Genomic DNA, 72089 nt, shown 5'->3' on the forward strand with positions numbered 1-72089 from the left:
CCTGAAGACACATAGCTCCGAAAAGTTATACAAGTTCAATTTGCCAACAAAACATGGGAGTCAGCTGTAACCACGGATGTCTCCATATAGAAAACAAATACACCTTAATCGAGGGCTAATCTGGAACTAACATATTAATATCGTATCTGCAAGGGTTTCATCAGCAAATTAAGTCTTGTGATAACGTCCAATGTTCCTGTTCGTTAAATTCAAAGGTTTTTTCTCAAAGTTTTAAAGCAATGGTTTTCATGTTGTTTAGACATATTGTGAAATTTAATTATTAAATTTAAATATTTTCACATATATCATTATACAAATAAAATCCATATTGCATGTATGAATTTTATTCGATTTATTGGACAACGTACCTATGTACATTTTCCACTATTAACTCCAGTTTCTAAAAGTGCAGTTAAAAATACGCTGTCTCAGTCAGAACGTTGTCTGACTCTTTACAAATTACGAAAACACCCATATGGGCATGATACAGTTATGGTGGCTGGGCCGCGGTCATATTGTCAAGTGCAGTAGCAGCGAGTGGAGAGCGTGATTTATCGGCACTCTTGTATTATTCAGGGATACAGTTAAGTGTCATCCTTTAGTCCAGACTATCCCATATAGAAGTAAATATCACAGTCTACGTAGAATCACTTTCATGTGACAGAATGACCGAAACGTACTTGCAAACGGCGCAATTAGTCATCCAAACTACAAAGTGAAGCATTACCTGACAGTTATTCAGTACATAGTAGATGCTATAACCCAATTAATAATATATAAGTGTATTTTTGATAGATTAAATAGAAATCTGCAAGGTTGATTTTTTATAAATCTAACAAAATCAGTGCATTAAAAAAATATATTAGTTTATTATAAACAACTTTTAATGTTTGAAGATGGCAGGCGTCCTAACTTTTAAGAAGCCTAAAACATTGCGGGAATAGTTGTGCACACGATAACTGCCGTGGTTCTTAATAAATTCTGACTAACCGTGGTGCAGAGACCAAATTTACTTATCTAGGTTCAGGATTTTAACCATTCTTAGCTATTAAAACATTTCAAGATGGCTTTTCCTTCAATTTTTGGGCCGAATTTTTACTTTGGCTATTTTATAACATTAAATGGGTATTAAATATATCTTCACGCTTTGTGGTAGCAGCGTTTAATATCTTGGTGTCTGTGACATCAAGCTGCTAGCAAAGTCAGTGACCTAGAAGCTGACAAGATAGAACTGACGGGAAATTTCCTGCTCATATTTCCAATGTTGTAATTTATGTAACCTGGGGAGGAAGGGGGTTAAGTTAAATTTACAAATAGATTTGAACCGCTTCCCCATAAAAACTTTTAGTAAGACTGAATGCAACTGATGTTGTTAAAACGTCCTTTAAAATGTTTAACATGTGTCAGTAAATACTAATGTTACTTATATCTGACAGTTTTTATTTGAATAGTTAGGTTTTTAAAATTTCTTTTTGGCTTCTATTTAGATATTAGATCTGCCTGGTAATTTAAATAAATACAGTATAGCAAAAGAAAACCTTTGAGAACTGACAAGAGCAATGACTTCTACGTGTCGTGTAGGAGACTATTACGTCGCTCTCTAAGACTATGTCGTATATATTTAACCCTCTATTTTTATCTATTCTTTTATTCAACTCCGCACACGCCTTTTACCAACCCCATGTATATTTTATTGCGGTCCATAACTCTTTACACTTTTTTTAGGTTTCAATTAATTTTTATTAGGTTCACATTTTCGCCTTTTCTTTTAATATTATTATAAAGTATGTATATTATTTGGATAAAAGCAGATATCTGGTTAAGTTCACTACATTCTAATTTATAATACTGATTATTAAAAAATAGTATGCTTTAAAAATATACTATTTTCTTTGTATTGAATTTTGTATGTGTTTAACTATTGTCAATCCCCTCAGAATGCAGTTAGTCACCTTTTAAACTGGTGCTTGTTTTTCACGGACATTTACGTCTCTAGCCGTTAACTATTGAGTATAAACTAACTTGTAACTAATTTAATATCATAACATATAAGAAAGAAATAGATTATTCCCGATGAAATATATTGTTGTTATTTTAAATCCTTTTAGAATTTAAAACATAAAGCATATTTATGTACATGTTAAATATATTAGTAAAAACATACAATAAACTTTATGGAGAACTATGATATTATAATATTACATAAACTACTGATCAACTGCAGGTATATAGATCTAGGTAGTACGAGACAATTATATCAGTAGATATCAGCGGATATCAGTGACCTACTCGCTGTTGACATTATGGTCACGTAGAAAGAAGTCACTCTGAGTTAACGTGATACCCAGTAACCTCTCTCACTCGGGACGTGTGAACTTGAGCTCGTGGAGTAATGTCTATACTGTAGTATGGGTTGTTTGTCTTTGTTTCTCGGTATAAAGTGTTCTTGTATCTAATGATAATACGTGTAATAAAGTGTACAAATTGCATACTGTAATATTTACATAAAATAACAATACTAAGGTGATAACTATTCCAAAATAGTATATTTATATTAGTGTTTGAAAGTTCATACTAAAAATTATTTATTTTTATATTTTAATAATATTATAATACATAATTACAATAATTTTGTTTTACATAATTTTCATTATACTGATATTAAATAAATATAATATACAAAATTGTACGCCACAGGTTTTGAAATGAAAAATGAAATGAAATGAAAATTGTCTTTATTTACAGAGGCGAAAAAAATAAATAATGTTATTCTTGTGTTTGTTTTTTGTGTTTGTTTGTTGTGTTCGTTTGTTGTTTGTTGTGTGTTGTAATAATGTTTTGCTGAGGTTGCTCGCAATATTTTAAGTCTAAAGCTACACGTGTTTGTATTTCACATGTTAAAATGTAGTATAACTGTACTTTTTTAGTTTCAAAAAATATTTAACCTACTATTTTATCATTGCCATCATAGTTACCCATAAGCGCAATGTGTAAAAATGTTTATTAACACTCGACTAAATCTCACGGAGTGACACGACCATCATTAAACTCATCATTAAAAGTGCTTTTGTAGAAATAGTGCTTCATGCAAATTTCTAAGTCTATAGGTCAGTTTGTTCTTGAGATATCGTGCAGACAGACAGACAGACAGACAGACAGATAGTAATTCAATTTCTCAGCCCCTTAAGTAACAGGCTTTGATAACGCTCAGTAATCATAGAACAATAAATTTTAACTTGTCTTTGTATTACATTAAAGAGTTAAAAACATTCTTCCTATCTATAATATCAACTAACAGAACATCTGAGACCTAGTTTTTAGTAATATGATTCAGTAATCTACAATGAATAAATGTTTTCAGCAGTACCATGTGAGTTTAATAACTCAGCCAGCAGCGATACAACACTTGAGAGAGATTTCGGCTTCTTTTAGTCCGAACCCCACAGTAGCTGCTGGCTTCTACAACAATGGTTAGTGTAATATATGTACTGTTGCAACAGGTTAATATTTACCATCTCATAGAAAATGTTTGAATTTTTTACGGTTATGCTCGTTTAATCGTAAATACACATTTCAAGCTCTATTATATTTATATCGTCACTAAACTAAAAATATATACTTTAATACATAACCTAGGTGTGAAGGGATTCAATACGAATGTTGAGTTCAGCTCCATTTTTTTCTTCCGCTTAGTGCAGCGTCTGACATTTGGCACTGTCACAGAATTGACTCCTGGAATCCGGAATCAACTTTTGTCTGAAGAGACTGAAAAACATTGGCGTCGAAGTAGCTCAAAATGAACTTCATTATTTCGGAATCAGAGACATCTAGACTACAAAAAATATAATCTAGATGAAGAGGTGTTCTCATTGCCTCATCAGGTACACATGTAGTAGTAGTATCCTCTTCAGTATCCTACTTCAATGTTGAACGTGAGCCAGTTAGTTCAGTTGGCTCCACGTGCCTGATAATTCAATCTTGTTTAGAATACAATTTTAAATTTATACTACTCGAACGTAGTAGTTAAGAAAATTTAGACGTCCTTGTTGGTAGGAAAGTTGCTAAATAAATCTTCGTTTTTTCGTATGATTGAAATTTGCGTCTCTTCACGGCACCCTATTGGATTATTCAGTAAATACATTCACGTCAGGTTTTTTTTTAAACTTTTGTCCCCACATCTTAAACTCTGTTGAAGATAAAACATATATTTAGAACGCTTTACGAGGCGTTAGAGTTATTTTAAGTAGGAATTTCGGTTATTTTGTTTCAGCCTGTATAAAACTGTGCTTAAGTATTAGTGTGATTTTTCAATACATAAGTTAATTATGAATTAAGGGTATTGTATATTTTTTATATATTAATCACTTAATAAATATATGTTTGTTACTAAATATAACTTAATGAAATTATTTTTAACAAAATTTATGAACGAAAACGAGTAATTTTTATAATAATAACATATACATTCACATCCCTTTCCGTTAATGTTCTTGTAAGGTTTTTTAATATTCTTTTTAATAATTTAATATTCTTACGCTAAGCCTATAAGCAATTTATATTTACGTACTGATTCAAATGCATATAGCCTACGCCATAATAAATATCATTGAATTAAACAAATATTTTTCTTATAGTCAGCAAGTTATTTTAAAGACTGTCATCTAAATATTATCAAGACGTAAAAAATGCACAGTACATCAATTACAACAACTTAATCTCGTAGTTAACTCGACCACAGCGTGTCAAGTTATCCTAGTATACCAGTGTAGGCCTACTAACGATTTCGTATTGTCATGCAAGCTGGTGACAAAAAAATCCTTAGTATTTCTTAAGGATTATATTACATATAAATAGAAATATTATCATGGTAAAGGTGTACATGCGTATTTACTGAATACAGGTCACCCTTTTCTCAAGACGCAAAGGAATTGTCAGAAATACAGACATGATTATTTTACTCATTAAGACAGCAGCTTCGTTCACAATCGTCCGATTGTGGATTTATGTAATAGCGAAGCTCTGTAATTCCATCTCCATGACTTGAATGTGCAGTTAATGACAGAACAGAATAGGAAGGAGTGAATTAATGACAATCACCCCCGGGACAGAGTCTCGCGCGATTGCTCCAGAGTGCGGAGTAAACAGCGCATAGTTAATATATAACGATTGGTAATGTCAAAGTAACATGTCTATGAATTATACCACTTACGAGTATGTAGTTTATCCACGTCGTGCAGAACCGTGTATTTCGTGTTATGTCTCTCTTAGAACATTTCTAATTACAAAGAATTAACTGTTTAGTAAAACATGAAGTGACCAAATCTAACAAAACGGGATTTCTTCATTTCTAAAATATATGATTAATAAATATGAGTGTTCGATACTATATTTATTCCACCACCTCTATTTATATCAAATCAACTTTTAGTCCCATCGAGCGATCAGCTCCTGATCCAGCCCAGCTGATACAACACTGTCTTCCGGTCACATATCACTAAAAGACTTTTGCCAGCTCTCACTCTGTAACGGTTTCATTTCTAGTTGTAACTTCTATACAGATAATAAACTGATAATATATCCATAACTCAAATCCTTGTGGTTTATCAGATCACGTAGCTACATTATATTGCTAGTGGTAATTACATTTCATTATAATTTTCGTTTAGTATGCAATAAAAACGTTTTTGTACAATAAATGCTTGACAATAATGACGAAGATTTCTCAAAATAAAAAGTTACAGAATAATTCTTGGTTCCACACTAAAAATTTTTCTAAATATTTCAAAGCCACTGCAGATTAAAAAAGTGTCCTTTACACATTTTTAAGGCCAAAATGCTATTTTATATACAGCAGGCATACGCACGTATTCTAGCACTGGTTCAAATATGGGGATTTATTTAAATATTAATTATTTAAAAATTATTTATAATTATGTTTGATGACGTTCTACGTATTAGTGTCCTGATTTTCTGTAATTTTAGAAACATACTGTAGTATTTTTCATGTTCTTCCATTGCTACGGGACTTTTAAAACAGTTAAAAATTCCAAATAGGTCCAAACAATGCGATCTAATACATTGAACTAAGAATTGCCTTATTATTTAAAATCAAAACGTTATCAACAGAAGCCATGTCTTGTATAATAATTCCTGTGGTGAATGTTGAGGACAGAGGTTTCCCGCGGTTCCCACAGGAATTCCCGCGGATGCGACTGATTCGTTACCAGAGAGTGATAGCGTTGTTTTAATTGTTGCTGCTCCATTTGTCATATGTATTCTTTTTTGTTTCGTTTGGTTGGAACCATTGTGTTTTTATATATGAAGTAGATAATACAGTGTGTTATTTTAACAAGTATTATTGGTGTTTTATTGTTCAAATCGTCTTTATACCAAACAAATGGTAGCTTACAAAAGGCACGGTAACATCCTATGGTACATTCTTTAAACGAATGATTAAAATTTATGATTTTTCATTCTTTAAAATGATACTATAAGGGGCGAATAGGCTTTTCTCTATCTCATTTAGAAATATATCTCTTTAAAAAACCACACTACGTACCACGTAACAGTCGTCTCTCAAGTAGCATTCAAAATTTCACCTATAGCTCTCATTATTCTCTATTAAAGTGTACAGATGAAACCTTTCTAGAGGTATCTTACAGCTGTTTAGGCTACAGGTGTTACTATACTATATGTCACAACAATAATACTTTGTTGTAATTTAAATTTTCAGATATTAATACTACTTTATAACTTAATAACGTATCTGAATATATTAGCAAAGGCAAATCACATGAACAATTACGTCACTGTTGATTAATGAACTATTCCCAATGTATAGAGAATCTGTAACATATATCGAAGTAATTCGTCATTTCATTGAACTGTTAGTTCAAATTTGTTTATTTTGCTATTTTCGCGTTGCCAACAGGGTTAGCCAAAAAACCAAAGTAAAAACAATTGCTTACGCTCATTCAACTCACAAGGAGTGGCATACCATTATTAAACTCAACGTTTCCTATATAGAAATGAAGCTTCATGTCAATTGTTCAGACCGTAATCCAGATATACAGAATATGAATATTCCAGTCTCACGATTGATACACTTCGAAAACGCTCACAAAATTATAATCGTGTATATCTTGAGCTCGCTGACTAGAGTAATTTCGTGTATTAAAAAAGGAAAGCGACATACCCAATAATGTATGTTTGCTTATAAAAATCAACAATCGTGGTAAGCATCCTGTTTCTTTGTTGAAGATATAGTTTATCGTGCCTATTAATAATATTTTGTGTTAGGCATAGTTTTTTTATGACATTGATTTAAAATCTTAACGGCCAACCATCATTCCTGTGCTACACGGTCGCTAGTTGATCTCATACTAATAAAGAATTCTTAGGGAGACATCAGATGTTAAATATGTTGTTGATTCCATTCTACAGAAATTTCAGCACATGCAGATCAATCTAACCAATTTCGGGCTACATTTTCATAGGTTATGGCTCATTGCTAAACGTTATCTCACAGCACAGCAGAACTCTTTACAGACCCATAAGGATCTAGGAAGATAATTTCGAGTTAGTATGGTTCTAAAAACATTGTAAAATGGACTACTCTGTCAGAATAAATTCTCATTTTGTATATGGAAGAAGAGTTTGTGTTGGTTACAAAAATTACATGGAGATAAATTTCAAATTAAAAAAAAATTACAAAACAAAACCATAAAGGTATAATTTTAGGTAATTTGATTTGTTGACTTTATCTCTTTTTATATGTTAGGAAATGTTCAAATATTGAAGATCAAGGTGTGCTTTGATTCATGGTGGGAATGTTTCACCGATATATTAAGGTATGCTTTTATCCTATAAACATAAACTATATAAAAATAAATACAGAAGGAGAGATAGACTTCCGAATAGTAGTAATATAACCAACATAGAGAATGTCCTATGATCTCGGAATAATTCTAATGTTTCGATTATAGATTATACTCGCTTATTGCAGCAATACATCTCTCGCAATTCACAAACAAAACTCAGACACCACCTGGATACATTCCGGTGAAGACGACAATGTTGCTGAGCTCTCGTGTTGGCATTTTGCTTATTAAAAGCGCTTGTTCGTTGCTGCAATATTAAATTCCCGTCAGTGTTATACCGTATTTAATAATTCACTGCTATAGCAAAGGCGTTAAGAGCTATATTGAATTGGATTATGTCAAGGAAATTATTGGATATAACGTCACCTAAGTAAAGCAGTAAATTGTTGAGTCGACTGACCCCAGACCTGTTCTGGTCGGCTTGACAGTTTACTGATGTATTAATTTGCCTTCCTCTACTTGTTCTCAAGTCCCGGCTCGTTTAGTTGTATTTCTCATCGAAACTGGATTAGGACGATTCCTGCTTCCAGCCAACTGAACCGGTAAATGTTCTCTCCGTTGCTAAAACCTAACACATCTCGTTGAAAGTAAAGCAATTAAAAATCTATAAGATCTAATGAAATAAAAACAGTTTCTAAACGGGGAATGTTTAGGAAAAAAGATAGTAATGATAATTTTGTCTGTAAGTTAGTATTTAGTAAGTCATTATTTCTATCTTCATGAGTCTTATATTGGTCTTTTAATTTATAGATTTATGTTGAATACAAATGAAAGAATTTAATTCAGTAATTTAATGATTGAAGTGTAAAATGTAATGGTTGAATTTAAAAATTGATGTAAGACTAATCCTTACATAGATCAAGTTCGGATAGTTTAAAAGATTTTAATATTTCATATTTTTGGTTTCCAAAATAAAGGTTAGTTTTTTATTTAATTTTCAAAGTAAAGACACTTTATCGTTAGCATTGATTGGCAACACGCATAATGAAGGTGACCAATACAGTATATAACAGAGGTTCTCAACGAACAGCCAACAATACAAAAACTGAATATACGGAAGCTCTCAGTGTGGACCATTTATTGTTACGGAACATTTACAGAACAAATCAGTTATTTATTATTCGATTTAAATAATTTTGGTGTTATTAGATTTTGTATAAATTAATCTAAAAACTGCTATTCAAGTAATCCTTGAGAAACATTGCTGGTCTTAAGATATTCAAAGTTTAAAAGTTTTAATGGCCACCATTTTTAAAATACTAAAGTTAATCTCATGATATTATTTTTAGTAATTGGCCTTGTTATCATATACATGTAAGTCAAATTTGGTATAACTTTATTTATTACTTTTTAAGATATTAATTTTTTATACAAAACACATACAGACAGACAGATGCGAAACTAAGCATCGGACCCATGTTTGTATGGTGAAATATGTTTGTTTTGATCTGATCAATTAACGTGGTACATCTTTCTCCAGAGAGTTACGGGACATTCTGTATTACTTATGGTGTCGTACATAAATAATTTATGCCTGTTATTAAAATCCTTTATTGCAACAAACTTTATTTTGTGTTACCACCTTATATTGCAAGATTAATCTATTACTTATATCTAGTTTGTTATAAACATGATAATCAATTGCTACACTGTAAATTGAAAATGTAGGCCTACTTATTTCCTAAAATATTCTTTTGGTACTATATTTCCCGGGATGAATCACCATGATGAAATAGTTCATAATGAATTAAACCCAGAAATGCAATGGAAAATGGTGGTTTTATAGAAAATCTACAAATTAAAATAAATTATCTTGCTCAGGTGTGATTACAGCAAATGAGTAATGAGCGCAAATGTAACAATAGTCAGTTGGAAGAGACAGAGAGAGTAAGCCCTGACGGCATTGCTATCCTGCGAGTCTAATCAGTCATCATCACAATGTGTTACACTGTATCTGTATTCTAACAGCTGCAACAATGATAAGTCTCTGCAATCTGAATACATGCTGATAATCTTGAAGGAAAAAGTATCAGTTAATTTAACAATTTGTTTGAGATATATATATACATCTTTGAATTTCTATATGTATATGTATAATATTTATTTTATATATATATATATATACATATATATATATATATATATATATATATATATATATATATATAACCTATTAGGTCTGGTGGAAGAGATGGAAAGTAAAGCGTTGGGAATAATTTCATCTTAGTATTACATAAAAATTAAAATTCTTTTGCTAACATTCGTACTCATGGAAAAAGACTAGAGTAAAAACACGTTTCTCGATTAACATACACCATTCATGACGAATAAAACCTTTTTGTGGGGGAGATGACTTAATTTAGTCTGAGTATATTTCTAAGAATAGACCACCAAAAATATACTTGCAGCCATTCTTCATCATTTTTAAAATACTAGATAAAAAGGATCCCGAATCTTTTCAATTTTCTCTTTTGTTTGGATAATAGGTATTTTAATTCGGCTGAAAGATGCAAATGTAGCCGAACCTCTCCAGTCGTAATTCAAAGTTAAGGGCAATTCATAAGCCTTAGCTATTGAATGGACCTTGTCCTGAGAAGTTGGCAAACTCAGCTAAACCAGGTTTGCGACCAGTTTATTCACAGACAGGCTGCCCTCTGCAGTCGCCTTCACTTACTGACTTGACAACTTATTCAATATTCTCAAGCAAGTTCTCTCAACGTTTTACATTCCCTTATGTAACAGAAGGTGGACATTTCAGTTTTCTTTACTATTCGACCTTTTCATTTTATTTACTAAATATACTGTTTGTACGTTTCAAATTCTCTTAGTCTCAACCCCTCTAAAGATAAAAAATGTAATAAAGAAGATTATTAGAGAATATATCCATGTCTAATTCCTATTCCTGACCAACATTAACGCCGTTAGATATCGTACTAATTGTACCCAATAAGAATGTTATCAAACTAATTTCGTATTCCCTTTAAATTCACATACTATTTTAAGTGGTAGAAACCGATATAATAACTTAAGTAGATCTACAATAAGATCATTTACTTCGTCTGTCTACTTATTTATCATTCAATGTACCACTATAATTAATTATTATTATTATTATTACGAATCAAAATTCCCAAGGATTCTCTTATAAGTTCATGCTACCTTTGTGTTGATAGAGAGTACTGTAGTGCAAACATTCTTTCTTATAAAAATGGGATGGGATTAATTTATGAAGAAACAGATAAAGCAAAAATGTTTATGTATATGCTTAACTGATATTTAATAAATTATTTTCTTTCGGAAATAGTTAGGTATAGAATATGCTATAACGGTTAGATAGTAACTGCTTCGTCTTCTAATAGTTAACAAGCGAATGAAGATTTCACAAAACTTTCTTGACTACCACCTTTTTAACTGTTATAAAAGTTAACATTTTAGTGAGAACGTTTCAAAATTTATTTAAGTAAATTTGAAAAATCTTATTTCGAACATTAATCTAGATCTGTTTTTGTAAATATTTAAAATAAACTTATAGCCTATAACCATTAAAATAAAATTAATTATATTTATTCACGTGCGTGGAATTGTATTACCTTGATCACAACTTGGTATGGATATGATCCTATTAGTTTAGTATATTTAAAAAAAGGTGTATCAGGAACTTATGAAATTTAATTTAAGTTTTTAAAACGACAGATCGGCTCACCGAAACACAGCTATATCATTAACAATATTTCACCAATGCCCAACATCCGATCCAGCGATACTTTTCACACTTTATCACAATAATACAGCGGACTGATGACACGCGGCTGCGGCTGTTTAAGCCCTCTAAGAGGATTACAGATACAAGCAGACCGTCCTCTTGTTCAATAAATCTCGGTCTCCTTTAATCTGATTTGTTGACCCTAACTCTGCGGCTGTATCAGATCTCTCTGTCTAATGGTAGTCCAGCAAATTATTTATTGCGTACATTTTGTACTCGTGCAAATACCAAAGTGGTTAAATAGCTATTCAATTCACGTGTTCAGGTAATCCATTTAATCATTCATGATAAACGTTCATACAGAAGATTATTATAGAATGTTATTACAGAGAGTAATAAAATATTTGAATTAAATGTATTTAAATAGTTTGTTTATTTGTACAACCATGTATAGTAAATAAAAATATTGCTAAAATTTCCATATATCAGATTTATAATATTAATTTTAATTTCAAATATTTAACGACATTGCTATCTGCTTTAAGAATGTAATACAATTGTATAATTAAATTTTGTTTACTATTTAATTATGATGATTAGAAGATTAAATTTTTAATTTTTAAAGATGATTTTAAAATTTGTTTTTCTAATTTTGTTCGTAATAAATGGTAGCATTAAAGTTAGAGTTACCGAAGCCTGCCAGTCAGGGTACTGGCAAAATTCCTCGTCTGTTCGTTTGTCTGCACGGTATCTCTAAAACAGACTCACCTATAGACTTGGTAGTTTGCATGAAGCAGGTATATTTTTTAAATTATGAAATATATTGATTTTTCACATAACCTTGATCAATCACTTATTATAAATAGCGAAAGATGTAAATGTTAAAAACTAAAATTACATTACAATTTTATAACTTTATGTATTATTTAATGTGTTTCGTTAGAAACTTGATATAAAATATAAGGGGTTTTTTTAATATATAACAATTTTCGTTCTCAATATTAGGCAAAGGAGGGTATCATACTATTTAAGTAATGCTAAAGCGATTCATGAAAGATTAAATTGTGTGACTGAACGTTTATCACGAAAACTATTTATAACGATAATTTTAAATCTGGGCAGAGTAGAATAAGCGTGAAAGTGTTGCGAGCAGCACTCAAGCCCGGCCCAGTATATCACCTTACAGCGGGGAAATGTACCCACCGCACTTACTGGCCTCGTATATTAAAATTATTGTTATAGCTTCAGCACCTGCCTTGGTAACGGACACTTACGACGATATGTGTGGATGAACATTGTTACATATAACTTATTTTAATATGCAAATGTGTTCTTTTGCACTTAAGGTACACTTTACAAAACTTATCCTGCATAAATATCGTTTATAAGTGACTCATTAATTTATTATTGTTTCAATCGTGAACTTCGTTTAAAGGCAAAGACTAAATTAGCTGCATATTGTTTAGACGTTTCTTGACACCAACTTACATAAAGAGTTGTATTAAATTTACAAAATTGTATAGCAAAGTACTAAATGTAAAATATTATAAACTAAAGAGAGAATATTGTCCTGAATAGAGTACAGAATAACATTATTTTAAGTTATGTTATCCCAGGAAAGTTCACTTCTGGATGCTTTATACTTTTCAGATGAGCGTATATAGTATAGTGAATACAACATAAACGATGTAGTACTTAAAACTGGGCAACCTTTAAGATTTCCAGGACCAACTCATCACTAACTGCAAATGTATTGCAGTGCAAGGGTAGAGCGATAGTTCTAGTCCACCGCAAAGATGACTGTTGGAGTTGATGGGGTTCCTTAAGTGTTAAAGGCTAGCCTGAACATAAGGACGTACCACCTGAACAGAGCTGACCACCCCTCTTTCTAAGGGAACAGGAATGAGATATGGTACCCATTACTGTATCCTTCCTCATGGACTGCTGACGGCCGCCCTTACCATCCTGTCACTCCGGAAGCCAGTGCTGGAATGAGAGGTTTCTCACCTTCTTGTCCTAAGAGAACAAAATATGTTAAGATAATTAAGTATAGATGGTTGAGATTTAGATATATGAAGTGGTATATTTTAAATGTTAGCCGAGCAACCTTATAAAGTGTTGCAAGCATAAAAGTTTAGGCTTATTGTACAGTTACACTACAAAATCAGGGTTTCTTCAGCTTAGAACCAATTACGCCGGGGATAGAATTTAGGGAATTTCGACTAGAAGGAAAATGTATGAAAACCATTGTTAGGTGGAAGACTTTAAGAATACAATATAGCGCAGAATACAGGAAAAGTGTACATTGAGGTTCTCTTTCAAATCTCTTCTGTGACATGGTTACTTTTAATTCATAAAAATAATGTATGTGCTAATCATTCTGTTTAATTTATATATCCAATTATATTTTAGTTTATTAAAAATCTAAAACTAGACGTAAATTTTAATAGGAATGTTAAGTATCCCTCCCGTATTTAAAATTGCAACTAAATCTCCGTTCAACGCTAAATGAAATATAAAAATACAACCTAGGTTACTTATCGAAATAAAATTCATAAAAAGAGTACAGAGTATTACTTTGTAAAGTGTTTTTTACTAAACAAGGTATCCAAAATTTTTAATTGTCCAGGAGCTTACTATTATTTGTTTTTTTTTCAGTTTGAAATAATAACAATAATGTAATGTAAATAAAACAACATTAACCGAGTGTTATAAAAGTCACTTAATGTAGACTCTAAAAGTGTAAAGGTTTACAAGATGCCGATGGGTTAGGTGGGACGTACTATTTAATATTATAAGCAGCCAATTATTTAGATAAAAAATGTATCCTAATTATATGACGTCTATATTTTAAAAACCGTTAAAAACCATAATTTCACAAAATTTGGTATGCATCTCTAAACTTTGCACTGCACTCGTACTTAAAACATCCAAACACTTAGTTATAAAGTGTAATAAATTTTGAATCAGTTGAATAAATCAGAATAGGATATGAGAGAAGAATAAAATATTAAATAGTAAATTATTTTCTAAATCCAAAATCTCGTACTCCTTTATTCGTATAAGTGTAAGTAAATTGCAGTGGGAGAAAGATAAATTTTACTTTTCAGAAAACATTTTCAATCAAGCAAACGTTTTGGATGTCTGTGCAACAATTTATACTCGGTTCGGAGAGCGGAGCTCCTGAAGGATTATGGACCCTTGTTGACCCAAGTACTCTCACACGCGCGCGCGCACAGACTTGTTGGTCAGACTGCTCTGTATATTATTGACCGTACTTCAGATTAATCAGTTTTATCTAATTATATTCAAATATCTTCATCATTTCTTGACGATTAAAATGAAACAAAATAAAATAAAAAACGTCTTTATTATTACAGAGGCAAAAATACAAAAGTCCTCTCTGACACATAACCTCTAAACACACTTCTATTCTATGGATTGTATGGGAAGTAATCTAGAATCGTTTCACCGTTAAAGTAATAATTTTTAGTAAATATATTTTTGACCGATGAAACGTCATTACATGGCATTCATAATTAATTACATGTTGTTTTATTTTGTTCCAACCATTTGAATCTTTTTGTAGTTTATCGTAGCCTGGCTGATTTAAGATACGGAGAAACTACTTTAAATAATCTCTAAATAGTAAGTCCTTGGCAGAGAAACATACTTGCTTAAATTATTAATCAGCATTTTGATCAATAATGGCCGCAAGTATACAAGTATGCTCTTCTGCCAAGGGCTTACTCTATATATATATAAATCATTCCTATCACAAAGCAGATATGGCATATAAACCTACATTTTTAATCTAGCAACAAGTAGGAGTACGCTACACAAAATGTCGTAACAGGCTTCCAGTGGTTCAATGAATAATTTCAAACCATAGTTAATTTCCATCTCGAGTAGTCTTGCGGACAGGTAGACAGATTATCATGTAAAAAAATAAACTGGCACACAGATGACGCAACATGGAACTCATTCTTGTTGAAAATATAGTTTCATGCTAAATTTTTAGTCTACATATTATATGTTTCTTGACAATCCTGGTACGTGATGCATGCACATTTTTTTCATTAAATTAGTTTTATTATAAGTGTTCAAATGATACAATTCTACACAGCAAGTCGCAATAAAGTGATGTTGTATTTTTGGGATATTTAGGCTGCTTGTGTTAATGTGTCACAAATTTTAATGTCTTATTAGTGTATTGAATTTGTTTAGAAATATATGAATGCTGTTATTTTCTCGTTCTTATAATACCAATGTCAAAATATTTGCTTACACTCAGAAACTCCCATAGAGTGACATGCATTTTTTATGAACTCAATGTTCATAATATGTAAATTAAGACCCATGCCCAATTTCAATTCAATTTCAAGGTCAGTTTGTTTCGAGATATAAGACAGATAGGCGGACGGACAGACAGACATAAATTAAATTTTACCAGCCCACGAGTATCTTAGTTCTAAATTCCCTTCGGGCTACGTCCCCTTAGTCTCTAAAGTTGTGAAACCCATCTTGGTGTTTAAAGTTGCATTATAGCAAACCAGTAGGCTTATATGTTAACCAGGGACCCTAAGAATGTCCATGTAAGACTTAAGTACTATCGGTCCAGTAGTGTTTATATGATTATGAGTGCTTATATGAGTAAAACACACACAAACACACATACAGACCCCATTAGATTTTTATATAATAGTATAGATGAGAACTGCTGGCTAAATAGCGCAGTTGTAATGTATAGAGCTGTATTAAATTCATTATAACACTACCTTAACTTGCTACATTTATTATGACGTGTTATGCATTTAGGTAATCTTTTATGGATATAACATATTTCATACGATTATTTAAATACATTGAAAAGTTTAAAATGGATTCCATACTCATTGGTACATTACACCGAAGTACAGGAGGATGTAAAATAATAAATAAATCTCATCCTTTCACGGCTGATAATACTGATTTATTATTACAATTTGAAACCTGGGACAAATATTACTAACTGACATAATCCTCTCACAGCCTTTTGGAAGCATTGCTATAGTCCTAAGCCTGAACATATATTTTCCAAAGTCGTAAAGTGCACCCAATAATTTTGCTAATAAAAATACTTCCATTTTCATGGATCATGAATCTTGGATCCACGGAGGCTGATCGCCATGCTTGACCGCAAATCCGCCTAAACAATCTCAAAAACCAATTACCTGTAAATCGAGACACTCATTAAAAATTAAAACTGCTTCACCAGGAGGATTATGTACATTCAACTTCACTAATGGTTTGAATTATCAAAATAAAATAACTAAATCCTTTTATTATTCACTGTATTATTCAATAAGATTAATATTTAAAAGAAAGTTTTATCAGTGGAAATTTTGCTTTGTGGCTGAGAAAGTGGTTGTTATATCAGTCACGTTTAAAAATTAAGAGTATTCATCGTTATGACTGTTTTATCGTACTATTCTGAATTATAATCGGTACAAATGAATGGTTTGTAACATGGAGCTAACGCGATTGCCACATCCCGGTTGTATTAGTGTGTGTACCAGTATTCAAAAAGGGTCTAAATACTATAAAGGCCGCGTATCCGGACAGAGTCTACATTTCCGATCGTGTTAATACAACTTTCAGGTCTGACGCTGCGATACATGATGGATTTCTATACATAATGGGAGTACAGATGGCCGAGAGGTCAAAGACGTCGGATTTTGGATCTTAGTTAGGCATAGTGCAGGTTCAAATCTTGTCTTTGACCGTTGTCCTTTTGATCAGTACTATCGACCTTGTACTGTATTGACTCTCCCCCTCCTTCTGTTTGATAAGATCCTTGCACATGCCAGTGGTCCATGAGGACCAGAAAAAATAAAGCTTAGAACATCAGAATATCCTAAATAAATAAAAAGATTTCAGGGATGCAAATTTCCTCAAATGACTCTAAATTACACCCGTTGCTTAGTAATATTACGGTTACAGATGACTTCCATGTTGAAGATCACAAGATAGCAGACCCTAATAAATTCTGGTGATAATGATTTCTGGCAGTAACCATAAATGATATCAATTAAGCTTGGAGACGGGAGTACCGTGTAATCCACGTAAGGTGTGCTATCTCACTACATCAAGATAACCCTACTACATTGGAGCCAATACAGCGAGTCTCTCTCCACCGCAGCACGTTTTCCCTCTAGTACACGTAGAATATAATACTACACGTCACAATGATTCCTATACTGTGTTTTGATAGTATCGTCGTGACATAGTTGACCGGAAATCGTGCGAGATTACACGACAAGTGAGTTAAATTAATCAAATTTATCGTGAAAATTATTTAATTGTCTGCTGACAGCCTAATGACAATGTCTGTTAATGAAGATAGTTACAAATAAAACTTGTGTTATTTTAAAGATGGCTTGGAGTGTCTTGTTGTGTTGTTGGTGTGTTGTTAGTATCTGATAGTGAACTAAATGTGTTTTATTTAATGACCTTATTAATCAATTTTATATTGTGTAAAATGCCTACTATTTTTATTGAGGCTGTTAATATATTAAAGTTTATATTAACTTGTACAAATCTACACTGAGAGACAGCAACTACTGTGGGAGAATCGCAAAGGGTGTTCGCCCAAGGATGTTACTTTCTTAAATACTGACTGCTACGTTTGATTGTGTTAGCTACAAACAATTACTTCATTCAATGCCATAAATCGAGCAAGTGAGCACTAGGACTGCTCTCTGTAGAGTGAGAGGCTCAGGAAGTAAATATTGGAACGGAAACAACCAAAGTGACGGGGCGCAGCCCTAGCGATGTGCCTTAGAACTACAGGAAATAATTTCCCGGATTTCAGCACACCACGTCATTATGAAATATTTATCTCCTGAGTAACTAATACTAGCATAAATAGTAGTCAATCTTAAAGCTGCAACTAATCAAGTCGGATACGGGTACAGCTTTTGCTACCACCGATTAGAACATATTTTGCTTTTCCGTTTTTTCAGGTGGTATATTATTTTATTTTTCACATTCCTTGATGACTTTATAGAAGGTATTTTTCTATAAAGGAGAGGCTGGTCCCCTTCTAATCCGTATTGTGCCCGTCCTCATATTATTACTCATAGCCCACTGGCCTGTGCGAGGATCTTATTAAATAGCATAAGGGGAGAATCTATTCAGAACTAGGTCAATGGTAGAGACAAAAAGCACTATTGCCACAGGCAGGATTGGAACTTGTATTATGTTGTTATTAAATTTATAATACGTGGAAATATTCACTAACTGTGAAAGGTATTGAATAAGAAGTAATTTGTTAATTTTGAAAACTTCCAATAACATCGTTACTCACGAACACGTTGGAAATTAAATATGTGTTTAATTGTTACTGATAATATCATTTAAATCGTATAAGGTTTTATTTGTAGTGCTATTTTCAATTTGTCTGTTTAAGTATATAATTCCATAAAAAGATCCAGATTTAACATTATTTTGTAAATGATTTTCATTGTAAACTAATGCAAATAGCTCATTTACAATAAGAAATGTGTAGTTTTATTTAATCATACCATAATGCTAAGATGCAGAAAGGGGAAGATTGCCAATTCGGATTTGGGTGTTTATCCCCACAGGAAATCATTCAAATGCCTTTGCGGTAGACTAACTGTCGAACTGCCAGGCGGAATAATAAGGGTAAACTTGGTAGAGAGTGTCCTCCAGGGAATACTCAGGTTCCTGTTCAGACCTTTATTACAATCGACAACTCCTTTACGAGCCAGTGTTTCAACTCCTGTCAAAGGTTGTCATTTCAAAAATTTCACAGGGTTATGTAAGCGTTATAAGACTGCGCTGTTCTACTAATATAATGATAAACTGTAAGATGTCGTCTAGTATAATAATTGGTAGTAGTACTTGTGTTGCAAGGCTTCATATTGGATCCTCGAAGCATTGCAATATGAAAGAAAAGTAAGATTATACAAGATAAAAGTACACCACAACGCGTGTCGTAACATGTTTCGCTGATGTTGCATGCCAAATTTTAAATCTAGCTCATTTTATTCTCGTATTTTCACATGTATACTTCTGTACCGTATGACGATAACACATGGGGGGTGGTGACTTCTGAGGTCGTAGTAATAAATACTAGAAATACAAAGTTTACTTATAAGTTCAGTTTAATTGCGAAAACTTAAAAGCACCACTTTTAGATGGTAAAGGAAAAGTTATGTACTGCCACGTTGCTGCCAATTAGAATATAATAACTAAATGTATATCTTCTAGGTGGGCCTAAAATATCCAATGTTCTATTGAATTATGCGTACGACGTTTTACTTTACAAAAACAATAATATTTCACTTCCCTTCACAATAGGTAGACTCACAACCCGGGTATCGGCGTCTTGGCACGAGACATTGATGCTGTAGTCTAAAAAACGGTTATTTCTAGAAGAGGAATAGAAGTTGGGAAGTGGTAGCCATCTATTCAAACAACACGTGAGGTACATCAGCTATGTAAACTCGCGGGACAAAGCGCGCGAGGTCTGATCGGTTACGTAGTTGGGCTGCTAACAAAGGGTTAGAAGAAAAAATTCATACGGCGTGCCAATTAGGTAGTTACTCCGCCCAATAATTTAGTTCCGGAACATTGGATGTAAAATTAATATTATATTATACTGGCTGATTAGGTTGCGAAATTTACATTGTATGAAATTTAATTAACTAATTTACGGTACAGAATATCCCCCCCTGTTTTGATTTCGCAACCTAGTTAGTCGCTTTACTTTAAACATATTCTAAATAACAAACTTAATTCACCTTTTATGGTTGAATTTGAATTTGGGGTTTCAAAAGTTTCCTATCAAATCCGCTAGATCGCATGCCAATGCAGTTTCTATGACTGCTCGCTTAGGGACCAAAAATAGAAAATCAATTTAGGCAAACTATTTTCATGCAGTGCACGTTGCAGCGTTTTAGAATTTGCGGGTCGTTGCAAGAATAAGGACATTTTAAGGCGATTAAATCGTGAACAAGTGTAGTGTAGTGTTTTGTTATATAGGCGCCACATTCATACTTCTTTTTTGCATTCATACCAGTGTTTTGTGTATAGTGTTTTGCCATTAAATACCCTGAGACTTGCGGACAAGTTACCAATATGGATCGAATACTTTGGAATGAAACGTCCCCTCACGAGAAGCTAAGTCTCACATTTCTTATTACTACTCATCACTCTTAATATACATATTTACATACAACATCCTATACATCTTACATCTACATGAATTTTAACACTTCAAATATATCCACAAAATTCAAACTTCAATATTTTGACATACATACAAAAGACAGACACAACTTTTCATATTTGTTTCCTATATTACAAACAGGATCAACTCTGTCTCATTTCTTTATACAAAAGTCTACCTACAAACTCTTTTTCTATATTTTATTTCCATTGAAATATTCGTTAAGAATTCACTAAAACAATTAACTTCCTGGATTTTATCTTATCTTTTAAAATTTGGCAGCAAGTGGTTCCTTAAGCTAGGGATGCTACAAAGTTTTTTTTTATACAGAACAGGTCTTAATTTAATTTTAAATCTACAATATGAACCTTTTTACATTCAAAACATTTTCAGTGTGTTGTACAATACAAGTTACAGGGCTTAAAAATATAGAATTCTATAAATTCCTACATATTTTGGTGCTAATTTTGCACAAAAACTTTTCTACCTTATTGCTTAATAGTGGGTTCTTATCCATACTAAGGAATGCAACTTAAAGGGATGTTTTTACATTTTGCTCTGAGTACTTTTGTCTATTACTGTTATGTGCTATACTCCTTTTTACATTGACCACAGCTCTCTTTAAATTGTTTACAACACTTTCCTTGGACAAATTCTCACCAATTAGATCATTTAGCTTCCATAAATTAGATAAAGCATTATTACAGGAATGATTAAACATTAAATCAAAGGCAGCAGCAAAACCAGTGCTTTCATTATGGGCGGTGTTTAAACTTAATTGTATATAGCCTAGGTCATTATCCCAATTACTATGACAGTTATGATAGAAACTACGTAATAATGTAGATATGTTTCTAATATGCCTTTCTGATTGATTTCCATTAGCCCTGTAAGGCGCTAGTCTACGGTGTTCAATAAAATTCTTAAATAAGAACTTCTTAAAATACAGTGATGTAAAATATGCGGCATTGTCTGACACTATTATTTTAGGTACAGAAAAGTTGTTAAAAAATTATGCGGTCTAATTTATTACATATTTCAGCACTCTTACATTCCCTCAAAGGATTAGCCATAGAAATTTACTGGCAGCATCTACAACTACAAGTAAATATACATTGCTGTTTCTAGTTCTCACTAAGGGACCTAAAAGATCTATGAATAAACAATCCATATTGTTCTTAAATGGCACAGATACTAATTCGCCTTCATATTTTCTTTGGCACACTTTACTCATTTTACAAACATTACATGTTTTCACTTTTGCCTTTATAATTTCGTCTAAATCAGGTCTATAAAAATACTGATTAATTTTTCTTTGCGTTCTAGCAATGCCTAAATGACCTCCTATTAAAGAACTGTGGAAGAATTCATATACTAAATCAATTAACTGTACAGGCAAAAATATCTTACTCTTACTTTTTACATTCCTTTTGTACATCAGTAAATTGTTTTTTTATAAAATAACATAAATTGTTACTATTGCTTTTTACAGATTGAATGATTCGCTGAGTTTCTTTATCTTGAAGTTGATATTTTTTTTAAATCTTTAAACGCTAATTGGCAAATCATTAATTAACAACCACAAAATTATCCTTGTTATTGCACTTATTATTTATCTGCATTTTAGGCTTTACATTAGATGTTTCGTTTACATGTTTGCCTTCGGGAGGAGTTTGAATGGCAGAAGGAAATCGATTAGTCTATTTTTTATCCTGGTCTGGAACGTTCCGGCAGTCACTGGGGCTCGGATCAGCTGTTTCCGTCGACTCGCCCTCAAACATACGTGAAAGGGCGTCTGCACAGCGCATTATCGGTGGAACTTTTAAATTCCACCTCAAATGGCAAATTCAAAATCCTCTCGATCCACCCGGGCAAGTCTTCCTACCTTCCTTTTGTGATTGAGGACATAGGATAAAGCTTGGTTATCAGTTATTAATTTAAAGGTTCTTACTTCTAAAAATTCGTGCCATTTTTCTATGCAAATTAGTGCACTCAAAGCTTCTTTTTCATAAACAGTATATTTTTAATTCGGCATCAGTAAATTTCCTAGAGTAATAGGCTATTTGGCATTAATTCATTTTGGTCGTTTTTCCTGTAACAAACAACCACCTGCGGCTATTCCACTAGCATCTGTCATTACTAATAAATTGGTTTGAAAAATCGGCTAACTGGAGTACAGGAGGATTCATTATAGCTTCTTTTAACTTTACAAACGAATCTTGACATTCACTTGTCCAAACAAATTTAGCGTTTTTCCTTTTTAAACGATTTAAAGGATTACATAAATCGGCATAATTATTTATAAATTTTGAAAAGAAATTAGTCATACCTAAAAACTGTGAAATTTGTTTGGCGTTCTTAGGCGGCATAAATTCTCTTATACTCCTTTGTTCGCTCGGGATCTATAGTTACTGTATTATTTTTTATTAAGTTCCCCAAAAAAGGAGATTTCCTCAAAACAAAACTTTGCTGTCTCTAGGTTTGCCGTTAAGCCATGTTTGCTTAGTCCTATTTACAATCTCTCTGACATGTACTAAATGCGAATCAAGGTCTTTACTGTACACTAAGATATCATCACAAAAATTTATCACATATTTAAATTTTATATTGTCTAGGACTTTATCCAGATAGGCGGACAATACAGCACTACCAACATGTAAACCAAAGGGTACTCGTTTAAATTTATATTTACCAAATATAGTGCTAAATGAGGTAAGATCTTGACTATCAGGTGATAATGGACATTGCAAAAAAACTTTTTCTTAAAATCTATTATTGAAAAATATTTGGCTCCACTAAGGTGTTGATAATAATTATTTTAAATCACCAATGGGAAAATCAATTTTCTGTAACTTTTTATTTAATTCGGTATAATTGACTACAAGTCTGTCCTTTTTGGTTAAAAAGGCTGGACTGGAGTAGGCTGAAGTACTGGGTTCAATTATTCCCTTGGTCCAACCAATCCTGTATTATTGTTTTCATCTTATTTACAGTAGGAGGGCTCATAAAATAAGGCCTAATATTTACAGTTGTGGGGTCATTTAGAACTAATCTCACTTCCAAATCTAGAGCCTCTCCTAATTTTGGAGTAAAAACATTTGGAAAATCCCCTATAAGGTTTTGTATCTCAGCCTCAGCTCTAGTGCACCCTATTTTTACATCAATGCTGTTTACTTCATGTTCAAAAGGCTGTTGTCTGACAATAGTTATTTTCTCATTACAATTGAATTTAAAATAACATGAATCTCCATCAAGATCTAAAATTAATTTGCTATTAGTTATAAATGGGTTTCCCAATACAATGTCCCATTTTAAAATTATCCAATACAATAAATTTTACTTTCCAACAAAATTTAGAAATTTTTTATCTTAGCATAACAGTAACCAAAACATTTTAATTTTCAGTGTTATTTGCACCAAACATTCTATCATCTGACTTCATTAATTTAGAAACATTTTTATTCAACAATAGGCTATCATAAAATTCTTTACTAATTATATCTCTTGTAGCACCAGTATCTAATAAGCAGTTTGTTTTTACATTTTTACCCACTATAGCTTCAATTAAAGGCATATTGTTACACTGTCTAACATTTAGTCTTAAATTAAGGTTTTCTATAGTTTAATTTACTCCAATTTTTAATTACCTTACCATAGACTCTCACAAAAAAGTGTTTTTCTTTTCTTACTGTATTACTAATTTATAAAATTATTATTCTTAAACTTATGAAACCGGGGAGGGATATTTTTAGGTGTTGTGTGTAATACCACTCCCCTTTCAACTAGTTTTTTGGATTCCTAAAAACAATTTTTTGCTAAGTGACCAGGCCTATTACAATTGAAACATAACTTTGGGTTTTTGATAGTAGGCCTACTATTCCTAGGTTCAACATGTGGTGGATACATGTTGTTAACATAATATGTCTTACTTAAATTGTCCCTTAAGTTATCATTAAAGGTATATTGTTACTAGCTATACACACATTTTCCAAAATCTGTAAAACAAATGGGATTGTTTTCAAAAATTAACTTATTTCTATCTGTAGGCTTAATACCTCTTTTTATACAAGTTACCAAGTCCTGTTCACTTATGTTACACAATAAAACTTGACTGAGCTCTTTGATGTCATAGATGTATTCATACAGTGGGCTCATCCAAACCTTTGTGGCCTATAAACTAAATCTAGTCTAAGTCTTTCAATTAGGCCTACAGGGATAAAAGCACTAATTAATTCCCTGTGTAGATAGTTGACATTGGGCATGATAGACTTACACTGTATTATTTTGGCTAAAAGTGGACCTTTTGCATAACATGGTAACAATGCTAAAATTTCATTTTCTGATAGGCTAGTTTCACATTTTAGTTTTAACAAAGTTTTCAAAAAGTTTATTAGCTCAGGTACTACTAAGCCATTTGTTACTGTAAAATTTTGTAAATAACATTCTACAGGGTTGTTTAACTTATTAAACATATTTAAACCAGACATAGGTTGACTAATACAATCATTGTTTGCATTATAAATAGGCATTATAGGCAAAGTGGGGGTACTGGCAGTAGGCTGTGATATTGTTGGTGGTTGTACAGAAATAGGGCCTATTTGTTCTTTCACTGCCTGTTCCATAGCCTCATCTTGTTCTAATGATTCATTTTAAATTGGCTTCTAAACACTTAAGCTGTTCTAGGTTCACTGTAGGTAGCAAGTTTTTAGCTAACTGTTGTTCAACATTTTACTAGCCTACACTTTAAAGCTGATAAAGTTTCACTATGTACAGAATTTAGTTCAAGCTGGTTGTCTAAAAATAAACGGTTTATTAAATGTTTTACACTTTTCTTGGAATTTGGGTGATTTCTAAAGGTGAACTAGCACTGTTCAATTCACTGCACCCATGTTCTAATAATATCACTTTTTCACTGAGAAGTTTTACTTCCTGATTGTGATCTATTTTTAATAGGCTACTAGGAGTAAGGTAAAATATTGTTTCTCAAACACTGTCTTAAGGACTTTCATTTACTGTACAGTCACTATTTAATTTAATACCTCTAGATATCAGTTCAAATACCAACTCATCTTTAGAAAAATATTCTATTTTAATGGCAGGCATTGTGGCGTTTTTCACTCAGTTTCAACCCAGTTGATGGCAGAGTAGGCACATCAATAGCAGATTCGCGCAATAAATTTGTGTACCGTATGACGATAACAACATGGGGGTGGTGACTTCTGAGGTCGTAGTAATAAATACTAGAAATACAAAGTTTACTTATAAGTTCAGTTTTAATTGCGAAAACTTAAAAGCACCACTTTTAGATGGTAAAGGAAAAGTTATGTACTGCCACGTTGCTGCCAATTAGAATATAATAACTAAATGTATATCTTCTAGGTGGGCCTAAAATATCCAATGTTCTATTGAATTATGCGTACGACGTTTTACTTTACAAAACAATAATATTTCACTTCCCTTCACAATAGGTAGACTCACAACCCGGGTATCGGCGTCCCTTGGCACGAGACATTGAAGCTGTAGTCTAAAAAACGGTTATTTCTAGAAGAGGAATAGAAGTTGGGAAGTGGTAGCCATCTATTCAAACAACACGTGAGGTACATCAGCTAATGTTAAACTCGCGGACAAAGCGCGCGAGGTCTGATCGGTTACGTAGTTGGGCTGCTACAAAGGGTTAGAAGAAAAAATTCATACGCGTGCCAATTAGGTAGTTACTCCGCCCAATAATTTAGTTCCGGAACATTGGATGTAAAATAATATTATATTATACTGGCTGATTAGGTTGCGAAATTTACATTGTATGAAATTTAATTAACTAATTTACGGTACACTTCAAAGGTACAATTCATATTGCAAAGATAAATTTTATGCCTTTACTATATAATGGTAAACCACATAAGATAACATTGTATAAACTATCGTTACTATTGTATTTGATAAAGAATGTATTCTTTATTTTACAAACGATTTTCCACTGATTATAAACGTTCTTGGGGAAAATGTCAACAAGAACAACTGTTTGGTGTTTATGCAAGTATATTTCTTAGTGTTAATCCTAGAGAAGAATTATTGTAAACCAGAAATACTTTGTAACTGTAACTATTATTTTTGGTTTGAAAAATGTTTTTTGTTGCAATAAGTTTGTTTTCCTCCATTACACTGTCGATGATTGATAATATACAACTATATACATTTTTTAATATTAACTCCAGTTTCCAAAAGTGGTTATAAAATATGTTGTCTCAGTCAGAACGTTGTCTCACTCTTTACAAATTACGAAACACCCGTATGGGCATGATACAGTTATGGTGGCCGGGCCGCGGTCATATTGTCAAGTGCAGTAGCAGCGAGTGGAGAGCGTAATTTATCGTCACTCTTGTATTATTCAGGGATACCGTTAAGTGTCATCCTTTAGTCCAGACTATTTCATATATAAGTAAATATCTCAGTCTACCTACATTCATTTTCATGTGACAGAATTACCGAAACGCACTTGTAAACGGAGCGATATGTCATCCAAACAGCTTAGTGAAGTATCATCCAACAGTGATTATGGATTACATAGAAGGAACAATATATAAGTGGGTATGTTTATTATTGGCTGAATATTAACGTGGGGCTGAAAAAAATTTTTATCTGTCGATATATATATATATATATATATATATATATATATATATATATATATATATATATATATATTTATATATCTGTCTGACTGTTTGATATCTAGAAAGCGGACTGTCCTATGTACTTGGAATTTTGCATAAAGCTTAATTTCTATATAGGCAACATTGAGTTTAATGATATTGCATATCACTCTATAGGATTTAGTTGACCATTAGTGGAAATTTGTTCATTTGTTTTATGGGTAACCATGAAGGAAACGAGAAAATAGCAAAATAAATAAATTTGTGAACACAATAAGTACAATAATGTGCCATTTTAACATGTGACATACAGTCTAATGGAATGAGCTATACGCTTGACTTTTGCACTCAACTCAGTGACCCCTGTTACGCGACACATGGTGTGGTGCATCTCTATCTTGTTTTATATGGTAACTCAACAGAACACATTTTTATAGGTGTTTTTCAAAATAGTTAGAAATATTCTTTTTTAAATGGTCGGTTTTCAACATATCTCCAGGGGTTGCGGACAAGGCATTGGCTAATATCTAAAGTTTCTAGCAGTCAGTTGAGTACCTAAAAGCTGACGACTTAGAATTGCCGGGATATTTCCTGCTCGTCTTCCAATGTTGAAATTTCTGTAACACACAGTAATGTTGCTGTAACACACCAATATGCCAGAGAAACCTGTGTATTCTCACTGCCCTTCATCAGGTAAAGCTGATTAAAACAGTGAAACACTGATTAAATTTAAGAAATTAATTTCTAATAGATTAGAAGTCAAGAGCCTCCCTGGGATGGTGTTGACCGTTAGCGAATATTTTTAAATTGGTCTTATGGGCAACCGCGATGGTAAGAAAAAATAGCAGATTTAATAGATGTTATAAAAACTCAATAGTGATATGGCGTGTATACTTTTATTATTTAAACATTAAATGAACATAACGTCTAAAAGAATTTGTGTAAAAATTAGTGAAATCTATAATGCGTCATTTTTATATAAAATTCTTTTTTTATCATTGTTTATCTATCTGTCTGTAGGAAATCTCCTGAATGATATTATCTGCATGTTTGAAATGTTGCATGCAATCACCTTTATATCCTGTATAAGACCTCGGTGCTACCTGTACTTGAGTATGGATCTATTATTTGGAGTCCTTATCAGATTGGACATGTTGATATGCTGAACAGGACCCGGCTCCGTTTTATCAGGATACTTGCCACACTTCTTGGATACCCATTCTTACAAAACTCATGTGTCCGAACTTGAAAGCCATTTTAAACTAGAGCTAACAAGAATGTAACGTTGCGATGTAATATTCATGTTTAGACTTTCCAACGGACTATTTGATTGCCCTGACGTCCTAAACAGCCTTGATATTTCAATTTTAAGAGGTGCTCGATTAAAGACAATTTTTCATTGAGAATTCCGACCCACCTACTATTCCTACAACACTGGAATCGATAGAGTGCTTCGCACTGGAAGTGGAATTCTATGTTCTGTTGACTTCTTCAGCGGTTCTTCGGTTGAACTTTCAAATCTAGTGTATCTATATTCTTAAAATTGATTATTAACCGTATTTATAATTCTTATTGTTGTTGGTTATGTTGTTATTCTTATTTATTATATTGCTGTAAGTCTCATCTTGTTGTAAGATTATGTATCGATTTTTCGTTATTAGCATAGTACGAGTAATTATAAAATAGTGTTGTACCGTTGGAATATTAGATAAATAAACAGTCAAAATTATTTATGATCCCTATGTCCATTACGGTAACAGGGTCATTTTTCCTGTCTAAAAATAGACAGAAAGCCCAGAAGCCGAACAATGAAGCGAGGCAGGAGATGATAGATGTGCGGCAACAATTAAAACACTGTACGAGTGCTCGGTGCCGGGGCTGGCAAGGTCCTGTGGGATCCTCGGGAGCTCTACTGAGTATAAACATTACAACTGAGTTAGATAAATAACACAGGGTTTTATGGACCATATTCGTGCCTAGCTGCTAAAATACATATAACCGCTCTGTTTCCCAGTGATACTAACACAAACATTCGCCTGTTACAAAAACAGGATTTACCAATGTTTCATTTATATTTATTGATAGACAAAATATGGTGCTGATTAGAATTGCAATAATCGTATATTGCACCCATCCAGGATATCATAGATCTTAAACAGTATATCACTGACTGAAATTATTCACCCGAGATGTATTTATTACCTTAATTTTATTTGTAGTTCATAAATATATCTAAAATAATAACTTCATGTGGTTGCTAAACTTTTACGTTTTGTCAACGTTACTAAAATAAAACTTTAGAGTGTTTTTTATCTTAACATGTTTATATAGTTTGTTACTTACTTATACAATTTTAATTTAGAAAATAATTTTTCTTACAGAGCGTCAGCGAAGCCTATCACTCGTGGGGCTGGAAACATGTCATATCTGTCCTTCTGTATGTCTGTCTGTCCGCAAGATATGTAGAAAACGAATTGACCTTAGACTTGCATGAAGCTTTATTTGTAGGCGTATATTAGTGACATTGAGTTCGATGATGGTGTAATGTCACTCACTCCATGGGATTTGCCAGAGCGTTAGTAAATACTCTTAGACTTATGAATAACCATGATGGCAATGAAAAAATAGCAGAAAAAAATAAATTTATAAATAAGCTGAGTACAAGCAAATTATATCTTAACATGGGATGTATTATAATATTTAGATTATTTATGCATTAAAATAAAAATAATAGAGTGAACGTTAATGTTAAAATTTGGTGACAATATTTTATTTTGGCGCAATCCTTCCCTCACTCAACGGAACTTTTATTATTTAAATCCTGCTGTCAAACACTTAATAAACACAATTTTAGATGTCTTATATGACAAAATACCTCTATAAAGATTTAAGACTAAATAAAGACTTATTTAAACAAATTACTTTATATGTTATATATTACAATGGAAATACCTCTTCACGTAGATTACACATATTCTGCTATATTACTACGTAGGTATATTTTATGTCAAAAAGATGCAAAAAATTCGTTTTGAGCTTCTTTGTCGTCAACTTTCTTTGAATCTCTTAAGACGAACAAGACTCCAGATGCGAATAATGAAGTCTGAGACAGCGTCAGATACCAGACACTGCAATACAAAGGAAGGTGAACTGGAGCTAAACTAAACATTCGAGAGATCATTGAGTGAAATTTGAACTCTTATGGAGTAGATATTCTTATAAAATAAGGTAAGAATATTACGTACACAATATGGTAAGGAAATGAGAATATATTGTTAATAGTAAGAGAGTGAGAGCTACAGGTGCTGGGCACAGTTCAATCCATTAAGAGGATTATTGTCACTGGGTTCCCCGTACTGTTAAGAGTAAGAGAGTGAGAGGTACAGGTGCTGGGCACAGTTCAATCCATTAAGAGGATTATTGTCACTGGGTTCCCCGTACTGTTAAGAGTAAGAGAGTGAGAGGTACAGGTGCTGGGCACAGTTCAGTCTAATAAGAGGAATATTGACACCGGGTTCCCAGTATTGACAAGACTGAGAGTAAGAGCTACAAGTGCCGGGCAGAGTTCAATCCGTTAAGAGGATTATTTTCACTGAGTGCCCCGTACTGTTAAGAGTAAGAGAGTGAGAGGTACAGGTGCTGGGCACAGTTCAGTCTAATAGGAGAAATATTGACACTGGGTTCCCAGTATTGACAAGACTGAGAGATAAGAGGTACAAGTGCTGGGCAGAGTTCAATCCGTTAAGAGGATTATTGTCACTGAGTGCCCCGTACTGTTAAGAGTAAGAGAGTGAGAGGTACAGGTGCTGTGGCAGAGTTCAGACTAATAGGAAAAATATTGACACCGGGTTCCCAGTATTGACAAGACTGAGAGTAAGAGCTACAGGTGCCGGGCAGAGTTCAGTCCAGTAAGAGGATTATTGTCACCGGCTGCCCCGCTCTTAATTTATCACAGTCTCTCTTTACCCAATTCGCTGACTGGCCCTCACTCCTTTATAAAGTGGATCTAAGAATAATGCTATATTCAATTGACTAGAGATACAGGTAATGAAAGTAACTAAATAACTGAATGTGAATTGCATTAATTACTAATTTAAAGAGATAAACATGGATAATTTGTTGCAGGAACTTTTTAAATATTATCATTTATTTTACGATTCAAATTTGATTTCTTGCAAACAATTAATTAAGATTTTTGAGATTCCACTGTGCCAAAAATTGAAAATGTATACTCGATTAAAATATAAAAATTGATCTTTACACGTTTATGTGTAGTTCAATTCTACGCTTCAGCTTATACTTCACTTTTACTCAGGACGATCCTTTCGGCGTTTTCTAGTAAAATTCTAAGTAAATATTGATGAAGTTGTATATTTTTCTAAATTCACCGTAGTTTCAGGGTAGAGCGGCATTCTCTTTAACAGAGGGGTCATGAAGACGATTCCCGTGACAGTCATATCAATTTGCATATGGGTATAGACAGTTTTTCTTTTAGAAGGTTTAGTGTAATAAGTTATAACCCCACTAGCGTAGAAACAGTTCCATTAAAATGTATGAAAAGTCTAGAAATAATATATTATAACAATCCAAATAAATTTTAAGATTACATTTATCATTTTGAACGCTAATTTTAAATACTAAAGAGTTTATATTATTTTATGCTTTAGGTTTGTGATATTTTTACTTCAAATATCTATGAACTCCACAATTATATCATTTAAGGAGGAACAAATCAACAGTGGTAAAACATTTTATAATTAGTGTCATGTTTTATGTTTATGTTTTGTTTAAACCCAATAATACTATGCTTGTATTATTTACTAAGATAAGTATTTTTCACTCCCCGTTTGTATTAAAACTAGTCATCAACTTGAAGAAATAACGAATACAAAAAATCTCTTGCGTCTTATATTTTGTTTCTTACTTAAATAATATGAGCTATAAAAGTCAAAAAAACACTTTTTATTTTTGTTATAACAGCATAATAAAACGAAAGCAAATGAACTTAACGTACACTAGAGCTCAGTATTAGATAATTTTGAATTTATTACAGAGTAATTTTATTAACTTGGGTTGTATTAGTATCTTTTAAACAGTAAGCCATAAAAAACTTAAAACTGGGAACTCTTCTTATTTTTAAACTGCTTGCTTTAAAATATTTTTTTAATTGCCACTAATCTCCAGCATGATAGAAAAATTTAATTTTTCTAAATTATCACCTTGAATTTGATTATCAATTTCGGTTTTAAATACAATTCAACTGCAATTTTCATCTTCATTCTACCATTGTATATAGGGAAAATATCCTACCTACAGTACTTCCGATGGTGAATTACAACATTTTCAAAGCCTACAGTACTATAGCTAAACGAATAAATTTATAAAAACTCAAGAATAAAAATTCTTAAATCATAAAATATAGGATGTTTATTTATAAAAATTTATAAAAAAGTTCATCCCTATATTTAAAATGATAGTGAATGGTCGAAATTAATTGAAAACCAACACAGCCCACGTTACAAATTACCTTGCATAATAACTATATAATACTTATATATCTATTACCTAATCATTCATTTTAGCTTGAAAGCTCGTTAGAATTCACATATATGTGTGTGTGTGTGTGTGTGTGTGTGTGTGTGTGTGTGTGTGTGTGTGTGTGTGTGTGTGTGTGTGTGTGTGTGTGTGTGTGTGTGTGTGTGTGTGAGAATGTGTCGAGGATTTCGCACTCAAGGCGATCACTTCTTGCTTAAACGGGTCGTTAGTGTAACAACTCCCGGCCCTCGAGGACAGAGTCCACTCAATCAATCCGGGTGATTGATAGAAACTCTCTCACATACACCGAGTTTGGTTTCTGGATTGACTGTGTGTTTCTAAAGCTACAGTGTTTAAGTTTAATGGCAAAGAGATATGTGACCTTACAAAGTCTTTTACAGTTAAGAAAAGATACCTCACAAACCGTTGTATTTAATTTATTTATGTACCAAATCATTTATTGTGCATTCATGATATATAAAACTTAAAATATTACTTTCAATAAATCATTTAACAAAGGACTCGATTGAACGTGACTAAAGAGTGCGTGGGTGGACTTTCCAAAATCAAGTGGTCTTCCTTGAACCAAGGGTAACCCATTTACCAAGTGTCTAGAACTTTTCAAGTAAGATTTATTGCAGACGGACAGACATCGACGCGATTTTAATAAGCTCATGTAAAGGAAGACACATTGGTTTAAAATAAAAATTCGCTAATTGTTTTCCCTTAATTTCAGGAGAGGACGCTACCATTTAAGCCTTATTCTGCCCGATTTCGTGGACCACTAGCCTGGACGAGGACTTATGAAACAGAATATCGGAGAAAGTTGATAGAGTACAAGGTCGCTAGTAATGACAAAATGTGCTGGTCATAGATAGGATATGAAACTTCGCTATCCGTAACACAGATTCGAAATCCGATGCCTTAGACTGCTTAGCCCTCGACACTCCCTTATTTCTTGACGGTTTCATACATTTAAACTGTTAGCTCACCTTAAATATTACCATGTAAAGTGAGTCATAAACTGTAGAAGGTATACTTAATTACCTCCTGTACAGGTAATTATATTCTTTTTTGCCATAAAAAGGACGCAGCCATAATTTTTCTCCTCTTTTGTGCTAAGTAATTTAATGAGAACATTATTTAAATCAAACAAAACAACAATTTTATTCAAGTTTACAGCCTCTAAAAACTTTACCTAAGAAAAAGTGGGAGGGAATAGACAAGGACGAATAAATGGACTGGAACAATGGACTAATGGCAGTGATGCGGGTCTTTTATAGGAGGTTTCCATACTTTTAATCCTTAACTTAGTCATCTTTCACTATAATGTATATTTTTAAATGCAGTAAAAGTGTAATGTACTTCCAGATACCATGAAGCCCTATTACGTCTATTGCACGTTTGTAAAATACTTTATATGCTCCGTAACTCAAGAATGCTAGATCCGATCAAATTAAAATTCAATATGAATGCAGTGACAAGGCCTGGGTTCATTTTCTCCTGTCTGGACACCAAGTAGCTTTCGGGTATTACGGCAATGCTTATGATTCCGGCCCGGTGGGAATAAAAAATGTACCAAAGGTAGAAACAGGAAGGACATTATGGGCTAGGAGAGGAACAAGGTACACATTGGAAAGAAATTAACCATGAAAACAGTACATGAATTTAACTCACTGAATCTCGCAGAGGGGCTTCCAGGTCCCAGATAGGCTTCTCCAGACACGAGTTGTAGACTAGTTTTCGTACATAGTTCACTGGTAATCTGGACAGTTTCTAGATACACTCCAATATGTGATATTAAGTGTCAGCTGTAGTGAAACGAACTTGAGTTTTTGCCATAAGCACAGGGTTAAACTTCATGCTCTTTGACGTATTTTAAATGCTCTATGAATTTCAAATGAGACATCTTCCATAGTTCTACGTGTAAAATAATATTGTAAAAGTGGTTTAATATTGTATTTATTGTCCTAAAATCAAGATGGCCACCGCTACAGCCGGCATTTAACATTGTACTTATTGTCCTAAACTCAAGATGGCTACCGCTACAGCCAGCTTTTAACATTGTACTTATTGTCCTAAAATCAAGAATACCACCACTACGGCCGGCTTTTAACATTGTACTTATTGTCCTAAAATCAAGATGGGCACCGCTACAGCCAGCATTTAACATTGTACTTATTGTCCTAAAATCAAGATGGCTACCGCTATCTCATTTAGTTTCACAACTATGTTTCCAGTTACCTAACAGACGGAAATAAATAATGAACCTAAAATTATTTATAAATACCATAATATGATCCATAACATATTTGTAGCAGAAATTCTCGTGCATATCCACACTGCAACCGAAATGTGAAACCAAAGGGCTTATAAGAATTGTCGGATTTATAAGGGAACTTTAGTTTGCACCAAACATCAAAGAATCGTTTGTTACCCGCCCTGTCATGAAAATATTTCGAAATACTGATTCTTACCAGCGTGTGTGCCACATTTTACGAACGAAATCTCCTCAGTAACAAAAATATGAGTGTATAGAGTGGCGTTTAATGATTTGCTATCAGAATTTGATCTAGAAATTTCACAAATCTGTATTTTTATCATGAAGAATCTTACATAAAAAAGAAAAAAATCACCAGCCGAGCTACGTTTGGTAAACGTCGAGATGTCATGGTATCCACAAGGTTACAAATATGAAATGATAATTATTTTCTCATATTATAACGTTCTTCACTTAAAACACTTAGCAGTCTCCTTCTCTAATTAGCTGACGATAATATAACAAATATATACGTATCTGATGGATGGTTTTCAATGTGTAAAGTTATAAAAAGATTACCCAATACAAAAATTAGTGTTTCGTATGTTTAACCTTTTGTTAACATCCCTATTCAACCTCTAAAAAAATTAGCGCGACTGTTAAATGTTTTCTTTCATATACAATTTTTCTATCGTTTTGAAGAAAGTCTAGGTTGTGTGCTTTTATACTGTGCAAATCGGCTCTTGGCTCCTAGACTGTTATTGTGTAAGAATTTCAAGAATAGGCAAAATGTTCGAATAGTCCAATGGACTATATAGTTTAATATGTTTAATTAAAATTGTAGTATGAATCATCTTATCTGAAATAAAAACAACGTCTTTAAAAATAATACGAGATTTTACATTCAATCAACATATTATAAAGGTAGACCTCACTAAAGTCTTAGAATTCACTCACTGAATGGATCACTCTTATATTCAGTAAAAGAGCCTTCCCCGGAATACTTGAGAAAGTGACGGGGAGGCTCGCGAGCTAAATGCGTGTTTGACTATCTCGAGAAACTTGTTCTCGGCTGCGAAATCTTGTTAAGTCAACTTCAGGAATTTATTACGGTTTCAACTGATTGTAGACTAGAATCCACGGCAATGCTCTGTCTACTTCGGAGTGCAAATATTGTTTAATATGTCCATGAGTAGCAAATATTTGTTTTATGTTCTGAACCCTTCCTTATATCAACATTTGCTTAGCAGTGACTGTGGAAAGCGAGTTGACTGTTAGGGGAATGAAAATATATCCCTTTAAAATATAGCAGTTACATTTGTGTTTCAAAATTACTAGTAAACTAATCTGATGTCGACAATTGTTTTACGAACGGAGCAAATTCGAGCTCCTAAAGACACATTTACTTCGTGAGGTAAACACGGATTTTTATCATACGGAAAAATTAAAACTTATGTCTAGGAGCATCACATCAATACCCGCTAATATTGAAAATTTACAATAGGACTACTTTGATACTGAGGAAGACTGTTGGAATAGGCGGGACTCCCTTTTCAAGTTTCTTGAAAGACTATACATGAGGAAGTACCATCCCCTGCCTGCTTTGACTATAAGAGGCTGGTACAAAGGCGACAGTCTGCATCTGACATACTAACACTGACACGCCTTCTTGATAAAATCTGCCTCAGGCCTTCACCTTTACCCCAATCGACAACCCTCTTGCCTCTGCTTCTTTCAAGGTCACACGACTGTGATATAGTGCCCACCATTCCTCCTAATACTGGATGCGATACATGTGATCTCAGCAGAAGTCGACCCTACTCCCAAACCTTGCCTCAGGATAAATATCATGAAACTTCAAATACAAAGGACCTTTTAACAAGTTGAAATGAGATGTTTCCTCAGAGTATAATCTTAAAGGAAGAAAAAGGAAGATATAAAAAGTAACATCTCTCTCAGCCTTTCCATATTTTCAGAGTAAAACAAGATTTCCTATTAAGTCTTGGGCCCTTACGGACGGAAAATCATAAGAAACAAAACTCAAAACAACCACGCATTTACTTTTTAATGTAAATTTCAACAGAACATTGATGTAATGAACAGATAAACAGAGCACTAACCAGAATGTTAGCCGAGAGGAGTGGGTGGGGCGGGGTGCCGGCGGCGGCCTGCATCTGGCATACTGACACCGACTCGGCCTTCTTGATGATACCTGCCTCAGGCCTCCACTTTTACCTCCACCGACACCCTTTGGTCGTTAATTATCTTCATTCAGCCTTTAAGTGTGTCCTGTCTGTGACAAAACTGTTCGTTTCTATGTCGTTTTTAATTACTATTTTTAATATGGTTTTTATTGTACTGCATCAAGTCGTCCATTTGGTACAAGCACACGATCTGGGTATTCTTAAAATCGATAGAGGAATGTTTCTTGATAAGGAAACCAATCGTCTATTTTTGGTAGAGATCAAAGTGGGAGGTTATCAAGTGTTAAAAATATGAAGCAAGCAAACCATACGCAGATCCTGGAAATGGCGATTTTCATTATCTTTATCTATTTGTACGACTAAATAGTGGATAATGCGTATAACTATCGCATTTATTATAGCAGTAATAATCAAATTCTGTGTAAAGTTCTAAACGCGTAAATATTTGCTACTTAGGCTACATTACACATTACATTTAGAAGGAAAACGTCTATATAATGTATATTTTAGAATTAATTGTTTAGTATATGACATATGCGTTTCTAGAAATTTTGTACCACTTTCAAAAACTGTGCAGTATTTTGCTGTGTTTAACTTTCATTTCTCAAATTTAAATTTTGATCTACCCGTTGATCAAAATCATTGGTTTTGACTGTCGGTTATTTTTTATTTTTTTAAATGACTGTTATAGTTATGAATAAATTAATAATAACATAAATTAGGAATAATAAATCTTACCTTGTTTTTCTACTGCCATAATGGTCACAATCAAAGTGGAGTGAGACAGAGAAAAGCGCCGTAAACTTTTTCTCCTTACTGCACTATCAGGCAAATACTGGAAATTGTCTCTATATTGGGGGCTTTTAATATTAATCGACCTGTGTCAATAGTCAGGATCTCTTCTCTTATGAGATAGTAACTGGTCGAGATAAATAAATTTATTAATCAATTCTTTGGATAACTATATGAGATAAAAACCAGTTTAGATAACTACATGCTATAAGATTTAGTTAAGAGAACTAAATAAGATAAAAATATTTGATATAACTAAATGAGATAAAGACCAGTCAAGATTACGGTATAGTATAACACTAACTGAGGTAACTGGAAACGTAGTTGTGAAACTAAATGAGATACAGACTAGTCAAGATTACTGTATAGTATAACACTAACTGAGGTAACTAGAAATGTAGTTGTGAAACTAAATGAGATACAGAATAGTCAAGATTACTTTATAGCATAACACTAACTGAGGTAACTAGAAACGTAGTTGTGAAACTAAATGAGATACAGAATAGTCAAGATTAATTTATAGTATAACACTAACTGAGGTAACTAGAAAACGTAGTTGTGAAACTAAATGAGATACAGAATAGTCAAGATTACTGTATAGTATAACACTAACTGAGGTAAATAGAAACGTAGTTGTGAAACTAAATTAGATACAGAATAGTCAAGAGTACTGTATAGCATTAACACTAACTGAGGTTAAATAGAAACGTAGTTGTGAAACTAAATGAGATACAGAATAGTCAAGATTACTGTATAGCATAACACTAACTGAGGTAACTAGAAACGTAGTTTGTGAAACTAAATGAGATACAGAATAGTCAAGATTACTTTATAGCATAACACTAAACTGAGGTAACTAGAAACGTAGTTGTGAAACTAAAATGAGATACAGAATAGTCAAGATTACTGTATAGCATAACACTAACTGAGGTAAAATAGAAACGTAGTTGTGAAACTAAATGAGATACAGAATAGTCAAGATTACTGTATAGTATAACACTAACTAAGGTAACTAGAAACGTAGTTGTGAAACTAAATGAGATACAGACTAGTCAAGATTACTGTATAGTATAACCACTAACTGAGGTAACTAGAAACGTAGTTGTGAAACTAAATGAGATACAGAAATAGTCAAGATTACTTTATAGTATAACACTAACTGAGGTAACTAGAAACGTAGTTGTGAAACTAAATGAGATACAGAATAGTCAAAGATTACTTTATAGCATAACACTAACTGAGGTAACTAGAAATGTAGTTGTGAAACTAAATGAGATACAGAATAGTCAAGATTACTTTATAGCATAACAATAACTGAGGTAAATAGAAACGTAGTTGTGAAACTAAATGAGATACAGAATAGTCAAGATTACTGTATAGTATAACACTAACTAAGGTAACTAGAAAACGTAGTTGTGAAACTAAATGAGATACAGAATAGTCAAGATTACTGTATAGTATAACACTAAACTGAGGTAACTAGAAATGTAGTTGTGAAACTAAATGAGATACAGAATAGTCAAGATTACTTTATAGCATAACACTAACTGAGGTAACTAGAAACGTAGTTGTGAAAACTAAATGAGATACAGAATAGTCAAGATTAATTTATAGTATAACACTAACTGAGGTAACTAGAAACGTAGTTGTGAAACTAAATGAGATACAGAATAGTCAAGATTACTGTATAGTATAACACTAACTGAGGTAAATAGAAACGTAGTTGTGAAACTAAATTAGATACAGAATAGTCAAAGAGTACTGTATAGCATAACACTAACTGAGGTAAATAGAAAACGTAGTTGTGAAACTAAATGAGATACAGAATAGTCAAGATTACTGTATAGCATAACACTAACTGAGGTAACTAGAAACGTAGTTGTGAAACTAAATGAGATACAGAATAGTCAAGATTTACTTTATAGCATAACACTAACTGAGGTAACTAGAAACGTAGTTGTGAAACTAAATGAGATACAGAATAGTCAAGATTACTGTATAGCATAACACTAACTGAGGTAAATAGAAACGTAGTTGTGAAACTAAATGAGATACAGAATAGTCAAGATTACTGTATAGTATAACACTAACTAAGGTAACTAGAAAAACGTAGTTGTGAAACTAAATGAGATACAGACTAGTCAAGATTACTGTAATAGTATAACACTAACTGAGGTAACTAGAAACGTAGTTGTGAAACTAAATGAGATACAGAATAGTCAAGATTACTTTATAGTATAACACTAACTGAGGGTAACTAGAAACGTAGTTGTGAAAACTAAATGAGATACAGAATAGTCAAGATTACTTTATAGCATAACACTAACTGAGGTAACTAGAAATGTAGTTGTGAAACTAAATGAGATACAGAATAGTCAAAGATTACTGTATAGTATAACACTAACTGAGGTAACTAGAAATGTAGTTGTGAAACTAAATGAGATACAGAATAGTCAAGAATTACTTTATAGCATAACACTAACTGAGGGTAACTAGAAATGTAGTTGTGAGAAACTAAATGAGATACAGAATAGTCAAGATTACTTTTATAGCATAACACTAACTGAGGTAACTAGAAATGTAGTTGTGAAACTAAATGAGATACAGAATAGTCAAGATTACTTTATTAGCATAACACTAACTGAGGTAAATAGAAACGTAGTTGTGAAACTAAATGAGATACAGACTAGTCAAGATTACTGTATAGTATAAACACTAACTGAGGTAACTAGAAACGTAGTTGTGAAACTAAATGAGATACAGAATAGTCAAGATTACTTTATAGTATAACACTAACTGAGGTAACTAGAAACGTAGTTGTGAAACTAAATGAGATACAGAATAGTCAAGATTACTTTATAGTATAACACTAACTGAGGTAACTATAAACGTAGTTGTGAAACTAAATTAGAAAAAGACTAGTCGAAAAAAATATATGGGATAAATAAGTATTCGAGATATCTAAATAACATAAAAACTAGTCGAGATAGCTAGAAGAGATCAAATATGTAAGTATACACATGGGTGTTGGCTGAGCTACCAACAAACTTGAATGTGTGATTGAATATGTTTTATCATTTGTTCTGAGAATACAGTAACATCACAAAGTGAGGGTCTACAATAGGAAATTCAATATTAATAATTGCGGACCTTTGCTCCACATTCATGTCAGTAGGTGCAAGTGGTTTTGCACTCAATAGAACAACTCTTGGACAACAATAGAAACTGACCATTTGTTCACTATGCCTTTCAATTTGAGCAGCAATACTCCCAATTAACATTAGGACTGTAGGACTAGAAATGTGTTTATATTCATTACAATGAAACTATTTTTAGCTCTGACTCGACGCATTAGCAAAGCTGTTTCATCAGCTTCCATGGTTACTATCATATTTATTGTCTACTACCTTGCCTAGCTCTTTTGCTTTCTTAGCCCCATATACCTACCTTTAAAACATAATTTCTTAGATATAAGAAGAACACATTATATTAATTACATTCCTAAAATGTATTAAATATTTTAGAATATTTCTTGTTACTGCTAAAAAAAATTATAACGTGTCCCAAAATATTATTATTTTCATGTCTTTTTTCCAAACACATTTTTCACACATATCATTTACTCACATCACAAACACATATCATTACTGCAACTTAAAAAATACGTTTTTTAATATACTGGCCTAATTAAAAAAAAATTTAATATACTGGTCCACCATCAATAATAAAGAAATAAGTAGAGATAAACACAAATATTACGCTGTTGTGTTAGTGCATCATTGTTGTGACGAGATGTTTCATTTATGCTTATTTAGATTTTGACGCTAGATTAATTGTATATATGCCTATGGATACGGTTGTTTAACTTTCTGTTAAAGTTATTTATGATTTAAGATATTTCATGTGAAGGGGAGAATATATAACAGTGTGTAAAAAGCAATGCAGAGTTATAGAGCTCACAGTGACTTAAATAAATATTGGAATAGGTTTAAATATGTTATTACATTAATTTTTATAAATCCGGAACAGAACAAAATTTGCTGTTGGGGTGGATAAAACGTACAAAGAGAAAGGTTTGGAAGTTGTCGCAAGTCTGATAGAAACGATACAGTAACAAAGGAATGTCCACTCCCAACAAAGGAACTTACAAAGTCAATACAAGGCTTTGTTTCACATTTTCTCATTCTTTTTTCAATTTCTCTTTTTATTTTTCATAAGTTTCATCTATGCATAAAAGTCTAAGTTCACTGGTTATTATCTCCATGCGTCCTTGAGTGATTTGTCAAAGACAAAATGAGCATATGTTTTCCAAAAACTACTCTCGTATTTACAGTTATTTACAGTTGTCATGTATTTACCAAATAATAAATGTAACACATACCAATTTGAAATAATGTATATTTTTGAGTTAATCGTTATGTGCAAATAATATATTATTATAACATACAAGTACAGACGTTTAACTAAACATTTAACAACTAAAATTATAGTTAAATTTACTATTTAGAAGATGTATACACATTTTTAACTGTGGAAAATATCCGATAGTTACAAAAATTATAATACATGTAAGGAATACACACATAACAGTTTCCAAATAACAGTTATTTATTGTAATGTAAAATCTATTAACGGTAAATATTAAAATGTCTCAATATTATTAATACAATGTAGTCAAATATATAAAATTACAGTTGTTTTCGTTTGTAAAAAGACACGCTATACATTTCATAATCTGTAATATTCAATCCTGTAATATCGATGTTTTTAACTAACCCCACAGTTAAATTCTTTCATCCCGCCAATGTATTAATAACCCGCATTACGTCACCAATACAGCAATACCTTACAATTTATAGCCTACAGTTTTAAACAGCTGATCTTTCTCAAACTCTGAGCAAGGGCTTGGAATGGTGAGAATCTTATACCTGATGATTGTGTAGTTAATCTAAGCTAGCCATTAAACAGAACATTGGTCAGAAATAGTATTATGTACTTACATTATTAACACAGTCCTGCTATTTATGTACATCTCTCAGTCGTTTATTTTGATGATTTTAAAGAGTCTCACGATTTCCAAATTCTTGGTGTAACATGAACAAACTCACGGTGGTATTTGATTCTTTAGACAGTTTTTATTACATTGTTTGTATGTGGTTTTACTAATAGTTATTATTTTTGCTGTAACTTTTGTATAATCTATTTATATTCTCCCTTTATTTAAAAATTTGTATTGAATATAGAAGATTTAAAAGGATAATAGGCATTCGAATATTTTTCCTCGTTATAAGATATAAGTTATATAATAATGTTTCGAGGATTAAAATCCTCGTCAGGTGGGAAGATAATTAGTAGACAAAAAAGAAAGAAAGGAAAAAAAAAGAAGAGAACTATATCCCACTTTATACGCTGGTGTGACGTGTGTACTCTTGACTTCTCGAGCTCGTGACTTGCACCCTGTGCAGTGACAACGTCTAGGTTCATTTTCTCCTGTCTGGTTTCCTAGCAGTGTACGGTTATGTTTTCCCCTTTTACTTTCTGTTATACATTTTTTAACACATCAAGATGTCAAATGTTCGAAATCCCATTATATCCTTCATCTACTCTGTCCCATTTTGTCGTTGTTGTTATTATATATGATTTTATTTAATTACTCTTATTTTTTACATTTCTATAAGGCAGCTATTTTTTAAAATATATTTAATATTATAGGACACTGAGGAATCTATTGTGCACATATTGCAATAAATGATCCGCCCAAAAGAAACGGTATGAGATATTATTTTGCCTAACCCTTCACGTACAACCTATATTACAACGTGGGGGACTCCGAGTAGCAGTAATCAGCCATTACACAACTTGTTGGGTAAATACCTATTACACGTAATATATATTTTCAAAAATTACACATCCCGGGAATCAAAGTTTGGATTTGTAAAGGTATTGTTATATTACTAATACATTAATTATTATTTTTGTTGTAAATGTTGTATAATGTACTACAGATCCTTTTTGTAACTGGTGCTAGGTTATTTTTTATTTATTGTTTAATTCAGGAATCCCGTCGGAAATAAATGAAACTATTATTGACATAACCCATTGTAAAACCCATGGGCAGGTTACTGTGAGGCGCGTCCTAGTAGCAGTAATCCGCTGTTACACAACTTGTTGGGTAATTATCTATCCCATGAATCAACGTTGAGAGTTGTAAATGTTGAAGTTGAGTTACCTTACTTGGCTTGAATTGGTGTTTTCGTTTCTTGAGAACTTATTTTACGAGCTGTCATAAACCGACTTGAAACTGGAGTAATTCTATAGAAAAATATTTCAGTAGGAACATGTGGAGCTGTCAAGTACTCGACAAGCACAAGCGCGGCACGAAGCAAACACTTAGTTTTCAGGCTGTCGATTGTTTCATAATATGTAAAGTAGATGTCGCTAAATAGTTCTCCTCCGTTAACTTCAGCCTATCTACAATTTAGTCCTTTTAGCGTCCATTATAATTCCATTTATATCCTAAATTATATTTAAATATTAATAAAAATACGTTGAACTTTTTGTTTACGTATACTGATATTGCATTGTTTTATGAATGGTGGGAATTATAAAAAATCCTTAAAAGTATATGCAGCTTTTGAGTACATTTCGTCAATAAAATAAATTATTACAAATATATTAAAGGAATAATATTCAAGCATTTTTATCCGTTTGATTACCAGATGTATTTATATAGTTTAATGGTGAACAACTTATAAAAAAGTTTGAATAATTCAAGCATTAAGATTCCTATTTTCATTCATTATTTTCCATATTCAACCTTTTTAAATTAAACAGTAAAACATTAATTTTATTGAAGCACAACCAAACGCTAGGACATTAAAAAACACAAAATCATTAAATTGTTCAATAAATAAAATAAAATCCTTCTATTATGTTTAATATGTTGCTTTAAAATATAAAACAATTTTTTAAGAAGAAATACTTTTTCTCTATATCTAACTAATCTTAGATAAGGAGAATGACTTTTACTTTTTCATCTTACATATTTTATAATGTACTCTGTGTTATATAAGAACATAAATTTGTATGTAAACATTTCTGTAGTTCACATTAGGCTACATGTGCTATTATGTCACATTTTAAAATGTCATATGATTTTGTTCAGTTTGTTTTAAAATCTATTTATATTATTCTTTTCTTCTTCCCATTATGGTTACCCATAAGGTCAATGACACAATATTCACTAATTCCCAGCCATATCCAATGGAATGATATGCACCATCACTGAACTCGATGTTGCCTATATAGAAATTAACCTTAATGCTAAACTTAAAACTATAGATCACTTAGTTCTCGAAACTTTGTGTGGGCCCACAGACAGAAATGATTTTTGTCAGACCCTCCAGTGATAGGCTTTGCTTACGCTCAGCCAACAAGTTCTAATTATAAACATGTTTTTGGAACGAGCCTACTATGTCTTTTCTAGTTTCCTGTAATATAATAATATTTAGTTTTCCCCGTAATAGCTGACCCTACAATAATTTATACCTTACATTTTTACCATACAAGAATTACTAGACTTCATTATTTATTCTAGTTTATTATTTAGTGTAGTCGTTTTTAATGCTGGATTTTATCATGCTTACTACTAATTACATTTATTATACATACATACATACGTACCCATATATATATATATATATATATATATATATATATATATATATATATATATATATTAGTCATCAGATTCGATGACTGGTTAAACATTTTTGAAGAATATGGTCGTCAAATACATTACTATATTGTCTACCTATTGTCCCATGTACGCATGCACAAGCATAGAAACTAGTATTGCCCATTTAGAAGTTCTATTTCATGAAAGATTTCAAGTCTACAGATTAAATCTCTCTCGATATGCCTAGCAGATATTTATACTATCGGTTATTACTATAACACATGTTTAAATTCCAAATAATTGTACACAGTTTGTTAATACATTAATGTAATCTACGACTCTTTCATTGTCATTATAGTTTAAAAATGTTCGCTAAAACTTATCCAAATCCTTTAAAGTGACACAATAATTGAACTTTGCTTGCATAGAAATGAATCTTCATCCAAGATTTTACGTCTAGCAGCTCAGTTCTTTCTCGAGATATCGGAAGACACAAAAATAAAGGAGGCTTCTCCTCAGGATTCACTTACGCTCAGTTTATAAACATAAGGAATAACCATATTGTTATATAAACATAGTTTGTCGTTATTTATATCAGTCTTTTGGATTTAAAGTGAATGGAACAAAACACCATATTGGAAAATAGGAACCATTAAAGCTATTTGCAAGACAACTTATATTCGTTAAACCACATCATGAATAATACAATGTGCGGACAAGTCTCCTTCCTAACTCTCTTCTCCATATTCATTACTTCGACTTAGTGAATTTTAAATGTGTTAAGCTCACATTTAACAAACCTCTACCTAACAGTCACTGGAATCACAGCCTAAAATAACGTGTTTTAATACATAGATTACAATAAATTGTTTGCTGCACGTCAGGGAAATGACTCAGGAGGTTCACACATTTAATTAGTAGTAGTACAATAGTAGTACTTACTAATTAATTATTATCACGAACCTCAATATCCAAATTAAAATGTAAATATTTATCTAATGGTATGGAGAAACTATTTATTTTTCCACATTAAGTGTCCAGACACCACTTATTATACAGTATATTATGTATATCAATTCATACTCTTAATATGACTGTAATCCAGTTTTTATTACAAAATTTTGTATAAAATATTAATTATTATTGTAGTTAAAAACAAATTTAAAACTATACAATACATTTAAAATTGTTGACAAGTATGTATTTTTCATTTACTGCTATGAGTTATTTTCGAATAAGAAGAGCGCTCCTCCTTCATTTAATAAATGATAATATATTTTCGATTAAATAAAAGTTCAGTATCGTTGTTCTACTGGTAAAATATTATTATACTTATTTGTAGAATTAAAAAGAAAATTATGTAAAATTTCAACGCTATAATAACTAGTGCATCCAGTACAAAAATAATGCAATGATAGATGTTGTTTTTCAATAACATTCTATTCCCAACGTCTAGCACTCTTGCCTGTTGTACGTGTATGAAAAATTACTAATCTGTCTCAACATCTACCGGAATAAATAAATATCATTAGATGTCTCCACAAACAAATATACGTACATTTTATTTCATTCATCTTATTTTCAGACAACAAGTAAGTCAAACAGACAGTAGTGACCATAACCGCGCCATAGCGGGAACAACAGCGATATGGCAACAGTGCCTCAAACGTCATCGGACTATTTTTGTGCGGTCTGCTCTACAAACATCTCTACCATAGTTGAAATCAGTTTAGAATATTGTGAGGGACTTCATTCGTTTTTATCCTTTTCAATATCGCTTCTCAATATTTAAGCAATTCAGGAGTAGCTGTAATGTGTAGTAAAATAATAATATATGTTATGATTATTAGAAAATATTCATCAACACATGAACGTAATGAGTGACTGGTGAGAATGCTAGTTCCTGTAAACATTAACCACAATCAAGTTAAGGAAGGAGCCCTAAGTGGAGGAGAGGTGGAGCCGGGGGTGGATCGCTTGCAGAATATAAACAAACCTGTGATGGAACATTCCGGATCCCGCACAAACTCTAGACCGGTACATTATTAATTCGAGTCTACAATTATTTCAACAACTGATGAGTTATCTACATAAAGTAAACAATTGTGGTTACGTATATTTAAATTTGTTTTTTGTTCTTGACATGTAAAATTTTCAAAATAGTTCTTTCACAACAATAATGACTTGAACTACGACCTTATTTATAGTCGTATAATTAAGGAAGGATAATTTTATTGGTTTATCAGAAAAAAATTGTAATTTTTTATATTTCACCGTTTAGATTATAACTAAGTATTAATCGTATCTTCAAATTGAGACATGCCTCATAATGATACGATCAAATGTGTTTGAAGTTTGAATTGTTCTTATGGTAAAATATGATTTTCAAATGAAATGTTAGTTTAAGCATTTTTTTATACGAAAAGGTTGAATATGGATATGAATAAATGTTCTGTATTACAATAAGAAACATCAGAGTGAGAGTAAAAACCTTTTTTCGGAATTATCCATTATTATGGATATTTCCTGTATTAATTATTTTAAGTAGTCGTATATTTACTGAATATAAGGTAAAAATTACATAGTCATAAGTACTGCCTGAGCTTTAGAGAAGCCTATCACTCTTGGGGCAGGAATAATTCCATTCCTATCTTTCTATCTGTCTGTCTGTCTGTCTGTGCGTACGATATCTCGAAAACATAAACTTGACATTTTTGCAGTAAACTACCTTCCTACAAGAATGAGTTTCATGATACGTTACATTTTGTGTTAAATATATTTGTATGATTGTTTGTCTCATCATCTGCTCACAGGACAATTCGAGAACGAAGTAAACTATTATAGATTTTAAATTGTTCCTGCAAACCTAAAAGAAGCCTTTTACACGAGAAGTAGTGTGGTGTATTCTTATTTTGATATAATTATTAGAATAAGACTAAGAATAACAAGTGTCGTATATTTTGTATATGAGTGAAATAGTTGTATTTTATGAAGCGAAGCATTGTTTACACATAGTAATTATTATGTGCTGGTGAATACACCCACGCAGGACTTCAGCAGCAAATCCCATTAGGCGAGCAGCAATCTTAGTTAACAGGAGCAGAATAGCTCCGGTAGTCGGGGTGTTTGTATCAATCAAGGACAATAAATGGGTTACGGCAGCCTAATCCTGGAATTACCACCAGCGAGAGGGTAAAGTGATACTTGATTGACAACGACTAATTTGCTGCTTGATGTGGCCACACTGATCACAGCATGGTAGAAATACAAACTGCACTGTTAGATCATTCAACCAAACAGGTTTTATTCATAATGTCCATCCATAAAACAATATTATAATTTTTAGTCTTAAAAATATTTAATTTTGGATATTTCATCGATAAGTGAAATAGGATGTTAGCATAAAACCTTTACATAAAGTAATATAATGCAGTAAAACATGGATGATCCGAATAATTTTAATTCGATACATTTTAGCCTGCATTATTGCATCTTATAATACACACGGTTGCATTACTCCACACTACGACTCGCGTAACAGTCTTAGTTATATTCAAGTTATATTCAAAATTTCGAAATTATATACCATTACATTAGGTTGCACGTGAATTACTATGTCACGTGTTAAAATGGCGTATGACTGTATGCAGTTTGTTTAAAAACTGTATGTTCTACAATTTCCTCGTGGCCATCATGCTTACCCATAGGAACGATGTAAAAATGTTCTCTTACGGTTAGCACCATAATTGCACTCGTTGTTACTTACAAAACAATTTGTAATGTAAAATTTCAATTCTAAAGGTCAGTTCGTTTTCGAGAGAGTGTACGAACGGACGAATGTACAAATAGACGGACGGACAGAAATGCACTTTTTTCCGGCCACTCGAGTAATGGTAAAACTTCTCTAATGCTCAGCCAATAACCGCCGTATTAAGATCCGGCTGCAGTAAATTCTCTTTGAGTCTTTCCCCATAGTAACATTATTGAACTCATGGAGGTTCTTAGGCGTAGATAACGTTGGGACATGTCTCACTTTACGATATAGTTAAGACTTATCCAAATGTTTTTATTTTCTATAATTTTATAAGTTATTCGAGAAATATCTCAATCCTAGTTGTATGTTTTTTACTTAAATACTAAAATTAAAATAAAAAGCGCTATATCTCCCTTATAGCTGCGATAAACCTTGGAATAAGAAACGAATCCTGAGATGATACGCATCACTAACGCTCAGCCATTAAAATACAGTATTTTACAATAAGATTTATTTCACGATAGACGAGCTACCTGCTCGAAAGTAGTTTTCAATAATCTTCTGGTCCCTGTTTAGGGCACTTAAGCGGATTATTGACACAGCGACCTCACCCTTGTCCCCATATATCTTTGTAAGCTGATTTCTAGAGGCGAACTCTGTAAACTCTACATCGCTAAGTAATTCTTAAACTACAATTAATCTCGCAATGAAAACCTCGACTTTACTTTATTACATAAAGAAGTAAGTTTTCAAACTTAAAGTTAACTATTTCGTGGCTTTGCAGATAACGGGACTAAGTTGCCTCTAACACGGGTTACTTTATAATCTGCTCAATCAGCAGATTATATATAATAATATATATAATAATCTACGTATAATGTACGCACTGTACGCGTATGGCGGGGAAGAGTTGGAAAATTGGAAGAGTTGTCATTCGTTGTCTTAACCCGCCTTGGTGTAATTCCCATGTCCGTTTCATAACTCATAAGCCTAATAATTCATAATATATGTAAGTAATATTCTAATGGACGTAGTTGGGTAGTAGATCTCACTAGTAATACGCTTGTACAAGTAAACAGTAGATAACATTTGTAATTAGTAATAGCAAATAAAAATAAAAAAAGTTAAAAAAGTAACTAAAAAATCTATTAGTATTGTAAATTCTTATACAAATACATTAATATTTTCGTTATTAAATATGTACAGTTATTTTTTTAGCTTTTACGATTTTGTTTGACATGTGAAGTCTGATGATTTTTGATTGGATTGGCCGAACCCTAACGTAAGTTCGGCATATTTTGTTCCTTTTATTCCTAAGATAATTCAGGAATACCATAGCCACAGAATACATCACAGTTGAAAATTTAAATGGATTTTAACCTAAAATTAAAAATGTTTTAAATATCAGTTTTGATATTATTGCCTTATATGTGAACACTGACAGTAGCAAGGCCGGGCTGCGCGTGTGGCGGTGTGCACGTTGTAGTGCGAGGGTCGATTAATCCTCTGGGGCTCCGGATTCTCCGGACATACTATAATAGTCAATTCAATACTCTGGAATATTTTAAACACATATTCCCCTTCTAGTTATGCACCTCACCTACTGTGGTGATGACTCGGTTATTAATAAAGAACGTTTTTCATAGAGGTCAAATGCTACACTATACTTCGAAGCAGGGACAGGCTGTGAGGAATTGATAAACAACCTTATTATGGCCGTGAACTGTTGCGTTAAATTTTAGGTACTATTTCAGAAAAGAATGATTTAGGTTAAAAGTAAAAAAAATATAAAACTCCTTTAAAAATTGCTCTAGTTTAATTTTTTTGTACTACATATAATATAGTAAAACGTTGTTCAGTACTAACGGTCCTTATTTTATTATTTATATACTCATTGTTCTTATCTGAAAAAAACACCCAACTTCCAATAAAATCTTTTTCTCTCAACCTTCGCTTACGAGTAGGATTAACGAAGACAACGTTAACCATTGATAATTTAGTTTATTTGCCCCAAATATAAGCTGATTGTAACTGTCAGAACGTTAGCAATGTGTATCCCTGAGGAGCTGGAAAATTTTAATTTCTATACCTCTGTCTGTCTGACTATCTTTCCACACAATATCTCAAGAACTAAATATACAATTTCATTTTTGAATGAATTTTCTTTTATATAAAATATATATATTTAGAATGTAAATATTTATTGTGCGTATACTAATAGTTATTACACCTAGAACTTTTTGTAAGTATAAATCTAAATGAATAAGAAAGTAAATAATAAAAATTAATGACATTGGTCAAGATCATGTCATTGTTATCAGCTTTCGTTTTATCAACTGCAATCGTCAGAACTGCATTATCAGTTTAAAGGGAAGTACTTTTATATGGAAAATATTGAGAGAATCATAGATGTCACAAAGGATTATCAGGATTACAGCATTAGAAATATGTTTTTTCTTCATAAAAATATGTCAGATTAGAACGTCAGTCAGCAAAAATCACCCAGGCAATTTGTAATCACTTTACTTCAGAGTATAATAATAAGTTACCACTATTACTCCTGAAAGGCTGATTTATTTTTAGTACTTCTGTATATGTACAGTAACACATGTAGCATAAACGAAATTTGCTATATACTTGAAATTTTCATGCAACCACAATGAAGCTGTTATGTGACACGTTACTTATATTATCTTTCTATTTTGGCTAGTTATAGCACATATTACCTAATAATCTTACAACTAATCGAATAATGCATCGCTCTCTTACAGTTTTACATGATAGAAAGTCCCATTCATTCTGTGTTAGGTGAAACTACATAACGTCTGACATTAATGTTTAGTAGTTAAAAATGATTAAGGGTTTGAATATTTAAACCTGTGTAACAGTTCCTTCCATATCCAACAGAAAATAATGATACTGTTTGCAACTTAAAACATGAACAAGTATAGTAACAATTTAGTGGTTCGTGTACACAAATTTACAAATGTTTACGTACCTGTCTACAGATTAAAGTATTACTGATTATTACAAATGTGCTTATAAAATATTATTATCAGTATTGAAATGACAAATGACAGTACAATTTCTATATAAAATTATTTCAACCCAGATCTGTGAAAGTTTTAGGCAGTGATAGGTTGTTTATAATACTTTATTTGCATGATATGTTTTATGTAAATATAATTTCTACGTGCTTAGTAATCAGTATTAATTCTGTAATCATGGCAACTTTTCTCTTTGATATTTTAACTTTAATAACATTTATTTAATTAAGGTATTTACTGGTTAAGTTCGTATGATAACTTCTCTCCTTAACTGTGTTACACGCACATCGCCAAAGCACAAATAAAGCTTGAACCGTGTTGTGTAATATGTTGTACTCTCATTTAGACCTTTTTTGCCTCTTCTTCAACAACCCGGCATCGTGTTGCGAAATGTATTAAGAGCCAGTGTCTAGATATTTTTATACATAAGTTAAGAGTTGGCTTTACTTTTACGTGTAAGACTATTGTGCTATGCCATGTTCTCATTTTGACATTTAAAACCTTCTCTTCAACAAGCCGGCGTTTTCACAGACCTATTTTCGAATAGAACTTATTTTAAACACAGGCTTTGTACTACTTTATTTTAGTACTATTTTAAGCCTTAATTTCCATGCAAATTGTCCAAATTTTGTATTTAATTTATGTGTGTTTCATTTTCGCTGTTTAAAAGGTTATCAAATAATACATCTTTTTTCTTATAATATCAATTACATAGTGAATAGTACATCGAAATTAATTTTGGTAGTTTCCTAAATATCAACATGTTCAAGAATTTTAATAACCTCTCTCACGCATGTAGAGATATATATTCCAGAGACTGGTTTTAAGCAAAAGAGGTTTTTATTAATAATGTATTAATCTTAGACTATGATCATCGTTGCCCGCGTGCACCGAAAGTGATATTAGAACCACGTGACCGGTCTACTTGCTCTTGCAGTAGTTAATATGATTGGGAAGAAAGCAGTACTCTAGAATTAGTTTAGATTGATTAGTCATTTCTAACTATTTAGTAAAAACTTTACAAAATTTTGAAGTGTTTATAACAAAAACCACTTCTAAATCAGAATGAGGAATTGTTGAAGATTCACTGTATTGAACACTCCAGTGAAATGTAATATAAAAATCATGGAACGAAACGGCGGTGAGGACATTAAGCGGGAACATTAAGAGTCCCAGGCACATTTCTGGGACTATTACAGCCTATACTGGTAATATATTGCACGGCCTAGAGCTATCTCCTGACCTTTCCTGAAATCAAATATGGCAATTCCTGGTTTGCTCGTTTCAGGAAGGTAATGTAATATGTCATTCATTTTCAAGCTTATAAAGAATTTTTTGAAAGTTGGAAAATTTCGGTACATTGGACTTTACTTTTAAACTCATGTTTATATAAGAATATGTCAAATCGCATACCCGACTATATATTTAGAAACATAAATCTTCCACAAAAACCAAAAATTCTAAACACTTCAGATTTTCAATTACTTATTAAATACGAAAACATTATCAAATTATAAATACATAAGTAATGCTAGAAGAGGAACGAATTTCTCAGCATTAAATATGATTGTTTGATTGAATGATGTTGCATTTGAATAATGACAGACAATAAATAAGAAATTACGCAGACTACTAAAACACGAAAGCCATAGAATAAAATATAAGTTTGTACAAGATATAAACTCACAACACGTATTTCTATGACAATCACTCACGGAACAAGTACGGTAGTTCTGGCGTTTTCCCCAGATGTCAGCACTTTGGTCCTCTGTCAAGGATGTTTGTACCTTAGTCACCCAGTGCAGACAGCTACCACGTGTTGTTGTTTGCATGTTACCTGTCCTGGACTATTGTATGTTTTTATATCTAGTTTTTATTGTACCACGGAAATATTCGACTGGCAAACGGATGATTGGCTTAGTGGACAATAGATAAAAAAGTATAATTTAAAAAAGTCACTAAAAATTCCTTTTTTGCACAAAAATTAAATATATAAACTCAACAAATTTTTCACTGTAAAAACAGCAAAAACGTCTGCAGAAAAACATAATTTTAATTACCTAAAAACCGTTAAGGTTAAAAAAACCTGTAGTTAATAAAGTATGCTGTAGTTGGTATTTGGCCTCCAAAACTTGGAAGGCAGTTTGAGGTAATATAAATAACAGACTAAATAACAGCACTGTGCATAATAAAGAGACAAATTCCCTCAGCCTAATAACGTATGTGTAGCCTAACACAGTACCGAAATGTACAGTACGTCAGTTACTACTCCGTTTATATTTACCCACTCAGTCTATCTGACTTTCAACGCATTATATCTAGCATTAAATTACTCACTAAATCTCTTAAGCATCAAACAGAAAAATATATAATTTGACCAACCCCTTTATCTTTTCTTCATCATATTTTAGAAGGTGCTATTCAATGCCTATATGCGGATCAAAAAGTTAATTTATCATGTAAGGGTATCTGAGATACTTGAAATGAGTATATCATTTGAAAAATAAATAGCAATCAGTTTAGGGGGAGGGTTGGCAGAACCCATTCTTTTCCATTGTATTGTTATTGAGGAATAGATCAAATGTATATTTGGAATTTTACAGTACAAAGCACAGGCAATTGCCAAGACAAATAAAAAAGGTAATAACTTATGAGTTGGATGCATCCTCCACCAGCAATAGTTTTTAATGTCTAGAACAATAGGATGTAGAGATATTTCCATTGACTATTGGTGAAACCCCTAATGACGTAACAAGACAATATCTTGGAACGTATATCGCACTAGAACGTGTATTCTCAACCATATACTCGTATAATAAACCCTTCATCGTAAATCAATAATTACACACGTTCCGATATGAGCGGAAGTAAAGGGAAGATTGAGTAAATAACTAAGTATGTTAGTTAATGTTTCTAAAATAATGACAAAGACCACTAACAGCAGAGATGAGTATGTTTTATTTGCATGATGGAGTTGTTTCCAAAATGGATTTTTAAGAGCAAATAGAAGTTCTGCCGTGATTCTAGTTAATCAATACTGTAAAATAAGAGTAAGGAATAATTGTACTAAATACCTGTTAAAGAAATATGAGTTACCGTGTCATCTTGATTGGGATATAATGTTGCTTATAATGTTTATGACAAAAATATAACAGCTTAAGAATTAGTCTTTATTAAGATTGTGTTTCCACAGCAACAAATAAATGGGATTTAGTAAAATTTTGCGTTCACACAAATTACAGTTTGATCCAAATGCAGCGTCATAATCTCGATGAGTATTCCCCAGGAATCTTTTCAGACTTACACCTAGGGTTTTATAATGACTCCAAACAGAATATACACGGCAGTGAGGAAACTGGAGATGCCAAATTTCTACACTTCTTAAGCGACAAACAACAAAGTATTTCACAACAGAAAAAAGAATTCGCCCACTATATGGGAAAACATAAAGGTGAAATACCTGACCAGAGCGCGGGAGATTTAAACTTCCCTCTACAAAAACCTCAATGGGAATCCGAGATCTCCATTCATTGTGATCCAGACAAAAACTACTTCATGGGATGATAAAACGGTCATAACTGATGGAAGTGATGGGGATAATTTCTACAAAATATTTCAGTCCAAAGCTCCTAAGGCTGAAGAAACAGCATCATTGCTCGATCAGGTAGTGGAATTGAGAGTGGAGTTGGAAGAACGGATCAAAGATCTCGCTATCTTCAAAAAAGAAATACATGAAGTCGGAAAACTAATGAAGATAGAACTGTTTCAAACCGCTGGAAATGATGCATCCCGACCGGAGCATCAAAATATTAACAATCACCGGCATACTGCAGTTCTTGCTGATAGAGTGCTCAATTCTGTACAACAGACAGCAAACAAGATACAGACTCTGTGCACTGAACTGGATAATGAGTCATCGCCAAAACTCTGATCAGAGAGCTGCGACTATATTTAGGTAACCATGATTGTCTTCTTTACTATATAAAACTGCATGTAACGAATAATTGATGTTAATAAAACGTGTTATAGCTGAAATTAATTGACTGAAAATTCTATATACAATTGTGAAAGAATTAATTCTTAAAGGGAAATACATGTGTTATTGATATTTCAGGAACAAGGAAATTATATATTTAAAAGTCAAATAATTTAATGAAACAGATGCTTAATATAAAATTTTTCTTTAAGTTATTAATTTATTTCTCTTTTAATATATATATATATATATATATATATATATATATATATATATATATATATATATAACGCTTTTTGTAACTAATTATAAATTGTAAAAACTTGTTCTGAAACTGTGTATCACTAACAGTGGAAATATCAGAAAACTGTACACATTTCTGTTTTTATAAAAGGCGTACTAAATTTTGTTTATAAATTATGGAATTATTTTAACCAAAACTCAATTACACCTGGGTCTACTGTAGTGCCTGCTATGATACGTGTAGTTTAATGGATATTGTGTGATAACCATCAGTACAGTACGCTTTACTTGCTTTTAATTCAGACTCTATATCTTACTTAGTTGTTTCTAGTTTAGAGATTATTTTAAAGTCCTACTTTATCAAAATAAAAAAATCATGTATAACAATTTCTACAAATTAATTTTACATAATGTACAATTATGGTATATAAAGTACATTATGGTATATAGGATTATGTATATAACAAAAGACATTGATAAAGTAGGATAACTTTATGGGAGTCACCCAAAACCCACTGAACGGACGCGATTTGATGCCAGTTTTATTTATGTTCAAAAGATAATTTAACTGAGACGACCAAATACTGTAACGGTCGAGGGTATTATATGGCTAGGATATTGCGCAAGTTTCTCGTGAGCTTCTAATCCGAGCTGTTATATGACTGAGGTCTGGCTTACTTGTTCTCGAATGTGATAGTAAAGTTGAAATTTAACGTAAACCACCCAAACGATTATGTGTACGATAATCACAACACATCACGGTTTTAAGTGTTGCAACTTTTCACCTTTTTGAAGTTGAAGACTCAAATGGAATGCAGTACTCTGGAATCAGTCTAGAATATACCATTAAACCATTAAAAACTACCTCATCATTATATTTTAGATGTAGTAGGCGTAAATAGATATCTTTTAAATTAAAATTTTCCTCACAAATGAAGGAAAGGTGCATATATAGATATTTTTGCGTGGAGGCAGCGACAAAAAACGATCAATAAGCAGATAAGAAGCTAAGATAAGATTTATTCAGGAAACATCAACAGATAACTTTTGTAGTAATGCTCAAATGTGTACTTACTATACGTGCTCTTATCTTGCTTGAATACGTGTTTGGTTTAAATGTAAGATAAATACCGAAAGCCATTACGTAATACATTTAATGTTGATATATTTAGTAATGTGATATACACGTTATCACTTAAACCAACCCAAACGTCGACATTAATTGTATTCCAAATTTATCACTATGAACGTTTTTATCACTTAGAAAACCTCGGTTCAATCTATTTTGCTCACTTGTATACGTGCCTGACTGATTAACTTAATAGCCTACTTATGAATTATATGAATAGAGTGTATTAACCACAACATTTACACCCTAAACGAAATAAAACATTACTATTTTTACATATTTAATATACCTACCGCTTTCATCAAATGATACAAATCTTGAATTTAACTTGGGAAGACTAGAGAAGGATACGCTCTTTTTCAGACGAGAATAGGAGACGCTTCAGGATGTCTCATTACTATACAATAAATTAGTATGATTTCAAAAGAGCAAAAATCGTCACTACTTCCCAGTTTTGTTTACACCAGCTTCTTTTAGTAATAATGGTTTGAGAAATTTGATCCCTTTATGTAAAATGTCTCCCAACATGAAAAATGCTGTAGAAGATATTGTATTGTACATCCTCCCCTTCTTGCTGCATAAATTCCAAAAGTAATTTTCTAGATATATTTCTTGTCTCGTGTAGGCTACATAGGAGACAAATAAATTGCCACCATAAGGAAGGGGGAGTGCAGCACAAGTTTTTGGAATAATGAATGTTCTAATAAGTATTTGAGATCTACTTATGAAATTGTATGATACAAATGTTGAAGACAAGTGCAGTTTGATAACTGAGAAAGTTAACAATATGTTTATAATAACAGTAATCGTGCATGTGCTAAAAATTACAGGGAGGATAATCTAAGCAAATAGTATGTCAACAAGAAATCGAAATTTAATTCAGTCTGTAGTCTATGTCGAAAGAGACTATTTTACATGAAATGACTTTACGGGGAAAAGACGACAACGTGGAAATAAAGATTCTATGTAAATGGATTATTCGAAATCTTTAAACTCGTCTGAATTTAATTTGGTAAGTGCTGTGTGAGCCCAAGTTGAAACTTATGGAACATTTATTGATACATATTTATGAATTCTAATAAGACAGACATTTAACAATCTGGCAAGAAACCAAGACCGATTAAATCCATAAACCTTTCTTTGTCTGATCATAAACGTAACTGCAATCAATATATTTCCTTCGCTCTATCTTGTTATCAGATCCATATATTTTACTTAAATTTAACGTAATCACACTAATACTTAGGTGTTTCACGTAGGCCTGGGTGTTAAACATTTTCAAACCCAAATAGAAAGATTAACAAAAACATTCTAAGAACTACCCTTAGAAAAAACTACCCTGTTTTAAGACACAATTGACTTAAACCACTAATACTTTGTAAAGATAGTCATTTAGGTATTCCTGTATACGACCGTAATTACCTGAGACTTTATTCTATGTAAGGGTGCCGGAGGGACCAGTGGGAGGGGAGGAATAGGCACTACCCCACTGCCAATTTCAACGCGGGAACCACGCCGGAATCTTAATATCTTATAATCTTATTGCTGGGATTTAACATTATTGATTCTACCTCATGATTTATCATTGTAATAAACGTGGCCCAAGTGGCCATTTTAACCACGTAATTGAGAAATGAGCACAGATATCATGTTATCCTGTCAATACGGTACCTAACTCCCAGGTGATAGAATGAGAGAGGTCAATTATGTGTTGTCTGTAGTATTCATACAATAAATCAGAAACATTTAAATTCATATCATTAAGAGAGACTCCGGACATACGAAATAGACCTAAACGAAGTAACTTTTATACCTGCAATTCTCACTATTACGGAAGTTAGATGAAGAGTTTACCTACACGCTTGAAACATTGCCTTTAAAATATTTCTGTAATATATAACATGAGTTGACACAACGCAGGTGTAAACTTTAAACTAGTAATCAGAAAAAGTGTATATACAATTTGGCAGGTAAGCAAATCTAATTTTACTAATAATGGTTTGTTGGAAAATTCGCCGTTTCTTTGAATGTAACCGTATCCTCACAGTGATGAGAACGGTTTGCTCTACTTACTTCTAAAATTGCACACACACTTGACTCGATTTTATTAACAGCAGCTTGAAGGAAATATCACTTTTTTAAAGCGGATCGTGATAAATATTTACTGAAAACGCTTTTTAAAATAATTACGTTACTGATGCAAGGGCAGTATTGCATTAGGCTAAACCTCCAAGAGTAGGCTGGAAGCTGCAGAATTGTCAAATGACTGTTTTGAGAAGTTTGGTGCTCCAGGCAAGAATACTGGTTTGACGGATTGTGAAAGGCTTGTGAAAGAAAAGGTAGGATGTGAAGAAACCCTAACACGACTAAACTGGTTCGAAGTGTGTCGAGCAGAGAAAATAACATTCTACGTATATTTTAGGATTTTCATTCATTTCGGTCCTTTAAAGAGACTTAAATTAACTGTGTTTTAGCATTTCCTATGATTTTTTATTCGTATTCACATTTCGTGGCTATTGCGGTTACAAACTCAACTGCTTTTTGTGACCTATTTGTGCTGAATTTCAAGTTTTTAAGTCAATAAAAATTGAATTGAATAATTTTGAACACACATTAACACCGGGAAACGAGACAAACTTGATTTGACTTTGCGTCGGAAATATAATGTATTCAAACAAGAATTCTCATACACGCCAAAAGACGAAAAAATAGTCATGATAATTTTAATAATATTTAAACCACCATTGTTATTTTTGACAGAAGAAGGTTTTCCAGATCTCCGTATGTGTAATTTTACCGGAGGAACAAAGCGAACTTAACTACGACACATGAAATATCTTCCATTGAAAGTAAATAAAAATGGTCAAAATTAGATGCTTTATGGCCGAAGTTGGCTTCTTAGACCTGAGTATATATATATACGTATACTTTGTTATTGAAAAAATCTACTCATCAATGGCACCAGATATACTTTAAACCGAAGTAAATGAAAAACGTCATGAGTACACAATATTTAAGGCTCAATAAGATCGGGGAACAAGGCATACTTAAGTTAACTTTTTGCGTAGAAAATATAATTCATTAGAACCAGAAGTCTCATACACGTCCAAAGACTAAAATAAGAGCCATGAGAAATTTTGCTAAACATCCTAAGCTTTGAACCAAGAACAGTGATATAATAAGTTATTAAAATATGCTTAATTGTAATATTATCATGTATTATTGAAAAGCGAAGAACTTCGAAATTATAATTTCCTCACAGAGACCAAAAATAAGTAAATCCTTATTGAAATCGTTGAAAGCTACTCAATAAAATATAATTGAATGTTCAATAAATTCGAGATCTTTCACACGCAATTATTTAAACTGTTTCACTCTGACCCCAAAACAATGTTAAACCTTAATCTAAAATGGCTCAGTACATTGTAATATATTTCTGTAACTTTGACTGATCTCAGAAAGTATTTAATAAGAATATGCCCAATGTGTCCTTATTTTTAAACGGGAAATTGCATGCAAAGCCGCTTGTAACTGCTCGTTTGCTAAGGTTTAGAAAACCCTATTACTCATGGGACTAAAATAAATAGCTGAATAAATAAATTTTTCAAAATAATCAATACGCTCGTAAGAGATTCAAAAATGTGACATGTTAACAATACATAAGGCCTAACTACCCAAAAAGGTACAACATCGTTTTATAGTGACTCGACAAACATATATCGATAAAACACTAATGTGAAACCCAAATCAACGTACTGTATCCTAAAACCTATAAAAGTCCGAATGCATCATGTGGTAAAATATGACGAGAAAGATGTAGTTCGTAGACTTTATTTCATGAAACCTCTTAAAACTACATATATACAACAATGAATTCTATGATGGTTTACTTTTTGTCAACTTCTTTTGTAAGATTGTACGTTTGTCTATATAGAGAACAAAATTATCTACAGATTTTAAAATTTCGCATAAAATCTCACAGAATCCTTTTATATACACCATGTATTATATAAAATAAGTTTTTAAATCAAAACAAAAACGTACGTTTTGATTTATAATCAAAATGAATTATGATCCCAATGTCTATTACCGTAACTTGGTCATTTTTCCTTGTGTTAAAAACATACGGGAACCCAGAAGCCGAACAATGAAGCGAGGCAGGAGATGATGGATGTGCGGCAACAATTAAAACACTGTACGAGTGCTCGGTGCCGGGGCTGGCAAGGTCCTGTGGGATCCTCGGGAGCTCTACTGAGTATAAACATTACAACACTGAGTTAGATAAATAATACAGGGTTTTGTGGACAATTCGCCTAGCTGCTAAAATACATAGAACCGCTCTGTTTCTTAGTAACAGTAACACAAACTGAATTATGGAAACAACGCAGTTCCATAATATAACATAACATAATATAATAGAACAGTAAAAATACTGTTCTACGAGTGCAGAATTTACCAGTATTCCTTTGTTATTTACAGACAAAATATGGTGCCAGACACAATTTGAAATAACTGTTTTATTGCATCCATCCAGGATATCATAGATCTTCAAGAACACTAAAGGTCTAAACAGGAAGTTACAAACTGGAATTGGTTCATCCGAAATATGTTTATGATTCTTAATCTGATGTACGGTTAGATATTTTACAAATATTTCTAAAATAGCACCTCAATGTGATTGCTAGAGTTTTACCTTTCTTACACATTAGTAAAATAAAAGATTATATATTATTAGATTATGGAGTTGAAAGGTTTTCATTTGTATCTGTTTTTCTGTCAGTCAGTCTCTTTCTCTATTTTTCTGTCTCTCCGCACAATATCTCGAAAACGAACTAACACCGGCTCTCTCGTATTTTAAATCGCTAGTACTACAGGTGCCTTGCAGTTTTCAAGTCCAGTAAGAGGATTATTGCTACCGGGGTTCCTCCTTTTTTTCAAAAACTAAGTGAGTGAGAACTACAAGTGCCAGGTATAGTTCTGTCCAGTAAGAAAATAATTGACGTACTCCCCAGAATTGACAAAAGACTATGAGAGTTAAGAGCTACAGGTACCGGGTCTGAACCTAGAGTTCGGTCCAGTGACAGGATTATTGACACCGGCTGCCCCGTCCTCAATTTAATCACTGGGCCTCTCCTTAACCAATCCGCTGACCCGCCCTTAGTCCTCTAGAAACTCGATCAAAATATAGAGCATCAACTTCTGATTAGCATCGTACAACTACGACACGACCATATGTTTATGTAATATATATATACCATTTAAAGTTTGCTTAAATTGATAATCCTTCAAACCATACAATAACACTTATATAGTAAATCGCTTATTGTTTCAAGGTCTTGCAATCGCTCATGACACAAATTATTGCCAGTTTTAAAACTGTTTAAATTTGATTTAAAACAGTATTTAATGGCTGTAAGGTCCTGTGGGATCCTCGGAAGCTCTACAAATTACAACTAAAGTTAGATAAATAATACGGAGTTTGGTGGACCACACACCCTTGCCTAGCTGCTAAAATACATATAACCACTCTGTTTTCCAGTGATACTAACACAGACATTCATCTGGTACGAGTACAGGATTTATCACTATCACGTCTCTATGAATAGACAAAATATGGTGCTGGTTAGAATTACAATAAACGTATATTGTATATATCCAGGTTTGCATAGATCTATAAGGAAGATGAAGGTCTACACGGGTGGTCACTTACTGGAAACTATTCATCTAAAATGTATTTATTATTATTTATTAAATATACAGCTAATAATTTTTAAAATATTTATAAACTAACAACTCAATTTAGATGCGAGAATTTTACGTGTTCTACACATTAGTAGTACTCGTATAAAACTGTGTGTTAAATTTACATTATAAGCTTGGGAAAGTTTCATTTCGCTTCTGTTCAGTAAGTCTGTTTGTCTATCTGTCCGTCTGTACGTACGATATTTCGAAAATCCCTCGTATCTCAAGAGTAAGAGAGTAAGATTTACAGGTGCTGGGACAGAGTTCAGTCCTGGAATAGGATTGTTGACACAGTCTGCTCGTCCTCAATTTATCACGGTCTCTCTTTAACCAATTCGCTGACCCGCCCTTAGCCCTTTATAGAAACTCGATCTAAATCCAGTACATAAATCTCGTGATTAGAGATGCTGGTTTTGTATGAAATTAAGTAAAATTGAGAACCAACTGAATAAGGATTTGATTAACGAATTATTAGAATCGATAAATTAGAATATGTTAACTGGAAATTCACGTCTCTTTTATGTTACGATTCATACATTATTTCCCAGAAAAAAGACAATTAGTAAAGTTCTTAAGATTTCCTAATACTCTTAAATAACAAAACTTTATATGAGTTATACATTCGTTTAACTAATCAAAATCAAATCATTGCACATCAACGTACAGCATAGTTAAATTCTAAGCTTTAGCTTAATACTTTATTACCGTTTAGTACGATCCTTTTGGAGTTTGCTAGTAAAATTTTTAGTAAAAAACGATAAAGTAGTATATCAACTTAAGTGCACCGTTTATTTAGGGGTAAGACGGCGTTCTCTATAACTGAGAGGTCACGGTATCGATTCTCGTGAATGGCATATAAATTAGTGTATGGGTTATGAACCGTTTCTTTTTAAGAAAGGTTTAGTATAATAAATTTATAAAGTCACTAGTCTAGCAAAATTTCCATAAATTTTGTTGAAATGAAAACAGTTAGTATAATATACTAATCCAAATAAAATTTTAAAATGGTTACTAACATTTTTAAACTACAATATTTAAAGAGTTTTAAATGATTATTTTTAATTAGGTATCATCTATGCACGATGGTTTTATATTCTTGGGTTATATTGGTACTTTTAAAGACGTAAGTAGGAAAAGAAACGAGTAACCGTTTTTACTTTTTGTAGTGCATATTTTAAAAATAAATGTTGAAAACTTCGAAATATCGCCACTTATGTCTAATACGGTGGCCAAATTAAACTTTTAATAAAGGAATACACTGTACTTCTAGTACATTTCGAATAAAAAGCCAATCGAACTGCGATTTTTCATCTTTTTCTACGATTAGATATAGGGTAGCCTCCCTACATCTAATTTTCAATGCCTACAGCTCCTAAACGAGTAGATTTTAAAACAAAAACTAAGAATAAATATATAGGATGCTCATTTTACAACAATTAAAATTTGCCGCTATAATTGGAAAAAAAAGTGATGAATTTCAAAACATATTTTTAAATCCAATAAAAAAATAACAGTCCTTCGTTTAAAGTTATGGTAAACTTATTGTTCAAAAATTACAAACACAAAAATTACCACGTCAAAAAACCCCGAAAAATCACTACCGTATAAAATATTTATTTATTTATTTTAGAATAGCTTGTTTAACTATATTTATATATTAACGGTAAACGGTGAGAACGTTGTTGATCATTTCGCACTCAAAACGATCAATTCTTGCTTAAACGGGTCGTTAGTGTAAAAACTCCCGGCCCTCGAGGACAGAGTCCACCCAATCAATCCAGGTGATTGATAAAAACTCTCTCACATACACGGAGTTTGCTTCTGGATTGACTGTGCGTTCTAAATCTACAATGTTTAATTTTATTTTCTACTAGTGAATTACAAAACATATTCCAATAATTAATTTAATTTTTCGAGGCCTTTCAGAAGAAAGGATTCCATCGTCAGACAACTTCACAATATTTCCAATGCTCCAAAAAATTTTAAAACAATATTTAAAATTAATTGCAAAGGTACGTGTAAGCCAAACTGCTATTTCACGTGCAGTTAAGACTTTAGGCTGGCTAATTCTTCTCTAACTTAAAAATTACGTTATTTATTATCAATTTGTCAAAGACTAAAAACGACCACACTTCGTGTCTATCCAGACAACAACATTTTTCAAAAATAACAAAATTATTGTTATGCTCCTTATGACAAATATCCGCATAAAAAAGTTTTTTCCTAGAAATGTGTGCGATACTAAGAGTTCCGGTCAAGAGAGAATCAACAATGTACGAGGGGTAGAAACAGGAAGTAAATTATGGGCTATGTGATGAACAAGGTACATGAATTTGACTCACTGAATGAAGGTTTACCTCCAATTCCAAGAGATCAGAGGGTTGGTAGTGACCCAGATAGTCTTCATCAGACATGATTTGTAGAGTAGTTTCCACACAGATTTCACTGATAACCTGGACAGTCTGCAGATACTCTCCAACTTGTGATATTCAGTATCAGCTGTAGTGAAACGACCTTGAGTTTTTCCATAAGAACGGAGTTAAACTTCATGGACACCCGTATTTTTATCGTAGCTTTATAGGAGTTGTCTCGTTATGAACATATTACTAAACACATCTTCAAACGCCTTTTGGTTTTTCGTGTATGTTAAATATTAAAATTATTAAAAAAGTTGAAATATAAGAAAGTTAGATTTTCTTTTTTAGAATACTCAATAGAAACCTAGAAAGTATTAAAAACGCTACATCATTCTATGACTACAAAATTCGTAAAAATGTATAAGGTTTAATAAGGTGTTAATGGTCCTAAAATAAGAAGACCACCACTATTGTCGGCTGGAAGGTAGAAACATAACATGCGAGAAGTAACCAATAATTATTAACACTTTAGTAAATTTTCTCTGCATGTCATAATTATATTGCATCGTATAATAAGATCTACTATGTTTATCCTATTAAGGGCATCAAATTCTAATTTTTAATTTTCACCGATTATACTATGTTATTTTGGAAACAATATATCTACTTTTCATATTAGCTGACAAGATTTTATTTACACACAAACTAACTAACAAAGAGTAATAAAGAGTCAAAAAGTTATTTATAAATACCATAAAATGAATGTATTTGTAGCAGGCATTCTCGTACATTTCCACACTGCAACAGAAATGTGAAACCTAACGGCTTATAAGAATTCTCGGATTTATTTGGGAACTTTAGTTCACACAAAACATCAAAGAACCGTTTGTTACCCGCCCTGTCATGAAAATATGTCGAAATACTGATTCTTACCAGAAGGTGTGTGGCACAGTTTACGAATGAAATCTCCTCTGTAACAAAAATATGATTGTATAGAGTAGATTTTAATGATTGGCACAGAATTTGATCTAGTAATTGGAACTACATGGCGTTGAACTACCATCACTTTACATAAATAATGATATTTAATTTAATATTAAGTTTGCTATACTCTAATGTAAGCTTCTTAATAACGTTTGAAACCCACCAGGAAATGTTCTATTACAATTAAAACAATCCTCAGTTTGTTCAAAAAAACCTTGTTGGTTTGGTGGAGGTCAAAAAGGGTGAGGGTATCAAGGGATTATTTATAGGATATTTTTTTACAAATTATATCTTTCTTGCCTTGAAACACTTAGCAGCCTCTTTATATTATTGTCTAACAATGATATTATAACTATTATTTACATGTATGAAGGTTGTTTTATAGTGTATCAAGCTCGAATAAATATAATTAAGTACAAAATTATCGTTTCATTTTTTTACCCTATAAAAAAGTCTCGTTTCGACCTACACCAAAACTAAGTGTGGCTGGCGATCGTTTTCTTCATATAACAGTTCCATATCGATTTCAAGAAAAATTATGTTTTTATACTTGACTTTTAAATTGTTACTGAGCGGGAATTTCAGGAATAGGCAGAAAAGTTCGAATAGTTCAATATTTTAAATAAAAAAAATTGTAATTCTATTTAATTTTAATTTATACAATATATTTAAAAACAATACGGGATATCACACTCTATGAAAATATTATAAAAGTATACCTCACTAAAGTTTTAGAATTCACTCACAGAGTAGATCACTCTTATATTCAGTAAAAGAGCCTTCCCCGGAATACTTGAGAAAGTGACGGGGAGGCTCGCGAGCTAAATGCGTGTTTGACTATCTCGAGTAAACTTGTTCTCGGCTGCGAAATCTTGTTAAGTCAACTTCAGGAATTTATTACGGTTTCAACTGATTGTAGACTAGAATCCAGGCAATGCCCTGTCTACTTCCAAGTGTAAATATTGTTTAATATGTCCCTGAGTTGCAAATATTTGTTTTATGTTCTGAACCCTTCCTTATATCAACATTTGCCTAACAGTGATTGTGGAATGCGAGTTTTCTGTCTATTTTAGGAGATTTTAAATGTATCGCTTTAAAATAAAGCAGTTATACGTGTGTTTCAAAATTACTCAGTAGGTATTAAGAGAGAGGAGGGTAATTGTAATTTAATATAAATATATGGATTTATGGTTTACATGTAACATTTAATAGGTCGATATTTTACATAAAAATATATTTTGGCTGATATTTTTTAACGTAAATTAGTTTCTTGTTTTTACTTCAACTGAAAAATAACACAGTTTGAATTTTTTTAGGTTCTTTTACACCGATATCAGTGTTTTTGACTTTCTTCTTTAGGGGTAGCTGAAATGAATGGACTCAAATAAACTCCATACTCTAGAAAATTCAAAATATGCTAATTCCCAAATAATTGCTGCTATATTTGGCAAGTTTTTAAAGAAGTGCTTCGATAATATTGTGATATTTACATAAATTAATTAATTAAGTGAGAATTCACCAAGAAAATATTTATCTTCTCGCTGGTTTATGGCTTTCAGTTGAACCTGCTCTGAGTACAGCAAAAACCTAGAATATCCAAAGTATTCCTAGGAGCATCATATGAATAACAACTCTCCCTTTTGAAGGTTCCTGCAAGACTATACATGGGGGATTACCATCTCCTGCCGGCCTTGACTGGAAGTGACTGCAACAAAGCTAGCCTCTCCTTCCAATACGACTGAAATACAGTGCCCGCCATTACTCATAATGGTGATGTAACATGTGATCTCAACACAGGACGGCCCTTACTCCCAAACCTTGCTTGCCTCATAATGAAAATCCTGACACTCCAATAATAGCACAAAGAACCTTTTAACTGATTTAAATGAGAAGTTTCCTCTGCGTATAATCTTAAATGAAGAAAAAGAAAGAAAGCAAAATTGAAAGCTTTCTTAGTAACAGCCTTTCCATATTTTCCGTGCAAAACAAGACTTTACTATAAGTCTTGGACACTTATAAAAACTCATAAGATCAAAAGTCAAAACAAGTGAACACCTTCGTATATTAAAAGTAAATTTCATAGAGCATTGATGTAATGAACAGGAAACAAAGCAATAACCAGAATGTTAGCCGAGAGTTGAGGGTGGGGCGGGGTGCCGGTGGCGGTGGCGGCCTTCATCTGGCATACTGACACCGACACGGCCTTCTTGATGATACCTGCCTGAGGCCTTCATTTTTACCTCCACCGACACCCCTTTTGTCGTTCATTATCTCAATTCAGCTTTTAAGTGTGTACTGTCTCTGACAAAACGGGTCGTTTTATGTTTAACGTTTTATATTTTGTAATATAATTTTTATTGGACTGCATCAAGTCAAAATTTTCCAGTTACCATATATATATATATATATATATATATATATATATATATATATATATATATATATATATATATATATATAACTGGAAAATATATATATAATTTATATATATATATATATATATATATATATATGGTAACATGTTTAGAGATTTCCAAAACATTGGTACGTTGGCTATATTTTGCAAAGAGATTGATGTAACTATGTATGTCAGCTATGATGCCACAGATTAATGAGTTCCTGTATGGAACAGTTCCATTATTTTCAGTATAAAATGTGACACCAATTTATGATACAAAATGTCCATACAAGATGAAACAATCACCATTTAATGATGAAACATCTATAGGATTGTTTTTTTAGAGCGTTTTGAAGTGGACCATTTAAAAAAATATGACACGTATGCATCTTGAATTAAGCATTAACTGAAAATTTCCATAAAGACCCGTAGGAGTTGAAACATGGTTGCAACCCTCAGAAGAACTCTATTTTTGTATTTCCTATGGCCTAGAACGATTAAATTTGACACACAGGTGCCTCATAACTTATGAAGAAAATCTATATAAATTTTATAAAAATCAAACAACCATATGGATTGTACCCATTGAACAAGTCAAGTATGTTTTTCAAGTTCTTGATGTCCTATAAAGATGGAACTTTATACACACGTGTATTATGCTCTCAAGAGACAAATGATATATGTGTCATGAAAATGAACCACCCATTGGGGTTTTAAGTGCTAGGAGAACTGTACTTTTGTTTTTACAATTCCCTTTTGTCTTAGAAAGATGAAATTTGCCTCACGTGTCTTTATCACCTAAATAGAACAAAGTTATTTTATGAAGGATAACCACCCTTCAGGATTTAAATAAATCTGCAACCCTTAGAAGAGCTATATTTCTCCTAAATCCATGAACACACATGTATTATGCTCTCAATAAACCAACTTAATACATATTTTCTTGACTGGGCAGCAATGCAAACGTTACTGCGGTACCGGAAGTAGATTCCAATGATCGAAAATAATCTCTTTTTCACCGAATTAACTTTTCATATCATATTCCGTGACCGGCAAAAACTATTGCAGACAGACAATATCTTGGGCCGGAAATAAATTACAATGGCTGAAAGTAGGTGCTCATAAAATGTGAACACAGAGTCATTGAAGAGTAGACTTTTTCAGTAAAATATATTATATATCTTATGAATCTGAGCGTCATTGCAAACTTTACTATTGTACCAAAAATGCATTAGACTGGATTTATATTTCTTAAAATCAATAGAGAGATTTTCCTTAAGAAAGATACCAATCGTCTATTTTTTATAGATATCAAAGTGGGAGGGTATCAAAAAGGGTTAATAATTTAGCAGAAATAATCGAAATGGTTGTAAATTACTAAACACGTAAATATTTCCTACTAACATTACACATTACATTTTCAAGGGGAAAACGTCTATATCCTAATAATACTATAAATGCAAAAGTGCCTTTGTTTGTATTGTTTTAGAATTAATTGTTTAATGTATGTGTTTCTCAAAAATAGTGCACTTTTTTCCTGTGAAATACTTTCATTTCTCAAATAAAAATATTGTTTTACCGGCGGTCCCTTGGTTTTAGCATTCCGTTTATTAAAAAAAGATATTATTGTTATGAATTAAATTAATAATAATATAAAGGGACTTATGTAAGGGTAAAGAGCCCTAAAACTTTTCTCCTTACTACACTATCAAGCAAATACCTGATGTAGGGGAGGTGTACGAGACCGTCTGAACACACAGGGAGGCAAACATCCGTTCAGCTGGAAATTGTCTTTATATTGCGGGCTCTTAATATTAGTTGACCTGTGTCAATAGTCAGAATCTCTTCCTTTATGAAATAAAACTAGTCGAGATAACTACACGAGATAATAACTGGTCGAGAGAAATAAATGAGATAAAAATATTTTATATAACTAAATGAGATAAAGACAAGTCAAGATTACTGCATAGTATAACACTAATCGAGGTAACTAGATGAGATAAAATGTAGCCGAGAAACTATATGAGATAAAGACTAGTCGAGATAAATATACGGGATAAAGAAGTATTCGAGATATCTAAATAAAATAAAAATTACTCAAGTTAACTAGAAGAGGTAAGTAAGTAAGCTAGATACACATATGGGTGTTAATTGAACTACAAACAAACATGAATGTGTGATTGAATATGTTTTAGTGCTTGTTTTGAGAATACCCCCTCAAAGTGAGGGTCTGCAATAGGAAATTCAAAATTAATAATTGCCGGCCATTGCTCCACTCTATTCGCGTCAGTAGGTACAAGTGGTTATGCACTCAAAACTGCAACTCTTGGACAACAATAGAAACTGACCATTTGTTCACTATGCCTTTCAATTTGAGCAGCAATACCCCAATTACAATTGGACTGTGGGATTAGAAATGTGTTTATATTCATTACAAACTATTTTTATTTCTGACTCGACACGTTGGTATGGCTGTTTCGGCAGCTTCCATGGTTACTATCTTATTTACACGTTTGCTC

Source organism: Homalodisca vitripennis, chromosome 5, assembly GCF_021130785.1.
Source record: "Homalodisca vitripennis isolate AUS2020 chromosome 5, UT_GWSS_2.1, whole genome shotgun sequence".
NCBI classification, from domain to species: domain Eukaryota; kingdom Metazoa; phylum Arthropoda; class Insecta; order Hemiptera; family Cicadellidae; genus Homalodisca; species Homalodisca vitripennis.